Source organism: Danio aesculapii, chromosome 8 (genome assembly GCF_903798145.1).
Source record: "Danio aesculapii chromosome 8, fDanAes4.1, whole genome shotgun sequence".
In the NCBI taxonomy this organism is placed as follows: Eukaryota; Metazoa; Chordata; class Actinopteri; order Cypriniformes; family Danionidae; genus Danio; species Danio aesculapii.
The window spans coordinates 12,166,089-12,216,740 of record NC_079442.1 but is presented as its reverse complement, the minus strand read 5'-3'; the positions used below and the strand labels follow the sequence as shown (position 1 = coordinate 12,216,740).

The 50,652-nt window shown below is 36.9% G+C and overlaps 2 protein-coding genes across 3 annotated transcripts; one reads left to right on the top strand and one right to left on the bottom strand.

Annotated features, from left to right (window-relative positions):
* Window positions 1-17,575: 17,575 nt before the first annotated feature.
* On the top strand, window positions 17,576-27,811 carry mak16 (MAK16 homolog (S. cerevisiae)). Its single transcript, XM_056463191.1, has 10 exons — window positions 17,576-17,789; window positions 18,396-18,445; window positions 18,574-18,683; window positions 18,796-18,860; window positions 18,943-19,094; window positions 21,814-21,868; window positions 26,543-26,617; window positions 26,707-26,811; window positions 27,205-27,270; window positions 27,352-27,811. Exons 1-10 carry the CDS (start codon window positions 17,775-17,777, stop codon window positions 27,565-27,567), a joined length of 909 nt encoding a protein of 302 aa, XP_056319166.1. The 5' UTR covers window positions 17,576-17,774; the 3' UTR covers window positions 27,568-27,811.
* Window positions 27,812-28,174: 363 nt separating this feature from the next.
* On the bottom strand, window positions 28,175-48,205 carry tti2 (TELO2 interacting protein 2). 2 transcript variants are annotated; one of them, XM_056463189.1, is made up of 7 exons: window positions 47,434-48,205; window positions 44,062-44,248; window positions 43,153-43,245; window positions 42,891-43,075; window positions 38,701-38,844; window positions 37,278-37,434; window positions 28,175-28,396 (listed from the first exon to the last, which is right to left on the bottom strand). In XM_056463189.1, the coding sequence occupies exons 1-7, from the start codon at window positions 48,045-48,047 to the stop codon at window positions 28,310-28,312; spliced, it is 1,467 nt and encodes a 488-aa protein (XP_056319164.1). In that variant the 5' UTR covers window positions 48,048-48,205; the 3' UTR covers window positions 28,175-28,309. The 2 variants fall into 2 exon arrangements, with proteins under 2 accessions (XP_056319164.1, XP_056319165.1); XM_056463190.1 differs by lacking the exon at window positions 28,175-28,396 and adding an exon at window positions 36,915-36,997.
* Between the last annotated feature and the right edge of the window lie 2,447 nt (window positions 48,206-50,652).

Sequence of the window (50,652 nt, the reverse complement as noted above, 5' to 3'; positions counted from 1 at the left end):
TTAATCATGGCTATATGCACCAAAGCCATCATTTGTACCAGGGTGTAAGAATGTTTTTATCAGCTGTAAAAATGGCCAATTTCCCATTGCAGTCAGAAATGACCTGGACTACCTGGAGCCAGCCCCCCAAGGTGACTCGATGAATTGCAGTTTTAGTTACTTCCGTATTGGCTTTCCGAGGGAGAGCGGGAGGTTGCCCCTTGCCTGCGACTCGTTTGTGTTCTGACCACATGTGCTTGGTTGTACACTATATCAATAAAGTGTTTAGACTTTTAAAAACACTGCTGCAATACATTGAGCCACTAGGCAGTGTTCTTATGACGTTTTTCAACAGGAGGAAAACCCGAAATACGTCCAAACACTTCAATTATAGTCTGTGTTAGTAAATCCAAGACTATTGATGAAATCCAGGCATAACACTGTATGATAACGCTTCAGATGACTGTTTTATAGCCTACAACTAATCAATCTGTCAGATTCTGGAGGGCATTACAGCTCTAAAGAACATTATAAATGATAAATGATCTTAAATAAAACACACACATTTATAGAGATGGTATACAAGTATATAACTTTACTCACCAGGGAAACGGAGGCCACGTGAATGATGTGTGAGCACAATTAAATGCACACAGCATGCATCATCATTTGATAAATGTAGGAAATAATCCCAAAAGGCAATTGACTGTGTAAAGAAACATTAATCAACACAAAAATGCGATGTTTATGCCGAGTTTATCGGCTAATTAGCCGTAATCAGCTCAGGTGATGAGACAGCGAGCAGCGAGACCTAGCTGTCACTCAAGGGGCCACGCCCTTAATTATGCAGAGTTAATATAACTTAATAAAACGAAACGGATGAGTTATAAAAAAAATTCACCCCCCTCACAGTTGTCATGAAGGTTAATCATGGCTATATGCACCAAAGCCATCATTTGTACCAGGCTGTAAGCATGTTTTTATCAGCTGTAAAAATGGCCAATTTCCCATTGCAGTCAGAAATGACCTGGACTTCCTGGAGCCAGCCCCCCCAAGGCGAGTCGATGAATTGCAGTTTTAGTTACTTCCGTATTGGTTTCCTGAGGGAGAGCGGGAGGTTGCCCCTTGTGTAAAATATATGGACAGAGTATCCGTGACGTCACCCATAGGTTTCTGAACACTGCAAAAGAAGCTACAAGTAGGCGCGGCCAACCGTCGCCATTTTGTTCGCGCGTCATCGCACCCACGGCGGGATACCAAACAAGGGCAAAGAGGCGGAGAGTGGGCGGAGCTACAGACACCTGCTGGCACTTTGCTTAGACCTGGCAGACAGACTTTACTTTGGGAGAAACGCTTAATACTTTATTAACTGCGACTCGTTTGTGTTCTGACCACATGTGCTTGGCTGTACACTATATCAATAAAGTGTTTAGACTTTCAAAAACACTGTAGTAATACATTGAGCCACTAAGCATTGTTCTGATGACATTTTTCTACAGGAGGAAAACGCGAATTACTTCCAAACACTTCAGATATAGTCTGTGTTAGTAAATGCAAGACTATTGATGAAATCCAGCATAACACTGTATGACAACGCTTCAGATGACTGTTCTAGAGCCTACAGCTAATCAATCTGTCAGATTCTGGAGTGCTTTACGGGTCTAAAGAAAAATATTAATGATAAATGATCTTAAATAAAACAAATACGTATATAGAGATGGTATACAAGTATATAACTTTACTCACATGGGAAACGGCGGCTACTTGAATGGTTTGTAAGCACAATTAATTGCACACAGCATCCCATATCATCTGATAATTGTAAGAAATATGTCCAAAAGGCAGCTGACTGTGTAAAGCCACATAAAACAAAACAAAAATACGATGAATATGCCGAGATCAGTGGCTAATCTGCCGGATTCAGCTGAGGTGAAGTGACAGCGACCAGCGAGACCTAGCTGTCACTCAAGTGGCCACACCCTTAATTATGCAAACTTAATATAACCTAATATAAAGGAAATAGATGAGTTATAAAAAAATTCACCCCCCTCACAGTTGTCATGGAGGGTAATAATAGCTATATGAACCAAAATCGTTCTTTGTACCAGGCTGTAAACACCTTTTTTTCTGCTGTAAATTTGGACATTCTAACAGTGGGCTCAATTGAAATTTGCTCTATTATGGAGCCAGGACCATAGACTGTAAAATATATGGACGGAGTATCCGTGACGTCACCCATAGGTTTCTGGACACTGCAAAAGAAGCTACAAGTAGGCGCGGCCAACCGTCGCCATTTTGTTCGCGCGTCATCGCACCCACGGCGGGATACCAAACAAGGGCAAAGAGGCGGAGAGTGAGCGGAGCTACAGACACCTGCTGGCATTTTGCTTAGACCTGGCAGACAGACTTTACTTTGGGAGAAACGCTTAATACTTCATTACCTGCGACTCGTTTGTGTTCTGACCACATGTGCTTGGCTGTACACTATATCAATAAAGTGTTTAGACTTTTAAAAACACTGTTGTAATACATTAAGCCTCTAAGCATTGTTCTTATGATGTTTTTCAACAGGAGGAAAACGCGAAATACTTCCAAACACTTCAGATATAGTGTGTGTTAGTAAATGCAAGACTATTGATGAAATCCAGCATAACACTGTATGATAACGCTTCAGATGACTGATCTAGAGCCTACAGCTAATCAATCTGTCACATTCTGGAGTGCTTTACAGCTCTAAAGAAAAATATTAATGATAAATGATCTTAAATAAAACAAATACATTTATAGAGATGGTGTATAAGTATATAACTTTACTCACATGGGAAACGGAGGCCACGTGAATGGTTTGTGAGCACAATTAAGTGCACACAGCATCCCATATCATCTGATAATTGTAAGAAATAAGTCCAAAAGGCAGCTGACTGTGTAAAGCCACACAAAACAAAACAAAAATACGATGAATATGCCGAGATCAGTGGCTAATCTGCCGGATTCAGCTGAGGTGAAATGACGGCGACCAGCGAGACCTAGCTCTCACTCAAGTGGCCACGCCCTCAATTATGCAAACTTAATATAACCTTTTATAAAGGAAATGGATGAGTTATAAAAAAATTCACCCCCCTCTCAGTTGTCATGGAGGGTAATAATAACTATATGAACCAAAATCGTTCTTTGTACCAGGCTGTAAACACCTTTTTTTCTGCTGTAAAGTTGGCCATTCTAACAGTGAGCTCAATTGAAATTTGCTCTATTATGAAGCCAGGACTAGCGGATTTTTGATGAATTGCAGTTTCAGTTACTTCCGTATTGGCCTCCCGAGGGAGAGCGGGAGGTTGCCGCTTGGTCTTAACTTGATAATCCAAAAGCAGCTACAATCAGCTTAAACTAGCCGGAAAGTGACCCAGTATTGTTAACTATTTTGCTTCTCAATTTTTATTTGTGCATCCTTGTTTCCTCTCCTCGCTTTTTTTCTTGTGTCTTAGCTTCATCTTTCAGGGTTTGAGGGAAGGATGCAAGGAAAAGTGGAGGACGGAGGAATTGAATCAAGTGCAATTATATATTTATATATATATATATATATGTATATATATATATATATATATATATATATATATATATATATATATATATATATATATATATATATATATATATATATATATATGTATATATATATTCTACATATATTCTATGTAATTATACAAATCTGTTCTAATTTTGCTATAATGATAGTTCTTCATAAAAACATGTTAATTTATGCTAGAAACAGGCTGGCAACAAGCTAATATATTCTAGGAACATCCCAGCAACACCTTAGTAACCATCTACAAATCCACTTGAAACACCCTAGCAACCACTCAGAACACTCTAGCAACACGTTAGTAACTACCTAGCAACCACTCAGAATACCTTAGCAAGCAACCTAGCAATGCTTTACTGACTACCTAGCAGCCACTTAGAATACCCTAGCAACACTTTAGAAGCTACCTAGCAAACACCCTAGCAACCAGATAGCAATACCTTAGAAACTACATACCAATTGCTCCCAACACCATAGCAACCACGTAGTAATTACCTAGCAACCACTCTTTATACCCTTGCAACACATTAGCAACCACCTAGCAATGCTTTACAAACTACCTAGCAACCACTTAGAACACCCTAGCAACGATTTAATAACTACCTAGCAACCCCCCATCATAACACCATAGCAACTATCTAGCAACGTTTTAGCAACCCCTTCAATACCCTACCAACCATTTAGTAACTACCTAGCAACCACTCAGAATACCCTAGCAACACATTAGCAACTACTCAAAACACTCTAGCAAAACTTTAGCAGCCATCTAGAAATCCACTTAGAACACCCTAGCAACACCTTAGTAACTCCCTAGCAACCACGAAGAATACCCTAGCAACACCTTAGGAACCACCTAACAATGTTTTACTAACCACCTAGCAACCACTTAGAATACCCTAACAATGCTTTAGTAACTACCCATAACACCCTATTAACAACCTTTTAGCTACCATGCAGAACACCCTAGCAACCAGCTAGCAAAACCTTAGAAACTACATACCAACCACTCCCAACACCCTAACAATCACCTAGTGATGCCTTAGCAACAACTCAGAACACCCTAGCGACCACCAAGCAATGACTTAGCAGCCACATAACCACTCAAAAAAACCCTAGCAACTACATATTAATGTCTTTGCAATCATTTATCAACCACTCAAAATACCTCAGTGACTCCCTAGCAGCCACTAAGAAATCTTTAGCAACAGCTTAGCAGCCACCCAACAAATACACCCTAGCAACCACAAAACAACACTTTAGCCACTGACTAGCAACCACTCAGAACACTCTAGCAATACCTTAGTAACTACCTAGCAACCACTTAGACTACCCTCGCAACATCTTAGCAATTACTTAGCAATGCTTTTCTAGTTAGTACTAGCAACCACTTAGAACACCCTAGCAACGTTTTAGTAACTACCTAGCAACCACCCACAACACCCTAGCAACGTTTTAGCAACCACTCAGAAAACCCTAGCAACCAGCTAGCAATATTTTAGAAACTACATATCAACCACTCCCAACTCCAAAACAACCACCTATTAATGCTTTACCAACACTCAGAACACCCCGAAACCACCAAGCAGTGCCTTAGCAACCTCATAGCAACCACTCAAAAAACCTTAGTAACTACCAAGCAATGCCTTAACAACCACATAACAACCACTCAAAAAACCCTAGCAACTACTAATGTTTTTGCAATCACTTATCAACCACTCAAAACACCTTAGCGACTCCCTAGCAGCCACTAAAATATCTCAAGCAACAACATAGCAACCATATAACACCTTAGCCACTGCCTAGAAACCACTCAGAACACTCTAGCAACACTTTAGTAACTACCTAGCAACCACTCAGAATATCACAGCAACACTTTAGCAACTACTCAGAACACTCTAGCAAAGCTTAAACCCCCATCTAGTAAACCACTCAGAACACCCTAGCAACCAACTAGCATTACGTTAGAAACTACATACCAACCACTCCCATTACCCCAACAACCACTTAGTAATGCTTTAGCAACCACTCAGAACACCATAGCAACCACCAAGCAATGCCTTCGCAAACACATAACCACTCAAAACAGCTTAGCGAATCCCTAGCAGCCACTAAGAAATCTCTAGCAACATCTTAGCAACCATCCAACAACTCAGAACACCCTAGCAACTACATAACAACACATTAGCCACTACCTAGCAACCATTTAGAACACACTAGCAATGCTTTAGTAACTACCTAGCAACCCTAGACTACCCAAGCAACACCTTAGCAACCACCCAACAACAACTCGGAACCCTGTAGCGATATACAGGAATGGAGGATTGTATAGACAGGGTAGGATCAGCCAGGTTTGTGTCAGATTGATCTACAGATAGGATATTGGAGTCCTTTTAACTGCCTGTGTGGCTGAGATTTCAGCATTTGCTCACTGATTACTTTTTACCCTGATTATGGCCAATCGGTCTTTGTCAGTCACATGCTTTTGTTGTGTGTGACGTCACACCTGCGCCATTTTTGAGGTACCGCTCCCCGAAGACAGCTTGAGAGACACATAACGCGAGAGAGATACATGCCAAAAAAAAGGTCAAGCTGGAGAAGTACAAGAAAATCGAGAGTAGACGGGACCACAATAAACTAAACAAAGATGCCAGGGATAGTCATTTTGATAAACTGTCTTACATTCTGGATAAAGATCCGTTTGAATTAACTGCAAAGCAACAGAGCGCGCTGCCGCCTACCCATTGCTGACATGTCATACTGTATATAATCACTGTCTTAATATACGTTGTTTTAGTTTAAACACCATTAGACCACAGTAAATATTTCAAATTATGTATTGCAGTTTTTCGTTTTATTTTATTAGTTACATCTAATATTTACATTTACAAACTTTTGGAAAGATGTTTGTATCCAAAGTATTTTACAAATATGAACATTAAATGTAATTAAAGCAACAGAACAAAACATGTAAATACTATTATAAGTTTATGTAGTCAAATACATTGAGTGCACAGAGAACAACAAAAAAACATTAAATTAATACACCCAAATATTAAGATATGTTGAACACAACTACAGATATTATGATAAAAGCTGAAAACCTGTATCTATTAACTTGTATTTGGTGGTTTTCCTACTATGGAGTCAGTGGTTACAGATTTTCAACCTTCGTCATATCTTTATTAGTGTAAAGAGAAAAAATAACCTCCATAAAGTTTTAGAACCACTTGAATGGCAAGTAAATAGTAAGTCACTTTTTAAATTTGTGGGTGAAATATCTATTCAGTTCAAACTAATGATTGATATAATGCACTGATCATCAACTGGCAGCCCGCTGAGTCTTTCAATCCGGCCCGCGACTGGATTCCAAAATTGTGAGGATCAAAAAGAAAATAGTGGTCCACACTATTAAAGCAACTAAAAATAACAACAACTGAGTCTCTTGTCAGAATAACCACCATTTATGACTATATTTAGGCTACACTCCGAAATGAGGACAGACTCAGACAGACTATGCGGTGTTAAGCATTTGTTTCAAACAAACAAAAAAAAAATGAACGGACGCATAACTCAACAAGTCTCTAAGTCTCAACAACATGCTTGATACTAGTTTGAAACTTAACAAAATGTTAAGCCAAAATTAGATTTTTATTTGATTTTCTTCTTGGGGGTCCGGCCACCCAACCTGGTAATACCCTGGCCCTCTGACAAATATAGTTGAATTACCCCTGATCTAATGTTTAACTTTGAGCAAAAGCACTCGTTTCAGTTCTTTGAAGGATTATTTAGTTCAAGTAATAACTGCTTACCTTGTGTTTGGTTTTGATGTACCAGTATTGTTATTGTGAAGAACAATAAATGAGTTAAAGAACAAATTTTATGTCATTCTCCATTTATTTACATTTTTACAAATGATATTTTTATTCAGGCACTGAGGGAAAAGTCATTTCTGGAGTAATGCATCATATTGTTTACATAAGACAGGATGAAACATCAGCAAAACACACTCATACACAGTGAAAGAAACAAAGTAACAAAATGTGAAGGAATTTGCAACGAATGTATCAGTTAAGCACAGAATGCATTTATACACCTGGGCTTTTAACTGTTATTGACAACTACAGCTCTTCTACACTACAGTTGGACGTTGGTTTGTTTGTGCACAACAGACAGTTAAAATCCTCTGCTGTAATGTGACATCTTCACCTTAACAAGGGAGAATCATGTTGATGGGTCAGTGCTTGTTATTAAGATTTTGTGTGTTTTACTGTTTGGTACTTGAGCATCATTCTTGTCACAAAATCCGTCAGATATCCTGTATTCTTCAAGTTCAAACAGCAGCTGTCAGTTCTCCTCCAACAAGCGGTTTACTTCTACACATCTGTTCATACACAATTTACACTCAGTTTGTCTCGGCTACCTCCTTAGTGTTGTGTGTCTCCTCATCAGTGTCTCTGACCATCTTCAACCTCACGTGTCTCCTTCTTTGCATGTTGTTTGTCCACATCTTCAGCTGACTTCAGTGTTGGTTTTCTTTTCCTTCTTAGTTTGTCTTGCAGAGTGTGCAGTGTCTGTCTGTGTAGTTTCTGTGTGGCCCAGATGTAGAGATGGTGCTCAGTCTGGGTCAGTCTCTATCATCTCATATGCAGGGTGGCTGGCAATGACAAAGTTAGAAATGTATATACAACAAAAATATTACACATAGAATAAGTAATAATAAATGTACTGTAATGCTACATGCTTATGGAAATATGGCAGTTTGAGCATAAGAAAGCTAAATTGAAATTTGAACTTTTAAAACATTAACTCCCAGAAAGAACATTTACTGATATTTTACTCATCCCTTCGCCATCCAATATATTTATTTTTTTAAACTGCAGTTTTATGAAGCTACTGTCTGAAGGTTTAAAATATTTCATGTTTCATGTTCATTTGTTTTAGAAAAAGGACAGTCGAAAAGCTACTTTTTGATAGGGGGTGAGTAAATCAGCAAGTGTAAGTTGTAACTAAGATTTAAAAAGTATTTTACAATATTTTAACAATCAATTACTTTACAATCTTAAATCCATATGCACTAAGTTGATTCGCTAAGATTTAAATGCAGTTCTACCCCCAAAACTAAAGTGTTACATTGAATTAAAATAAGTATTAGAAGCTCAAGCAATGACAAATGTAAAGTTACATAAATATTCTTACGTCCTTACTGTGTAAATGTCGAGAGCATAAACGGAGATATGCCAGCAAAACATATATTTTGCGTCTCAATGCAGCAGGTCAGGACACCCGATGCACCGCTACAGTCTGTCAATATCCTTTCTTCTGAGTGGGAAATTTAATATATCTGTCGTCGGGATAATTTGTTTACCTTTTCGATCGTGTGATTTGCTATTAACTTACAGCCCTTTACACAACAAAAACGTAACACTGTATTTACTCTGCAAAAGACACTAAACCCATACAACAGCTCATGTTAACTCAGATACAACACAAATGGCGACCATGCCCCATAATGCAATTCGGTGTTTACGAGAGTGACATCACCTGACAAAGACTGATAGTTTGTGGCCCCCGCCTTAATTTGAAAGTTTAATGTCAGTGCGGCCCGCGAGCTTAATATGGATGGCACTTTAAAGTGTTGTGTGTGTAGCAGAACGAACTTACCAATTACAGCGGGGCTCTCGGGGGTGGGTCATCGACTGGGCTTGATGCAGGCAAAGAAACATTTGTGGAAGTTACAGAAGCGTTGCCATGGACTGTTTTCTCCCGTGCCTGATTTGAAAGTTCTCAAATCTTTGTATTTTTATTTTTTAAACAAAATAAGATGAAAACATAAACAAATTAGAAATTAAAAATGTATTTGATGTCTTGTGGAAAACCTGATGGGGCCCAGCCTCACCCAGATCTGGCCTCCAGCAGCGCTCAGTTGAATTGATTTTGAGACCCCTGTTCTAGAGTATTTTGTCATTGCTTTTGGGATGTGGAATGCACCAGCGACATTCCAAAGACTGATGCATATTATACTGGTAGGTGTGCCTAACTGTGACTTCTGCCTAGATGACAATGTTACCTATTCTGAGTCCTGGGAAGATCATCTAAAGACCATGAGAGTGTTTTTTTAGAAGTTAAATGGTGCCTCCTTAACCTTAAACCTTTCCAAGTGTGAGATTGGCAAAGCCACAGTAACCAACTTGGGGAAGAAGGTGGGACATGTTTGGATCAAAAATGTTGATGGCAAAGTAAAGCCATCCTCGACTTTCCTAAACCCCACAACAAGCGTGAGCTTCGAAGGTTCCTGGGAATGGCTGGCTATTTCAGAGGATTCTGTAAAAACTTCTCATCTGTTGTTGCACCCCTCACAAAAGTATTGAGCTCAATGAGAGATTTCCAGTGGAATACTGACTGTACAACATGCTTTTCAAGCTGCCAAAGACCTGCTCTGCATTACCCCTATTTTTGCAGCACCTGACTTCAGCCTTCCTTTGAAATTGCAAGTGGATGCCAGCCACTTTGGTGCGGGAACGATTCTTTTAAAGATGCTCATGTATCCTTCTTTTCCAAATGTCAGATGCCCTACAGCACTATTTAAAAAAGAAGCATTGGCTTAACTGTGGGCTGTACAGCACTTTGAAGTCTACCTTGGGTACATATCAAGGGAATCGACAGTGTTGTAGCAGATGCATTATCGAGATCTGTGGATGACACTGCCTAAGTGGTGGAAAGGTGGGACAGTAACTTTATTGAACTCTGGACTGTGTTCTTTATAGTGGGGGCCTTACATATTGTGTTGTGATCCATAATGCTTCTCTCTCTGTTCTGCTTTCAGGGTAATTAGCTCTCGGCTGCTAATGGTTATGAGAGCCTGTCTGAAACTAAGAGGTATGGGTAGAAATACTGCCTTCTGAAGCTACTGAGCTGAGAAACACTTCTCTCAGCAAACGTGGCATAGTAATCCTCTTATAGTAAAGTTAACAAAACCATTGGACAATTTTTTTATTATTACTTTTATTTATACTATTATAATTGTAGATTTTTTTTATATTAAAATCAAAGACACAAGTATATTTACAAATTCCCATAGAAGGTAACTAAACGATGCCATTTAGCTTGTTTGTAATGATTTATTTAGTCTGAAATAAAAACTCACTTCTGCTGCAGTCTGTTCATGGAGCTCTGGACTGAGGGACAACCACCTCTTCAGTTGAAAACCACATTCACTGCATTGGTCAACCAGGGAATGGAGAGAATTTCTGTAAAGCATCAAACTCAACTCCTGGAGGGCCGCAGCTTTGCATAGTTATAGTCATATAGTCATAGTCATAACAACGAATGTGGGAGGGTTCGGGCCACAGAACGCTGCGCCCCAAGGACAATTTAAAACAGGCCAATTAGAGCTTAGCAATATATCACATGCACTGCAAGAGTTTGTGTACCTACATAGACACTCATTAGTTTGGCGCTCAGCACATGAAAAAAAAATATTGTGCCCTCTATTGACCAGCTGCCACTGCTGAAGTCAAAATCCGCTTTTCATTGTTCGCAGACCGTAGACTATATCTACAGTCACTGTAAACTTTGCATAACTAAATAGAGCCTAAGTAGAACACCCTAGCCACCAACTAGCATTAATGAGTTGATGATCTGAATCAGGGGTGTTAGTAAAGACATATCACCTAGCAACCACTCAGAACAACCTAACAATGCCTTAACAGCTTCATAGCAATCACTCAGCACACCCAAGCAACTGCTGTAGCAACCACATAGCAATCTTTCAGAATACCCTAGCAACCACATAGCAACATCTTAGCAACCACTTCAATTGCCTTAGCAACATTTTAACAACCAGCTAGCAACACCTTAGTAACCACATAGCAACCACTCAGAACACCCTAGCAACCTCTCAGCAAGATTCTGCGATGTGAGTATTGTGAATGCGCACATTTAAATATTAATGCTGAAACTAAAATATTGTGCAGCCATAGTATAGCACATTAAAAAAACATGTCAAATTGATGGTAAAAACAGCAGCTGCAGTTGAGAGGTAGGAATTTAAGAGACATTAAAAAAATTTATTGTAAATTGCCGTAATTCATACTTTTTTTTTTCACAAAAAAGTTTGAAGTTCTAACATCTACACAGTGTAACTTTGTTACACAGACAAAAACACACCATAAAAGGTTGTGGAAAAGAAAGTGAAATTAGGAACCAAAGCTCAACATAAACAACTTTTCCCACAAGCAGAGAAACCCACCAATGTAATGAAGGAGCTCAACAATGAGATATAGAGCTCATTGTGAAAGTCAAGGAATTTAATAGTTCTGGCTTGAAGCCTGTGCATCTCTCCGATTGCTATGCTGGAGAGGGAAAGTCTGCGCAAAAAAAGCACAGAGTGAGTGACATCGAGTACAGCTCTCATCTGATTGGCTGAAAGTTTACATTTACATTTACATTTAGTCATTTAGCAGACGCTTTTATCCAAAGCGACTTACAAATGAGGACAAGGAAGCAATTAACACAACTATAAGAGCAGCAGTGAACAAGTGCTATAGACAAGTTTCAGGTGTGTAAAGTCTAAGAAGCAAAGCATTAGTAATTTTTTTTTTTTTTTTTTGAGAGAGAGAGAGAGAGAGGGCACAGTTAGTGGTATAGCCAGAGAGGCAGTTGCAGATTAGGAAGGAAAGTGGAGACTAAACAGTTGCGTTTTTAGTCGTTTCTTGAAGACAGCAAGTGACTCTGCTGTTCTGATGTAGTTAGTTAAAGTTACGAGTTTGTCAGCTTCTGCCAAGACAGTCTCAAAAATACACACACACTAGTAACCAGGGTGAGTCGTACGTGAAAGAGGATTTGCTTATTCTCATTCAGGATGAACTCGCAAGTTTTAAACATTTAAAACTTTTTGTACACTCTTATACATTTGCTAATGGTGTTTTGCATTTGTGAAGCGTATTTTATAAATATGTATTTTTATTTTGTGCACGTGAATTGTTTTTGTGAATATGTATAAATATGCACATGAATTTGGTTACGCATGTGTACATCGTGTCTTTTGCGTGAATTACTTTAGATACTAAACTAGCTCTATATAATTTGCATGTATCAGATTCTATGTGTGAAAACCAATGGAAAATCAATGGATCCAGTTGAGAATGTCCAAATGCACCCCCGTCTGGTCAAAGTCTCCACAGCTGTCAGGATATGCACCAGATCTGTATTTGACTGTCCTGATGGACTCAGTCCATTATTCCTGGACATTATTCCAGATGCTTACTTGTGCTGGTAAAACACTGTGCTGAGGAAGTCAGAGCTTCAGATTAAGATTTACATTGGAAACTGAAATTAAAATACAGTGATGTACAAAAGTGCAAGCATATGTTTTAAAGGAACAGATCAAAAATTGTAAAATAAAATACAAGATTATTGATTGACCCTCTTTTTTTCTTTTTACTTTGGAACACAAAAAGATTATTTTATTATTATCGAAACAACACGAGGCAAAGTAAGATAAATATAGCATTTTGTGTTAATTCTTTTCACAATCTGCTAAATTGCACCTTTTGTAATTTTTAAAAATTATTTAAATTAAATTAAAGATGTTGCTAAAGGTAGAACAATTTGTTGCTAAATGACGTTGTGACATGATTGCGTGACGACATGATATGTACTCAACTCAAAACTGCATCTTAATGTAATGTACAAAATGCTAGGTGCTTTTTGAAAAAACTGCTGCTAGAGGAGTATGAAAGCTTGCTACATCTTGCAACAAAATTGCTAAGCTGGCAACACTGAATATAGTATTATAACAAATTACCAATACTGTTCTATGTTTTCTAAAACTATATATTATACCTCAATGCATTTCAGTGTGCTGTAGTACAAATAAAACTGTAATACATTGTTTATTAGTTTACCAGTTCACAATAGTTGATACTACATGCTGTAATGTAAAGACTGCATTATATTGGGGAAAAAAGAATTGGTAGTCTGCAATCTACAGATTTTTTTCTATGATTAGAAGTCTACACTGGGATAACTAGTCTACAGTCTGATGGCGTAAAATGTCTACAGTAAGTATAGACTCTCAGCTAATCAGATGCGTAAAAGTCTAAGATCACTGTAGACTCTATACCTTCTTCCTTTAAAGGGATAGTTCACCCAAAAATGAAAATTAGCTCATCATTTATGATTCCTGATGTGAGTTTGAACATTTCTGAGTTTCTGTCTTCTGAAAACAAAATATATTTTGAAGAATGCTGGTAGCCTGCACAAAACAATTTCCACAGTTGAAAATTGATTACATAAAAATGACTATAGAAGTCACTGGGTGGCAGCTGCCAGCATGATATTCCCCATATTATCTTTGTGTTCAACAGCAGAAAAAAACTCAAACCGGTTTTGAACAAATGAAGCGTGACTAAATGATGACAGAATTTTCAATTTTGGGTAAACTATCAATATAGGTCTTTGTTGCAAAAAAGTTTTTAAATCAAATGAAGTTGTCTATATTGTCTATAATAACTTCTTTATTAGTGGGTGGAGAAAAATTACAGGTTAACAAAGATTTGAGACATCCCAGGTTTATATAGTACCAAAATGAATCTGGAGAATTTACAAACTTTTACTTGGAAAGTGTATTGTAAAAAAAATAAATATCTAAAATTCAAACGTGACAAAATCTTCATCAGCTTTCTTACCACAAGTAACTTATTTAGATTAAAATATTCATTTTAATAGAGTATCATGGCAGGGGCATTGCTTAACTGTGCTGCCAGCCAATCCACCTTACATTTGCATGTCGTTTGTTTCAATCGAAATTATATGGTCATGCAAAGTCTGCAGTGTAGACTTTTACTGCATCCGATTGTCCGAGAGTCGACAGCAGGGGTGCTCAACCCTTTTCCTGGCGGTCTACCTGACTGCAGATTTCAGTTGCAACCCATATCAAACACACCTGCCTGTAATTATCAAGTGCTGTTCAGGTCCTAATTAATTGATTCATGTGTGTTTGATCAGAGTTGGAGCTGATCCCTGTAGGAAGGTAGATCTCCAGAAACAGGGTTGACCACCCCTGATCTACAGCAACTGTAGACTTAAACCTCATCTGATTGGCCGAGAGTCTACACTCACTGAGATGGCATTTGTTGCTCCATCTATGGGCAAGAAAAAGATTAAATGTTTATGATAGAAAAGGTAAGCTAACATCTATTAAGTGTTCACATCTCTTACCCATTATGCATGTTTAAACCGTTTCAAATACTCTGCAAAAGCCCAACCAACATACTGTAAATATAATTCCTGATACAAATACGTAAATAAATGCATAAACTTGAATTTAAAAAATTTAAATATTTCTTAAATAATTATGTATTTTTTCTCAATTATTTGTCACATTTTTTTGTAGCTCATTTCTTTCAAAACTGTTTTGCTGTTTAGACCTTTTGCTATTTACTGTATGATTTAGGATGTGTAAACATAATGACTTTTACTATTTAGAATATAGGTTACTAGTATGAACCCATAGGTCAACAACAATTAACAAACAATTAAATGCAATTTTCCCAATTATCATAGATAAGTATGGATTTAGTTTTTTTTTATTGAATTGTACCTTAAATATATCCGATGGTGTGACAGCAAAAAAAAAAAAAAAAAAAAACTCATAATGTACAAATTGAGATTTATCTTCATTGTTGGACACTTACTTTCACACACTGCTATTTTTTTTTTTTTAATTCTGATCATTTTTTTCTCCATGACAAGTCGAACAAGTTTGCCATTTTTAATAAACAGGGGTGCCAGACAGAACACAAATACAAAAAAACTACTTATTTTATAGTGGTTCCAAAAAGTTTCTTTCAAAATAAAGTCAGCATATCACTCAAGAGGACTTGTTCAAAATGTATCAAGTTTATATTATTAGAAATGTATGGATGAAAAAAAATATTGCCATTTACAAAATAGCCACTTGTAAAATTAGGTCTGAGGTATTTATTAATATTAACTATGTAATTTTTTAAAAGTCAAATTACAGGACTGTTTAGCTCAACACACCTGCTCGAATGTTTCTAGAAAGCCTTGTAAAGCTGCGGTCACACTGGACTTTTCTCCCCTTAGACTTCCATTCATATGCACGCGAATGCATCAGACTTGGAAACGCAAGGTCGTGTGGCAAGTTTCGCAGTTCGCTGCCTTGCAAAGTTCAAGCTTGGTGAACTCTGACCTGCGAAATCGCATCACTTGACTGCATGAGACAAATTGAGGATCAAAACATGACCTCTCTGGACAGAAATTTAAAACATGGACCAATTGCTTGATTTTTTTAATGTCTAAACATCTTGTTTAATCCCAGCTCGTTTCGCAGCGCCTTACAACAAAATTTTGTACGCACAAACTGTAGTGTGACCGCAGCTTAAGAGCTTGATCAGCTAGCCCAGGTGTGTCTGATGGAGTTGGAACTAAACTTTGCAGGACACCGGCGCCCCAGGACCGAGCTTGGACACCCCTGTTTTAGAGGATAGGTCTCAAAGTCAATTCCTGGAGGGCCGCAGCTCTGCACAGTTTTGTCCAAACCCTAATTAAACACAGCTGATGCAACTAATCAAGGTACACAAACCTTTTTGCCATTCCTTATATCAGTGTTTTCCAACCCTGTTCCTGAAGGCACACCAACAGTACACATTTTCAACCTCTCCCTAATTAAACACACCTGAATCAACTTATCATAACATCAGAAGAGACTCCAACACCTGAAGTTAATGGGTCAGAAAAGGGAGACATCCAAAGTATGTACTGTTGGTGTGCCTCCAGGAACAGGGTTGGGAAACACTGCCTTATATGATCAGATTAAATGGAAAAGGGTCTGGAATTTACTCAGTTAAAGGTGCAAACAATACTTTAATAATATAACAAACCATTTTATAAAAGAACATCTGAAATTAGACTCATGATGGTTGTTAAATATGGGATTTTTAGTCACTTTGTGAATTTTTTCACATTCACAAAGAAAACAAAATAGACTATAATAAACTAATTCAGGATCTTAATATTATCATACTTGGTTAAAATCGCTTTGTTGTAAAATATAAAAAGCAAACAATAATGTGTCACATTAAAATGAATTACTATAGTTAATCATTTAAACAATATATAATATAGTTTATATATTATTTTATCTTAACTGATTATCTGATTATAAACTACTATATTATAAACTGTAGCAACTGTTAGTAATAATTTTTTTTTAATTATTAACAGTTAATTTGTTTGTAATGCTAAATTTGTTGCAACTATAATTACAAGTTAGCACTACTTTATGGTTTGAAAACAATATATTGCTTACTATAAATAATTACTATAGAATTTAATGTGGGAAATCATTCATAAAAAAGTTATTGGAAAATTGAGCAAATACGCACTATTAAACCGCTTGATATTAATATAGTGTCTTGCCTTTATTAACTTGCTATTATTTGCTTCATGATATATAAATCCATTATATAAATTAAACCTATCCAATTAAGACCATTCAGCAAGGCCAGCAAACGAGTATCTGCGATATTTACTCTGTCAGATAATAATGAATGATCATCTATGATGACTGATAAAAAACTGTTCTGTTTATTATATGGCGATCGGAAACAACGCTCCCCATTGCCCGTCTCGATCGCAATATTTCTGAAATACTAAACGCTATTGTTTATTGTATCCAATATTTATTAACAATATAAATAAAATTATATTGATGACGATGTCTGAGAAGGCGTTAACATTAACATCCGTCGTAACCATATATGGTTTGCCTAGATCGTGTGTGCTGGATTGTGTGGGCCTGAAACGTGTGTGGTTCTGCGGGCCTGCAGCTGGAGATTGATTACTGGGTTCTTCCATGTGCATTTTACCGAGATTTTAGTGCCCTCTAGATGCAGATTTCTGCACATCTATCTCCAAGATGTGGAAAAAACAGTAAAACCCGAAAGGTGGCAGTAGTGCAACACATTTAGATGCAAGCTCCCGTCAGATCCCAACGAAGAAGAGCTTGCGTGGTGGAGTAGTTCATGCGGTGTTAACATGGCTGCCATCTATAACTTCCATGTGGTGTTTCATTTTATCACAAATTAACTGTGCTGTCATCATTTTTCTTATCGGTAAAGTTAGTTTCATTGTATCGGATTAACATTGATATTTACGTATTGAGAGCTGGTTGTTCTAAGAAGCTGTCAGAATGCAACACGACGACGTAAGTATTGCTGTAAGACTGATACTAAAAACGCTTTTCATTTTACCTTAAATTATTAACATTAATTAATGTGAATGATATATGTAGTTAAAAATGAAATCTTACACCAAATAATATATAAATTGTGGTGTTTCTGTTTTAGATTTAACTAAACTTTTGCTTTAAGTAGACATGTCTACTTTGTCTTCGCATGTCTGTCTTCGCATCTGTTAGTAGTTTTTCATTGAGGGAAAGTTGGCTTTATATTAGCACATTCGGACTTTCTCCTCAATAATATAATTTCAGAAAAGCATTCTTTGCAAAATCTAAACAAATCAAATAAGCAGCCAATGACTATCAAAGTACATTTTTCACTCACAGGTAAATAATGCTAATGTTGTTTTAAAATCATATTAGCATTCTCTTTCAGACCGAGTATTCAAATTAACATTAGCGTGGTCAACAACATAGGACTCGTTTTTACTGTTCATAAATGAACTAATATAAAACCAACTTTATATTTATATATATATATATATATATATATATATATATATATATATATATATATATATATATTACTTTGTTCAGCACAATCCTTGATACTTTTTTCTTTTTCTTTTAAAGGTTATATGGGACCTTATTGGCAATAAGAGTTTTTGTTCATATAAAGTTAAGTAAGTATATGAAATTGGGCTACTACATGTTAATACACTATTCAGAGCTGTTTCTCTTATTTTATATCAGAGTTCAATATACAGACGTGTATCTCATCTAACTTTCTGAATTTATGTTCTTGTTGAAGAACGAAAACTCAGCAGTTCTGCCGAAATGAGTACAACATCACAGGCCTTTGCAATAGATCATCATGCCCCCTTGCCAATAGTCAGTATGCAACTATAAGAGAAGAAAAAGGTAATGAATTAAAAATATATATACAAAATCACAATAGCAGTAACTGCAACTTTGTTGCGTTTAAGATGTTTTTGAATGTCTATTTGATGTTACAAATCTTCTGTTTTGTTAGGCCAGTGTTTTCTCTACATGAAAGTTATTGAGAGAGCAGCATTTCCTTCTCGCATGTGGGAGAAGGTATGAGAATGAAAACAAGCAAGACATTAAACATACAATCTGCATTTAAATGATTAAATCGCCTATTCTTCTCTGTTATCAGGTGAAACTTGACAGAAACTATGCAAAGGCTTTGGAACAGATCGACGAGAACCTCATCTACTGGCCTCGGTTTATCCGTCACAAATGTAAACAGCGATTGACCAAGATCACCCAGTATCTCATTCGAATCCGCAAGCTCACATTGAAAAGACAGTGAGTTTTCTTTTTGTTTCCTTAGTTGTATAAAAATTGTGATAACATACACCACCATGGAAGTCTCTTATGCTTCCTCAGGTTAAACTGGTTGTCGTTCTCAATAGATTTTTCAGAAATCATTTAAATACGGTGCTTATGTCTTATTAATGTCCTCATAATATAGTTTTTTCCTTCAAAATTCTTTAATGGGGTAATGATTTGAGACTTCCTAAAAATGGTCATCCACTTTTTTTATACATCTATAATGCCTTCAAACAAATGAGCAAGTTTCAACCAACTGCAGTTATTTTCTAATGAAGCTGTTTAAAGTTTTGTTCTAAAAGCAATAAAAATTGTTTGCAAAAAAAAGGTGACATTTGTAATCCACTTAACTGTCCGGCGTCAAATGTGAACTCATATGCAGAAGTATTAACAGTCTTTTTAGCATCAGTATTAAAGATGTAAATGATATACTTGTAGGGAATGCATTCACTGGCCACTTTATTAGGTACACTTGTCTAACTGCTCATTAACACAGATTTCTAATCACATGGCAGCAACTCAATGCATTTAGGCATGTAGACATGGTCAAGACAATCTTCTGCAGTTCAAATCGAGCATCAGAATGGGGAAGACAAGACGGGTGATTTAAGTGATTTTGAACAAGGCATGGTTGTTGGTGCAAGACGGCCTAGTCTGAGCAAAAACTGCTGATCTACTGGGATTTTCATGCACAACCGTCTCTAGGGTTTACAGAGAATGGTCCATTGGTGAAAATATCCAGTGAGCGGCAGTTGTGTGGGTGCAAATGCTTTGATGTCAGAGGAAAATGGCCAGACTGGTAGACTGGTTCCAGCTGATAGAAAGGCAACAGTAACTCAAACAACCACTCATTACAACCGAGCTATGCAGAAGAGCATCTCTGAACGCACAACACGTCAAACCTTGAGGTAGATAGGCTACAGCAGCAGCAGCAGCAGCAGATCACACCGGTTGCCACTCCTTTCAGCTAAGAACAGGAAACTGAGGCTACAGTTTACACAGCCTCACCAAAATTGGACAATAGAAGATTGGAAAAAACGTTGCCTGGTCTGAGTCTCAATTTCTGCAGCGACATTCCATCCTGCCCGTATCAACAATTCAGGGTGGTGTAATAAATAGTGTGGAGGATATTTTCTTGCCACACTTTTTAAGTACCAATTGATCATCGTGTCAATGCCACAGCCTACCTGAGTATTGTTGCTGACCATGTCCATCTCATTATGACCTTCCAGCAGGATAATGCGCCATGTCATAAAGCGTGAGTCATCTCAGACTGGTTTCTTGAACATGACGAGTTCACTGTACTGAAATGGCCTCCACAGTCACCACATCTAATTCCAATAGAGCACCTTAGGGATGTGGTGGAACAGGACATTCGCATCATGGATGTGCAGCTGACAAATCTGCAGCAACTGTGTAATGCTATAATGTAAATATGGACCAAAATCTCTGAGGAATATTTCCAATACCTTGTTGAATCTATGGCATGAAGGATTATGGCAGTTCTGAAAGAAAAAAGGGATCCAACCCAGTACTAGTAATATGTACCTAATAAAGTGGCCAAACATTTTTATAATTAACTGGAACAACAATGATGGACATTTGAGTGAAGTGATTTCTCTTGATAAATGGGAGTATTCTTTCATGCTTTAGTAATAATCTTGTAAAGACTGCTTATTAGGATTGGAAGTTACATTTTGAAGACAAACTAAAATAGAAGTAGCAGACTGAAAAGAGAGATTGTATCATATTTTGAGCATGAAGATTTTCATTAAAAAAAAAAATCATTTAAAGTGACAATAGTATGAATTTGGGGAAAAGGTGTATTAAAAACATCCTGTAAATTGTTTTTTTTTATCTCAGTTGTCATTAGTCAACTAGTTTCACCAAATTTTTTCCATTATAAAGATTGCTCTGTTCATTCATTTACAGTTAAACTTTCACGCTATATCTGTCAGAAACGTCTTCTGTTTCATTATGGGAAAGTGATTGGCTCAGCTTAACCTGTCATATTCACAATCTGATACTTCCATTGATTGTTTTACAATGACACTTAATACAATGTCAAAATAAATGCCCCCACCCCTGAATAATTTTCAGCAATGGTGCTGAACTTCATAATACTTTTCCAATTAAAACTATTCCAACTAATACTACTATTGCACTATATCTGTTGCAGACATAGATGTGATTTACTGATTCTTTATCTGTTAAATATGAAATGTACTCATTTCATCCAAAATAACCCATATTGGTTTCATAATATATCACATTCACAACACATTTTTATATTTTTCATTTGCCAAACTGTTACCCAATTATAACTGTGGGCATTTATTTTTTCATCTTAAATGGGGCACACAGTTTAAAGAGAGGATCAATCTAGAAAAAAACTGTAAAAATCTTGCTAACGTTATGAATGGAGATCAGAAAACAAATGTAGTTTATGACCCCCTATAATGAAAAGTTCAAACGAGCAGCATTCGTTTAAAATAACATGATGAATGTTTTACTGTCACATTTGATTAATTTACTCCATCTTTGCTGAATAAATTTTTAATTTTTTTTATAAAAGAAGTGAACTTTGGAGTAATTTTAGCCTCAGCTCTATTCCCAGAGGACTGTATATTGTTCTTTAAATTGAGCCAGATATTGTGAATTTTTTTTTATTAATTTATTTTTTTTTTCATTCCAGGAGAAAACTGGTTCCACTCAGTAGAAAAGTAGAGAGACGAGAAAAGAGGAGAGAGGTTGGTGATGAATACTTTATATTAGAATGAGCTAATATTTGCTATGTAGGAGTGCAACTATAATGAGATTGCTCATGGTTCTGTTTTAGGGCCACAGTTAGTGTTTCACAGTATTATTTGGCATATGTTAAGTAAAAAAATACAAGAACCAGTCAAATAAAAAGAAAAAACTTCAAGCAAAATCACAAATGAATTCAATATAGCGAAGATGCTAATAAAATAAGCAATATTTTTCTGGTATCGAACAGTAGTTTTCAGAAACTGAATAATATAATCAGATGTAACACTGAGTACTGTATATAATCTTCATTGTATAAAGTAAGTAAAGGTTAACCATTATTAAGCTAAAGAGCAGAGTGAGTGAATTCATTATCTTTGTTAGAGTAATATTTAAAATAGACAGCAGGAATAAGTATTTTGCGAAATCACGTGCACTTTTTACATGCTTTTAGACGCCCTCATAAACAATTGAGGACACAGCAGACTGTTGTTCTTGGCATGTGACTGTATTTCTCAAGACAACGCTTATTAAACAGAAAAAGGTTGATGAAAACTGTCAAAATTCACATCTAGAAGAAATAAATCTGATATAAACATCCAAAGTCTGCAGTGTGTTCTGCCTAAATTGGTCAGTGATTTTCTTCACATTACCTCATACTTTCTCATCAAATCTTGACTAAATAGAGTGAGGGAACTATGATGTCACCTTGTAGGCTAATCGGCTGCTAGCATACAACTGGTTCCCTCAATGAAATCCCTTTAAAAAAAAAAAAAGGCTTTTTGAAGATTGCAAATAATAAGCTCTGTGTTCAAACAGAGTTCATTACACTTACACGTTTTGTCCAGCTGGATTATCCTCACACGAAAATACAACTTATAGCACTTTTGGATCTTAAATGCAAACGCAAGAACTGAAAAGCTAACATTAGGCTACAAACGAACTACAGTGCTTTCGGGGTGCTCTCCTGTGACGTCAACACCACCCTGCTACGGACAACTTTTCTATCTTATTTTTTAGAAATATGTCCATGACAGTTAATCTCTCTGTTTATTATATTATAATCGACGCTATATGTTATAAACAAATAAATACGCAAATACACATAGAACTACGTGCCTTTTGGATTGTTTATACATGAGAAATACGTCTGTTTTGCTTTACAGTTTTTGTAAAAGTTTTAAAACTGTATGTATAAATGTGCCTACATAGTATTATCATAAGCCACATTTAAATAAGTGTATCGCTCGCTTGCACACAGCCCGCTTACCTTAACAGACGCCAAAAATGAGGCGCGAGGAGCAAGTCTATCAAATGCCTGCAAGTTCCATCATGGGCACAGAACATTGTTCAGTTTTTTTTGTGTCACAAAGTACAGCGAAAAGTAGCCTATACAGTCACATCTTCTATACATTTTAAGGAGGAGTATAAATACTGCAGTTATGACAGAGTTAAATGTGTTCAAGTGATTTTTCGTTTTTTTCTTAATCTGATCACGTTAAAATGGCAGTTACTATGTATGTATTTTTACACATTTATTCACGTTTGCATTACTGAGAGCAGGAAAGAGACAGGTTGCACTGGTAAGCTATATCCCCATATCTTTAATTTAAAAAAATGATCAACAAATTAATCTGTCTTGACAGTCTTTACAAGTTAAGCAATTAACTACACACAATATGAATTCCCAATAAGAAAAATACTACAAATTATAATATACTATTTATGAAAATACTTAAATAACAGAGAAATCCAAATGCCCCAAACACAAGCGAGCTGCGCTCCAGACGAGTTCAGCTCGATGATGTATGTCTCCAACACCGCCTGTAGTCCCTTTTAGCAACTTGATAGCAACAGTCTTTTTAAAGAAGCGTAACCGATTTAAAAATTCAAGAGTGTGATGTTACTGATGTGGTTTATGTCGTAGAATGAAACGTGAAAGTATATTGAAGTTGTGTTTGCCACGAACCTTAGTTAAACGATTTAACTGAAATCCCATTGAAAAAACCCATTGACTCAGGGACGAGGGCACCGGAACTGCTAAAATGCTAACTCGCTTCGGGGTTTTTGCATACAAATTGACGTCATAGTTCCTCCACTCTATACTCTCAGAATCTGACCCGCCCCTTCTCATTTGCTTTTCATTTAATGCACTTGATCTCAATCAAAACAAAACACTATTGGCTGTTTTTTTTTTTAAGGGGGAAGAACTGCTCTGTCCCACCAGCTCCTCATTTTTCAGTTGTGACTACATCAAACATTGAATAAAAATGCACATTTTAAAGCACTTCACAGTCGGGCTCGGCAATATGGGCAAAAAAACATATCAGTATTTTAGGAGGAATGACGGTATACAATATATATCCGGTATTTTCCCATAATCATTACTTGAGAGTTAAAGCCTTTATTTAAACAATTCAAACCCAGCTGCACAAAAAATAACAGCTGCACAAGATCATTGATTAAATAAAGTACAGGGCTTTTTCCTGCTTAACACTTTACACAGCACTACTGTGCTGTTGTGCAAATAACAAAGTAAACAGAACCATAGAAAACATAGCTACATTGCCAGAGCAAAAAAGGAGCACACTTAAATGGTAACACAACTAAAAGTATTGTAGGATAGAAAAAGAACCACAATGAATTTATATATGAAACAGTATTTTATGTCACAATTACAGTGTTGTTATAAGTAACCCTGTATACCACAGTTGTTTTTTTAAAAATATTTTTATTTTTATAAACGGCAATTAAATCAGCTGTATGTTTTATTAGTTACACATTTACATTAGAGCTGCACAATCAAAAAAAGATCGCAATCTCGATTCAACCCCCTAGACAATCTTAATCCAGCATTTCTACGATTCTGCCAATCATATTTTCAAGTTCAGGAGAGAAGCAAAGGCAGCTGCACGAGTCTTTTCATTGTTTCACATACATTGCTCAGCGACATGGACACCTCCAAATGATGTTGAAAGAGCCACATACTGTATTTATAAGGTATAATTCCCCTAAAAATGTAATTTTTGTCTTCATATAATGCTGTATTCACAGCCGGGAAATCACACATGACATTAGCTGCTGACCGTGAGCTGTTATCACAGAATGATAGACGTGCGCGCGTCTACTTTAGTGAACAGAACCTGCATAGGCTGTGAATAACGGGTAATAAAGTTGTAAATAATATTAAGTTTGTGGCACAGAGTGAGCAGTGAAAATGAGCACTTGGCAGTAAAAATGAAACCGAAAGCGTGCACATCATTTAAATGATCATATCGCATTTTAGAGTTATGATTGTGACAAGAATTTGTAAACATTTATTTTCATGCACAACAGTGTGTTCGCTATGAAAGAAAAAACATCAGTGTCAGTATAACAACTCTAGCCTATATAATGTTGATTTTACCAGTGAATTAAATGGTCTAATAATGTTGTCAATGGCAGATTGCAAGCATATATCTCAAACATAATTCAACATCAGAATTCTTTTAAGTAGAATAGAATTATTTATAGATACCAGTAGATCTACACATAATTGTAGTTGTTTTACCATATGTTTGAGAAAAAAACAATAATAATTGCTGACCCATATTTTAAGCTTTATCTTACATCACGATTCTGTAGATCTTTATTTTAAACCAAAAAAAAAAAAAATGCGATTCTCATTTTATCTAGAATCGTGCAGCTCTAATTTACATGTATTGTGCACAATTATTAAACCGTGCACATATCGAAGATATCTAAAGATAAGTCTTTCACTCCATGTAAAAAAAATCCTACACTTTTTCTTTTGTTTTGACTAAACTTGTTTTACTAAATATTAAATAAGGAGATGAAAACGAATAGACTATAGATATGAGAAGTAACGAAATAGTTTCAGAGTGCTGTGATAATTCTGATTTAGCATGCAAATGTAAACAGTCATTATAACAGAGCAGAACACCGAGCTAAATGTGTTGTAACGTAAATGTAAAGAAGAGGCCGTTGTGTATTAAATACTGAACTTATTAACAGTGAATATGACGTGGTTTCACTTTTGAAATGCAGTATAAATTCATCCCATTATGGCGTTCTTAATTCTTTTGAACACATTCAGGTGCTGTTTGTTCTATGTTCATTCTTGCTGTCAATTTTGGAAGAAATGATCGATAAAAGGTTTCTGATAAACCCCTGTGACAGCTGCAGGTGCTGTGTGATGTGCGTGCATGCGAGGGGGAGTCAGATTTTGATAACATTGATACAACATGGAGGAACATGCAGTGCCGATGATGGGTCGTTCTTGAACGATTCATTCATTTTGAACAAATCTTTTGTATGACTCATGGAGTGAAGAAATTATTTGCGCATGCGCACATTTGTGCAAGTAAAGCTCGCGTGCTACCTTGGAGTGGTCTGTTTCGCGGATGTGTGGCCTCAAACCATATCAATATGGACAATATTGGGTCATCCCGCATCGCGTTGGGGAATTATATGGATTTAACGCCATATACTGCCCACCTCTACTTCACAGAACCGTTAAAGTTAACTTTTTTTTCTTTGTATGGTGCTTTTAGTTTTCACTTTTTTAAAAAATTTGTAAATCAAAATAAAAATTGGATTAACAATATCGGCATCCATCTGAATTGATTTTGTTGATTTTTGTATGGAATTTATTCGTCTTTTCCTCTCACCAACAGGAAAAAGCTCTTATTGCTGCTCAGCTGGAAAATGCCATAGAAAAAGAACTGCTAGATCGGCTAAAACAAGGAACAGTGAGTGCATCTTTGCCACATTTCTTTCCCACTGTAGTGCCAGATTAGTAATTTTTGGTTTTTCTTAAATTGTATTGTATTTGTTTTAGTATGGAGACATATACAACTTCCCCATCAATGCCTTCGACAAAGCTATGGAAAAACAGGATGAAGAAAGTGAATCTGAGGAGGAGGAGGAAGAGGAAGATGAAGAGGTATTCAAGTCTCTTGGGATAACCAAGGCTGCATTTATTTTATTAATAAAGTAAAATACTATATTGTATTTTTGTAATGTTGTTGTTATTATAATGAAAAGATAACTACTAATTAAAATAACTTTGACGACAGATATTAGAGGACCAAATCAGAGCATTAGAATAATCATGCAATCTTGAAAGCCATTTAATTTTGTTGAAACCAAGATACATATTTAAAAACAACATTCTTTGATTTAACAACTCAAGCTGAACAGCATTTATTGAAAAGTCATTGCTACATGATAAATATTTACTGTTTAATAAAAAAAAAAGTCACTTGCGTAGTGATTCTTCAGGGGTTTACTGACAAGTGCACTTATAGATGGAATTAATATTGTTTTTGACTTTCAGGAGTCTGGAACGAGAGAATTCATTGCGGAGGATGAGTTTGAAGAGAGTGATCTCAGTGATTTTGAGGTCATTTAGATTTTTACTGTTGTAATGTTACATAAATGTTTTGTTTTTGAATCTCCAAGAGTGACACCCTGTGTTTTACAGGAATTGAACAACCTGAAGGACAGCAGTGACGAAGAAGTGAACGATGAAGAGGAGTCCAGTGAGGAGTCAGAGGATGAGTCTGTGGAGGAGGTGAAGAGCAAGGCCAAATCTAAAGGAAAAGCTCCGCTCAAAGGCCCAAGCAGGAAAAAGCGGGCCTATGTGGAGATTGAGTACGAACAAGAGACAGAACCAGCTCAGAAAAGCAAGGCTACATAGAGACTCTGTGGAACGTTTCCAAATAATGGAATGTGATCTTTTACCAGACACTTGGATTCAGTAAGATCGTACATTGGTGTGTGTTCTCCCAACACTCCCATTAAAAGCTTTCTTGTGGGATTTTTTTTTTTTTTTACATTAAATTATGCTGATGCCAAGCATAAGTGCTATTTTAAATGTACATTTGGATCAACTTTGATCCATATACAAATAATAAAATTAAGTTCGTATGACATGCAAGGTATACCAAGAAGTGGTTGGTGTTATAAAAGGATGAAAAAACATATTTTATATATGAATACATTGATTTGTATTGATGTTACCAGTTGATAATCATGCTACAAGGTGTAATTTGATTGAAACAATTATATTTAACACTAGGATCAGGGCAGGGAAAAGTGGGATAGAGGAAAGGCAAACTTTTTTTTTTATTATTATTTTTGGTTGGACGTCTTTTTAATCAGGAGCCTACTGTCTTAACCATAGCTTACCATTTTATATTATTGTAAACAACAAAAAAGTTCATGTTTTTAGATTTTATGCTTATTAAATTTAATTGATTTGAGAAATTTCATGCAACTTCCAAAAAAAAAAAAAAAAAAACAAGTCAGGTTTATCAACTTTATTTAAAATAAAAAAAGCAACCATTCCTTGTTTAGTCCACACCCAGTGTGTCTTATGTTCCTGTTCAATGGAGCCAATTTCATCTACACAGATGGGTAAAGTGGCAAATAGTCAAAGCTTACGGACAAGATGCTGCAAGGACATTCTGGATAGACTTGAACACCAGGTCAGGGACACAACTGCTGTCTACCTCTCTTAGAAGAGTCTGGGGGGGGGGAAGATGGGAAAGGTTATTTAACAGTGTACAGTAACAAGATCCATTTACAGTCATCTGAATTAAAGAAAACCCCCACTGTAGCAATGACATACTGGATCAATATGAAACACCCGCTATGGTAGAGCCCAGGCTACTGTGATGGCTGGTGTAGAAGTTAGGTTTATATGTTAACACACAATGAAATTGATAATTTAATAATTATTATAAATGATTCTCGTTTTTAACAACAACCGTCATCATGCTGCAGTGAGGACATGCTGGTCTACACTGAATATATATATATATATATATATATATATATATATATATATAGAGGAGTATTTGGCTAATTTCTTGTCCGAATATCCTTAAATTAAGCATTTTCTGAACAAGCTAAAAAAAAAAAAAAAAAATTGTCTTGACAAAATTATTTTTTTTTTTTTCCTTGAAACAAGCAAAATAAATATATTTTAAACAATAATTTAAAAAAAAATTAATTAGTCTTAAGTGCATCATTATTTAGGAATTTTTGGATATATGAACTAAAACAAAATTCTAAAGAATAGCAGCATTCTTGCAGTCTATTTACTGGCTCTGCCAATTAATGCCTGGTTTGAATAATCAAAACGACAAACACCCCCTCTTGATGAATGGAGCTGTTTTCATATACACCATGTTTTAAATTCTATGTAACAAACAGGGAAAGAAAATAGAACAAGACATGGAGGAAGGCCTTTAGTGTAAATAAGGCAACATCAATTATTTTTAATGTAGCCTTAATGTTGATGTGCAAATATTTGCCACCTTTCCAGTAAGAATAGCATCTAAATACACATTTATTGGTGTAACCCTCCTCTAATTGCTATATGAACGGTGTAAATATTATGCACCTAGACAGTTTATACTTATTGGAATTTGTCCCATATCATAAGAATCCATGCCATATATGTACAATTCAACAAAATTAGATATCTTTTTAAACGAAATACATTAAAAAAGTAAAGAAATCCATATATAATTTATTGCTTGTATGTAAAACTGATGGGATTCTGCTGTGGATGCCACCTTGTGGTCATTTGCAAGAGTTCATTCAGCAATTAGTGCATCAAGGCTATTCTCTAGTCATTGAAAATGAGCCTTTGTGAGATTGATTGAGTGCACTAATCAGAAGTTGAGCAGTGAGGCTCATGTCATGTCACTACAGTAAACAGCATTCAGTGAGAGAAAAGAATATTAAACGATGGAAAGCGTGTAAACTGGAGTGATCAGGAGATGGTAAGAGGACATGTTTTGCTCCTTGTTGTCTTTAATTTGTACTTTTGTATTTGTTTTCTTGCCTTTGTGAATCTTGTGAGGCTTCACAAACTCTCATTTAGGGTTCCATTCCAATGCACTACTTTTCCATTGTTTTTCAATGACAGACATGCCCGACCATTTCGTTCACTTCTCATGTCTTTTGAAGCATCTCACATATGAGATCATTTGTACACACATCGCCACTCATTTCCAAAGCAGTGGACTAAGAAGACATCGGAGGCCAGGCAAGCATTGAAAGTTTATTTTTAAACCAGTCGGCTGAACTACATATTGCGATCCAAATCACTTAAAACACTGAGGAGGGTTTTTGGCCCCTCCTCCAACACCGCAGGTTGCCAGATTGATGACATTGTGAGTGAGCCTGCCATACTACACCCTAGACCAGGGGTGTCAAACTCAGTTGCCGGAGCTTTGATATTTACATTAGATGTCGGCTACGCTACTGTTGTCAATTACAAGAAATGCATCAATATAGCCGCCATTTTAGTACAGGGTAGCACTCCTTTGAAATGAATGCAGGACCAAGGTGCAGTGGAGGACTGGCAATCCGGAGCCGTAGATATGTAAACATTTATACATTCATCTACGATCGGGAGCGGTCAGTATGGCAAGATTTTTTTAAATTATGAAAATTATAATTTGGCATCACATTTCTACATCGATAAGTGTTTCCGCTACCATTATAATAGGGGCACCCCACCCTGCCAACGGCTTTCCCCACCCCCTTGAAGTTATTTAATTTTATTTTCATAGAGCCAGATTACAACTTTTCATAAGCTAAATAGCCGTACGTAATATTTTATTTACACAACGGCACACAGGGCTCGAAATTGCAACCATTTTGGTCGCATATGCGCCCAAAATTTAATCTTATGTGAACTTATAAAATATTTGGGAGAATTTGTGCGACTGCATATAATGTTTGCGACCTGTTTTGATTTATTTATTTTTTCCTAAAAACGTGCTGAATCGGTCTTCACTGCTGCTATGTTGGTTCATATTATCTGTCAATCACTCAAGGCTTTATGTGACAGGAAGTTTTTGTGACCGCGGGTAATGCAAACAGTTGAAGTTTGAGGAAGACACAGGTTTGCAAACGTACTCAAAGTTATAAATAATGGCGCTAATGAGAGCGATCAGGTGGTGATCCGCCAAGATCAACCAAGTGTTTTGGGAGAAAGTGCAGAAAGACTCAGAGTGGATCAGCTATTTTAATGGCCCGAATCTTGATGCGTTGCATTCACTGCGTGTTCAGCGCAAATGGCCGCTAAATGTAGTATTTAACATTGTACACATCAGCCAAAGAAGCACGCCTCTAAGTTTAAAGTGAAACTTCGGCTCATGTCAAAGAACGGTATTGTGGCGGAGGTCATCGCGGGAATCCTGCTCTGCCTGCTCATATAGGCCTATAGACAAATTACCAACCAACGTCACATGGGTTACTGGTTGCAAAAAGAGACTGGTGGCAATAGTAAACATGTCATGTTGTGCAGTAGGATGCCAAACTTTTACCATACACCACACTGATTTTAATGTCAACAGCAGACGTCTTTGGCTAAAAGGGAGCTGAATGAAGTGACGACCCAATTAAAAATGCTCGACTCTGCTGTTCTCATGTTATATTAGGCAAGTTGCTGAATCATACACATCACTCGTTTTTGATTGCAGCAATGATTTCAGCAAAAACAGTAGCGCAGCAATGAATTCAGCAAAAACAGTAGCATATGGTTAATTAAACTGCAGACACTGAATGCTAAGAAAGAAACGTGAAAGTGTAAATTATTATGGTAAACTTGGTTTTAATTTCGCACATTCATTCAGGGACAACTTGTGACACACTCTCTATATTGTTTACTACGGCACTTTGAATATTCGGTCTGAAATAACCTGCAAGTGTGACTTGAAAACAACAATAACACTGTTTATTTGACTGTGAACAATGTTGTACTTTGATAGTCATTGGCTGCTAATATGATTTCGCTATTTAAGAGTTTGCAAATAATACTTTTATGAATTATTAAGGAGAAAATCAGAATGTGCGAATATAAAACCAACTTTACCTCTATGTGTAAGTTCACATACCCCTGCCATACAGGTGTAGTTCGCTGTCAGTATGCCGTAGTTTTGCTTGTTCTTGTCCTTGTCCTTGTATAATGTTAGCTCTGTCTTTTTTCCTTGTCTTGGGCTAGGCAGAACCTCGGTTTTAAGCGCTAAATAGTGTTGAATCTGGTAATTATGGAGCATTATTTCTTGCACATGACCACAGAGAACAACATTGTAGACATCCATTGACTTGTAGGCCTTTAACTTCTCTCTTGTTAAATCACTTGGAGCTTCAATGAGATTGTATATTTGGGGCTGAATGCTTGGCCATTTCGGGTGCTATCGCAAATGGACCTGTCAGATGAACGCCGCTCACTTAAACGTTAATTTTTCCGAATCACTGTGCTTATCACTGGGTGATGAGCTGTTATAATACACTGAAAGCATTATCTAAATAATATATATAATATGTAACAATATAACAACGTTTCTAAGACAATAACAAACTCTAGACCGCATCGGATGTCATTCCCTCGCTGTCAAAGCTAGTGCTCCCGGTTTTTCTGCCACCTCGCTGCACGCGCATCCTGAATGTTTACAAATATGATAATTCATTTATTGGGTCGGCTGACTCACCTGCTAACGAGCATAACGAGACCGAGCATTTAAAATGACACAAACCCAAACCAAAACTTTTAAAGAGTGGTTGAAGTGAGACTTTTCTTCCTTTTGTCCGTTCTTTCTTGACATGCATATTATTTTTCTATTTAGTTACTGATGACTGCTTTGCAGCTTTCAGCATTGAATTGAATGATTTATTATAATCTTACGTTTGTGTTGTAACAGAAATATTATTTGTCTATTAAAATGACATGCGTATAAAACAATAGTGCAAAAGAAATATTTCTTACTGTAGTGCTTCATTTTTGTTTAATGCAAACCATAGATTTAATTTTCATAATGTAACAGTATGACTTTATACAGCAAATAACTCACATCCAAGCATATTTAAGGCAGCATGATCATGAGAAATTTAAAGAGCCCATATTATGGGTTTTTGAAAATGCCCTTTCATGTAGTGTGTAATATAGCTCTAAGTGAATTGAAATAACCAGCTAAGGCTTAAATGTGAAAGTGTACAGTGTTTAAAACTATTGATTCATCTATAAAAGAGTCGACTCATAGTGCTTCAAACGAGTTGTCTTGATAACGAGTCATTAGGTGTTTCGTGATGACGTGGCTACGAAACCCAGGACATTTGAAACCTGCGGCCCCGCCCACTAACACAGAAAAAAGCCCCCCACACACATACAGAGACGCACACAGACACCGGTCGAATGAAGTCACGCTGTGCAGATGGATATTATTGACAGTCTAATTAAAGATGAAACCTCAGCAATATAGCCCAGCCTTGAGCAGTTCGAGTGCTTCTGGAAATTACATGCTTAAAAAGACTTCATCGGTTTGTTAAAGGAAGGATCAGTAAAGACTGTCAGAACATGGATCAGTGCATCATGAATCAGTTTCTTCCCCCATTTCACAAGTGTAAGTACGTGCGATTAAAACCGTTGCCTCGTTTACTCTAGCTTGCAAATTATGCATTTAGTTGTGTTTTGTTACTTGTAACCGCGTGTACTGTATAAGGTTAACCCTTTATATTCTCATATCGCGTGTAGAGCCACGTTGAAAACGCAAAGCGTGCCGCTTTGTTTACAGATCGCCAGCTATTCCTACACACATGCAACGGTCAAGTTTCAAAATATTTCAGCTCAGATTCAAGGGAGCTGTCTAAATTGCACCCAGCAAGCTGAACTGGCGCTCTAGTCTAGACGAACGGTGAGTGAGTGTGTGTGTGTGTGTGTGTGTGCGTGCGTGCGTGCCTGCGTGTGTGTTGCGCAGGGCCGGTTCAGCAAGCTAAACTGCCACTCTTGGTTAAGGACGATCACGCCACCCTCAACCCGAAAGTGAAAACGAAAGTGACTCATTAGCAACGTGAGGACCGGGGGGTGTCACAGATATAACCGAGGACGCGGGTGGTGAGGGAGGTGTTGCGGACGTCTCCCTCTCTATTGGTGTTGTGTCTTCTAAGGAGGAGGAGGAGGTGTTTGTGTGTGTGTGTGTGTGTGTGTGTGTGTGTGTGTGTGTCTGTGTGAAAAGAGCAGGTGACGGGCTCCTCGCCAGTTCTTGGAGTTTTTGCTCAATAAAATAGTTTGTTGTCTGTTTTTTAAAGTCCATCGTCTGTATTTACATTCACCCGCTGGTAGCCAAAATCCACACCTTACACTATAAAGCGTGTATGCACTGTGACTACTTTTATATTGTTGATTAGCTGCTGGGCATTTCACTCTGTCTCGCGCTGAAGGCTGTCAGTTTCGACCAATCACAACAGGCTGTCGGACGGGTTTGGGTACAAATGAATCGCTGAACGAATCATATGGGAGTCGCTGGGATAATTAGGTAAAAATAAATGCAGATTATAAGACCATGAAAGTGTTTTTTGACCTTGCATGCATATTAGACTGTTGTTGGAGACCCTTAAAACCTAAATATGACCCTATTTCATGTATAATATGGGCTCTTTAATTCATTGTTAGTATTATTGACATAATCGTCATCATTAATTTTTTTTAATTACTAGACATAAATTTTTAAATGATCGCGCTAATATCAGTAAGTCATCACAGAATTAGTTAAAGTCGTTTCTGATTTTTGTTAGTCCTGATTGTTGTTTTCAAATACAATAAATCCATTGTTATACAATTTGCAGTGGTGCTCATTCATTTTTGGTTGGTGCTCCTAAATTTCTGAAGTGCTACCAAGTAAAAGAGTTCATTTCGAGCCCTGTACATGCTTTTCAGCTGTCTCACACTCTCTTCACACTTTGCCCAAATAAAATTCAATGTAAATTATGTAAAATGTTCTGTCAAATATGTGGACAGCATGAACAGGCAGTTGCGAGAGGAAACCAGACACAGCCATTTATAGTCTCCTTGCTAGTCCTACCGAAAGGACAAAATTGACAAACACATGACCCGATATGTAAATCATTGATATCACTGCGTCTCAATGTGCAAATCCACCTTTCTGATCTAAATGGTATATAACATATGTAATATTCAATAATTTAGGTGGACATTATGCACAGGCACTATCGGGCACCCTTATACTATTGGGCACCCTAAGTTAACGTTTGTTCACTTAGCCGACAATAATACAAGTTTTTTGCACTGCAGCATCTTGTTGTCATATTTAATTTACATTGTTTGCTTATTATATATCAACAAAACTAGCATATACCTGGTATTTAGTGCGAGTTGGTGCTACTTTGTCTTATGGTCAATGCAGTAAGTGACTGGATTACCATCAATACTTGTTGAGCACAAAAGTTCATAACATACAAAAATCATTAAAAAACGAAATCTTACCTATAAAATGTTCTGCCTTTATTAGGCTTTATTTTCTTTGTTTGCTCGTTACTACACCAGCGCTAAAGTCCGGCATCTTTAGGCTGGCTTTAGTCTTGACTAGTGCGGTTGAATGACATTTGTCCTGGGAGCACTGTACAAATGTGGCGGCACTATTGACGCATGCTCAGGGTTCGTATGCGATATCTAGTGCATGTATCTGTGTTGCAGAAGGGCCAGAGCTTTGCACAGTTTAGCTTTAACCCTAATTAAACACACCTAATCAAACTAATTGAATCCTTCAGGCTGTTTGATGCCTACAGATAAGTGTGTTGAAGGTTTAGAACTAAACTCTGCAGGACTGTGGCCAGCAAGACACCTCTGCAATAGACGATGTTCTAATAACATGTGACAACACAGGATAAAATAAATATTTTCCATTATAAAAAGAGTTTTTGTCTTAACCATCCATGATAGTGACATAAAATTTCTATTTTAGAATAGCTTAATCTATGACAATGAACCCTTGAGGTACTGATTATGTGCTTTATTCAGCGTTAAATGCTACCGCTTTTAGCAATTTAAGCAAATGCAGCAGCCTGAGAGCAAATCAGCCCTCTGCGTACCCACGGCAAATGATTTAGCACGCGAGTGTGAGGTATTTCCATTGTACAGTCAAACCAATCTGCTTCTGCTTTGTTTTAAATTTAACAATTTGACCATTTATTCTTTTCTTGTTCACAGATTTTAGTGACAGTTACTGAACTTTGAGGTTTTTTTTTGTCAGAGAGATTACTGCAAATTCTGTAAATAAAACTGATATTCTGTATTCAACCAGCAATAAATTAAGTTAAACTGACATGCATAGCATTTAACTTTTTCCAAATTTTTTTGTTACAGCCTTATTCCAAAATGGATTAAATTAATTTATTTCCTTAAAATTCTACACACAATACCCCATAATTACAATATAAAAAAAAATATTTTTTTTGCAAATTTATTACAAATAAAAACCTGAAAAATCACATGTAAGTGAAGCTCTAAATTGAGCTCAGGTACATTCTGTGTCCACTGATCATTCTTGAGCTGTTTCAGCAGCTTCATTGGAGTTCAACTGTAGTAAATTCAGTTGATTGGACATGATTTGAAAAGGCATACACCTGTCTATATAAGGTCCCAGGGTTGGGAGTGCATGTCAAAGCACAAACCAAGCATGAAGACAAATGAATTGTATGTAGACCTCCGAGACAGGATTGTCTCAGGGCACAAGGCTGGGGAAGGTTACAGAAAAATTTCTGCTGCTCTGAAAGTTCCAATGAGCACAGTGGCCTCCATCATCCATAATTGGAAGATGTTTGGAACCACCAGGACCTGCTTCAGAGTGCTCTTGACCTCAGATTGGGGCGACTGTTCATCTTCCAGCAGGACAATGACCCAAAGCACACCGCCAAAATATCAATGGAGTGGTTTCACAACAGTTTCGTGAATGTCCTAGAGTGGCCCAGCCAGAGAACAGACTCAAATCCTATTGAACATCTCTGGAGAGATCTGAAAATGGTTGTACACCATCGCTTCCCTTCCAAGCTGATAGAGCTTGAGAGGTACTGCAAAGAGGAATAGGCAAAAATTCCCAAAGACTGGTGTGCCAAGCATGTGGCGTCATATTCAAAAAGACTTGAAGCTGTAATTGCTGCCAAAGGTGCATCAACAAAGTATTGAGCAAAGGCAATGAATACTTACGTATATTTGAAATACTGATTTGTCAGGTTTTTTCACATTGTCATTATGGGGTATATTGTGTGTGAAATTGCGGAAATAAATGAATTGAATCCATTTTGGAATAAGGCTGTAACATAAAAAAAGCAGAAAAAGTAAACGCTATGAATACTTTCCGGATGCACTGTAAAACGTAGTGCAAATATAAACGCCCCTATATTAAACATATGCTATTAAACAAACAGAAACGGTTGAACGTGATGACGTCAGTGATATGCAAATTAACGCTTGACGTAATCTAGTGACATTTAGCGACTTTTTGGACAGAGCTTAGTGCCTTTTCAATAAAAATAGTTGGCAACACTTAGATTGGCTGAGCTTCTATTGAAAATAAGAATCAACAGTCTCACCTGTAGTTTCCCCTTTGAGCAGTGCACAAGCAGCAGTAAACAGTCAGATGCTTTAGTCATGAGCTGCTCTTTTAGCTCTGTGGGTGATGAGTCTGATGAGACATCCACCAGAAACCTCAGAAGACTCTGAGCTAGTGAATCCCTCCTCTTCTCCATACTACAGATAGAGATAAAACAAATAATCTGTTGGTAAACTGTACACACATATACATATATGGGGTGTAATGGTACATTGATCCTGTGATATTGATCCTGAACCATCATAGTACGGTGGTCACAATTAGGGTTCATGCACTCCGATGACGAAAAGTCATCCCGGGTGTGCCAATCACGGGAGATAGACATAATAAAGGCCACACCACTGCAACAACTTAACCCCTGTTCAGATAACAAGATTGTCTCCCATTATATGCATAATTTCCTTGGCAAAGGGTATTGTGGGGACTCGCAAATGACTCTCAACTGTACACAGCATTTAAATTGGCAAAAAATGAAAAGAAAAGATTGTGTTGCAAGATGGACAAATGAAATGGAAGAAAGGTTTCTTCAATTATGGAAACAGCAGGCGTGCCTGTATGATGTTTTGGTGAGGGACTATCATGACATTTTAAAAAAAGATGTTGGCAATTGTTAGCAGAGGCACTTTAGCAGCCTGGTGAGTACTGGAATTGGCATAGAACTCTAATTCACAATGTGTGTGTGTGTGTGTTTGTGGATGTATGTGTACATACAGTCAGGCTGAAATTTTTCATACCCCCAGGGGGTAATCAATCAATCAATCAATCAATCAAAAATGGTTCAACCAGAAATAAAAATCATTTCCTAACCCCTAGTTTGTTTCAATCCTGTTTAAATGTATTTGCTCTGCTGTACACAAGGGAACACATATGGAAGAATGTCAGTAAGCAAACAAATCTCTTCACAAAATAGGTTTTTTACAACTAACTCAGTAAATGGGTGGGCAGATCTGATCAGTTTCTAAATTTTCTCAAAATATCTGTCCTTGTGAAGAACAGAAAAAAGACATTATACAGGACATTATGTACCCAAAGATGAGCAAAGTAATTTTCTGAAATCTAATTATTTTGGTGAACTATTCTATCTTATAATTATTTTGCGACTCTTCGGACTACTTTTACATAAGACCTGCATTGATCATTGTTGGATGACTTGAAAAACAGAATAGCAAAGAAAGGAGAAGACCTAGAATCACAAGAGGATTTGTCCATCATCTCCACTTACTTCACTTGAATTCTCATCAACAACTCTGTTTAATCTACAGAGTAAAGGCTGGGAATTTGTTGCGTTTTCCTGTTGTACCGAACCAATGTCGAACCGTGACCCTAAAAGCGAGTTACACACTGAACCGTGACTTCTGTGTACTGTTACACTCCTGATAAAGTGTAAAGCTGTGCATAGTTACCGTGGCCAAGCAATCTGTAAAGTCTTTTGAAGAGCATCAATGATACTCAGTCTTGCTTTCTCCTCTGGAGCATCTGAGACCTCCATGTATCCCACAATCACCCTCTCCAGCCTCTTCAGGTGACGTATGACTGATATACCCATCCTTTGAGACAAAACATGAAATTATCAGGCATGTGATTACAATGATATACTATATATCCACTGTTGTTCATGTATACATTTTTAATCCACTATATTACTATAAATCACTACAATTATTCATTCATTTTCTTTTCGGTTTAGTACCTTTATTAATCTGGGGTACATACACATACACTACGGACAATTTAGCTCACCCAATTCACCTTTACCACATGTCTTTGGACATGGAAACGAGAGCACCCGGAAGAAACCCACACGAACATGGGGAGAACATGCAAACTCCCCAAAGAAACGCCAACTGACCCAGCCGAGGCTCGAACCAGCGACCTTCTTGCTGTGAGGCGAATGTGCTACCCACTGCGCCACCGTGCAGCCATGACTACAATTATTGTAATGTAATTTATAATCAGTAACTGATTACATTTAAGTAATCTAGCCAGCTCTCTATGTATGCATAAAACACACAAATGTTAAATTGTGAAATATTACACAATTGGCCCTTAGCTAAGCCACACCCAAAAAACGCCACCCACCAATCGTGGCTTAGCAACTGTAGCTACGCGCAGGGGCTCTGTCAAGCTTTCGAGCGAGGGAAACAAGCCAAAGCGTTGTGCATGTGGATTGTGCAAATCTGATACCTGGTATCCTTAGGGTTTGGACAGGGTGGTGGAATTTTTTCCCTTTTCAAAACCTAAAACCCAAGTGGAGAAGTGCCAGCATGGATCAAGCTGTGTGAGGGGCACTAAAGGAGCAGAGTTAAGTTGGTTTTGTTTTGATATTCCTGACACATTCAGTGATAGACCGACGGCAATAACTTACACCTCTTACCCTAAACAGATCTAAACTGTGTTTCCTACAAAAATACAAAGCAGGTTATGTTTCCTAGCTGTCCTTTTTTTTTTTTTTTTTTTTTTTTGCTCTATTATGAGCACAGCTACATTTAAGCCCTCGCCATAGTAGTCATACTAATAGCAATCATGTGTCCATCTGTTTCAAGCTACGAATATTTGAAATTACATATTAACAGAACAAAACTGAGATATGATCACAATCTGAGCACTTGCGATCAATATACTTTACTCACAGCTGTTTTTCAGTCATTTATATTCTTCATGTTCGAGCTACAATTCACTGATGTTTTTGACAGTGATTTAGTCATTGGTGATGATGTTATATCGAGTTAGTGTCTGCTTTTATATTTAGTGTCAGATTAATATTTGCTGGTAGGGAAAATCTATTTGTTCACTTCTGCTACTTTTGATTTGCATTTCAATTTATTTATTTTAACCACTTAACTGCAAATTAGAATAGAAACTGTATAAAAAGCACACAAACATACTGACAGTTATAGCTACTGTACATTGTTATGGGTCAATGATGCTAATATTTGGCACAAATCCATCAATTTCCCCTTTCTGGCTGGTCTTTCTATAAATGAGTTATGTTGAAGCACTGTCCATGCGTGTTTACTCGTCAGTTAGTAACGCTATATTTCATTGCACAACAATTACTCTATCGGGCTTTTTAGCTAAAAAAAAAAAGAGAAATTACAGTTTAATTAGTTATTATTAGATTATTTTTTAATTTCACCTCTCCTGCTGTGCATGAACTAAGCTGTTAAATGGTCAGCGTATGAGTCGGCTAGGCTTTAGCTTCAATTTTGATTGAATTATTTCTAATCGGTTGCGTATTATGTGGTTAATATACCCCTGCAATGCATACTGCAGTTCTTTTTTGCCTGGTTTTCTCGGATATCGTTAAAGAAGTTAAAACATGTTTAACTTCCTGTCATCTCAAACCTGAATGAATTTACAGGGAGGTAAAAAAGCCTGTTAATATATCGCAACCCCAATTCAAAAAGAGATGTTGAATCAAATTATTTATTTTCAAAGCTGCTTTTTGTAATGTCTGTGACACTAATCACATTTAACACAACTGGAATTTTCTCAGCCAAATGTAATATACAAACAATCTGTGATTAATTTGTTGCCACATCACTTAATTAACTAGATAATATTTTCATAGGTTGACAGGCCTGATATTTATTAAAAGTAATACCTAACACAATTAAAACAAAACATAAAAATGTACATAATTTTATAAAATAAAAATTTTATAAAATAAAATTATAGCTATTATTTAAATAAATATTATAAAAATAACATTTGTTTTATATTTTATATATCTTTATAAGTATATATTTTTTGTTGTTTGTTTTTGAGTCACCAAAATAGCTTATAATTAAACAACTCAACACAATAAAGCAATCTTATGCTGATGTTAACGATGATTAACAAAATGCCTCACATATCTACATCAGAAATTATTAATACTAGTGTGGGCGGGGCCAAGAGCCATGGGAGAGACGCGAGGCCAGTCCCATTGAGGAGTTCCAGATGCAGACTTTTGTTTTATGTTTACTTCATAATTGATATTGTTGCACGTCTGCTGGTTCCCCCCTCTTTCTTTCATGAATGACTGAGAGTTTGAGCTACTTGTAGTTAGAATTTACTTAGTATTAGCAAAATGCACGGGAAGAAACTCAACAGAGTGAAGACAGGAACCTCACTGCCTGCTGGCGTTTCGCAAGTGTTATTCAGTGCTTCCCACACTTTGGGCTCTATTTTAATGATCTATGTACAAAGTCCAAAGCGCAGGGCGCAAAAGCATTAAGGGCGTGTTCGAATCCACTTTTGCTATTTTAAGGACAGAAAACTGAAAAACACTTAGGAAGAGCTCCAAACACAGCTGCTAGATGCTGACTTGTGCAGTGCTGTCATGTCTGCATTAATTTCACACTTAATACTTTTTATTTTAATGTGATCTATAAACTTGGAGTCAGTCAATCATTAATAATTAAGGCCATTTTACAATTTTAGTCTATAACGAGCTTATTGTTGTTAAGTTAGTGTTACAGTGTTCAACCATAGCAGCAATTACACAAGGAGAGTAATGAGAGATGAGTAGCAAAAGCTAAAATGTCCCCCTGAAAAAAAAAAAAAAAACTCAACAGAGTGAAGAGAGGAACCTCACTGCCTGCTAGTGTTTCGGAAGTGTTATTCAGTGCTTCCCACACTTTGGGCTCTATTTTAACGATCTAGGCGCAAAGTCCAAAGCATTCAGGACTTGTCCGAATCCACTTTTGCTATTTTAAGGACAGAAAAATACGCTCTGTGGCATGGCGCATGGTCTAACAGGGTTGTGGTTATTCTCTAATGGCTTATGGGTGTGTTTTGAGATTAAACCAATCAGAGTCTCATCTCCCATTCCCTTTAAGAGTCAGTTGCGTCACACCATGGCGCATTTGCTATTTACATGGCGGACTTTGTAAGTGCAAAAACAGAACGCTTCACTAGCGAGAAAACAGTTAAAACAGGCCATCTGCAGTGTGAAGATAAAGAATGGGCCTCCTCCAATCGGCCTTTACTTTTCCTTTCTCTATTTCAGGGATAAGGAAACGGTGGACACTCACTCTACTGAAGACATCCATTAGCTTACATAATTAATTTTGTTTGTTAAGCGCAAAGATTTGCCTTATTTAAATAATCTACAGGTCATTTTTCATTTGCTGATTTTTTTATTTTATTTTGATGCTGTTAATATATTACACAGGTTAGTTTATATTCATATCTAAAATGCTTTGCCACTCAAGTTTGCTTTGAACTTGAAAGAAAGAGAGAAGCAGATTTGACCTGTCAGTGGGTGCACATGGCTCCTGAATAGCATAAAAGCAAAAGAAATTGTGGATGTCTTTTTTTTTTTACTTTAACCCACTGAAAAGAAAGTGTTTAAAAATTTTATTTTGTATTGTGTCGCATATAGTTAACTATTTATTTGATTTAGGTAAATGATGTGTTTAAATTTGGCTACCACCGCAAGTAATCTCAAACCTGTGGGAAGCACTGTGTTATTGTCAAAGCAACACAAACAATGCAGAAGCATAAATATATGGCTACGTGCAAGGTATATTCTGAGGGTTACGGCGATCACTCGACACAAACATAATTCAGCCTTAATTCTACTGATTAAAATTGATTTAGACCTCACCTGTCAATAAGTAGGACAAGATTTTTGGCATACACTTGACGGAGGTCTAGCATGTGCTCCATTTCCATGTATGTCAAAATGTGCCACAGCAGACCATCAAAGCGATTTGATTTGTATGGAAAACTTGCATGAGCTGGAGGTTTCTCAAGGTTGGGTAGTAAGTCTATAAGGCAGGGCAGCACAACCTAAATAGTATATACAACAAGGTTAGATGATCTAAAAATCAAAAAAGAAGAACGTAAAACTTAAGTAAAATTGTTACCTGTATGAGCGCCGCCTCGGATGTGTGTAAATGATTGAACAGAGTATGATACAGCACCTGGGCTCTATTGAATTGCCTCAGATCAGCAGCAGGCTGTGAAAGAAGACCTAACATTGAGTATGTTCACATGGACACCAATAATCATTTAATATTATTAAGACCATTTGATTAAGAGTCTACCATGTAAATGGCGATTTTGATTACCTTAATCCCACCAAAGTCATAACTGAACTAAACGGAAATCGAATTAAGACATGTGGATTGGAGTATGCCTATTTTAGTCACATTATTGAAGTCCAGTAGAGACATGTAAACACCTTAATGAAACTATTACCATCATGTAAGACTTTTCGTCGCATTTTGCGATAGGATATTCCATACACACAGGTCTGTTAGTGACCCACATAGCGAAATGTGGAGGTTTTTTTCCATTCGGTGTGCAGTGTCAAATTCCATTAAAACAACATTCTTCCACCAGTCCTTACATCATACACTCATTCAATATCTCAGTTTGTCACGGAGGCATTATTCAAATGTTCCTGAATGAAAGTGAAACTGCCGAACAGCAATTAAAGTCGAAAAATGTCAAATTAAACACCCGAAATGACATGAAACTCCGGAGGAAACATAGATAGCGTGACGATGCAATGACGTTATTCGATATACGTTCTATAACATGTAAAACGAGACCATAAAAGGAAAATTCAAAAAGCAACTCCATAAACACCGCATCATATCATTGTCTAATTCAGATTAAAGCAAACAATTTGATTACTGATGTCCATTCATTTAAACGTAGTCAATGTTTGCCATCACTTCATTTGATAGACATTTCTTCAGTGCATTCTGCAACAAAGTAAGATATTTTTGGCAAATACAATTCTGAAGTATTAAAGAAAATGTACTTACCACGTTGAGCACAATATGATGCAGGCAGTGCACACCTAATATTTTGTTTTCTATGTGATAATCATCAGAAATCAGCAGGGATGGAGGAAACACGTTCTCCAAATAATCAGTTAACCAGGGTTGTCCAACCTGCACAAGCGTAGTGGAGAACACATGCTTCACTGCCTGGTTATGCTTCCAGTTCTTCCTAAACACAATAAAGGACAAGTTTGATATCATATTATTATTATTATTGTTATTATTTTTATTATTAATAATATTGTGTTCTCCTGGGTTTTTGCATTGCAAGTTAAGAAAGAATAGCCATTTTAAAAATACTCCAATCAAGCCTTTTTAAACCTAATAAGAAACTGAACAGACCCTGATCAATACATTTCCATCGTTGTTCAAAATGTTTCCCTGATTATTGGATGTATTTTTCATTGTAGTTTTTTTACTTACAACTACACTAACCATGCATTCACACGGGGCGTCAGCGTCAACGCTCCCCATTCACTTTGAATGGTTGACGTCAAGCGTTGCCAAACTGAATTATGGGTCCGTCGGTGCTGCTTCAGTGGCGTTGCTCGCAGCAGAAGTTGGGACTTTCTCAACTTTTCAAGCGTCAATAAAAGCGTCAGCCAATCAGATCGCTGTATGCAAATACACTAGCTCAGACAGTAGCCGATTGCTGACTAGTTTCATTGGCTGATGCTGCTATGACGATCGCATCAGCCCAAACTTCAGACACACCCTCTGGCAAGCGTTGACGCTGAAGCCCCGTGTGAATCGGCGTAAGAGAATAGGTGAGACACACAAATTAATATGATTGATGAAATATTTGTGAACTTACTGAAAAAAAATATTTGATATTTAATGTACATACTATTTTCACAAATTCTTAACTATTTTTTAAATGAGTTAAACATTAATGTTAATCTGGCCTACTACATAGCATGCTGAAACATTGATTAAAAACTATCTATAGGGCTATTGACTATTTATTATCTGTGCAATAAGGCTCAAATATAGCTAATTTAACTAAACTCACGATGAAAACTACTTATAAAAAAGCTAATAATAATACTATTCAGTTGTATTTTTTAAACTAATATTAATATAAGTAACATTATTCTCACTGTTGATTATAATACATTAACATTTTCATATATTGAGGTAAAGTTGGTTTTATATGCTCACATTCATTCATTTTTTAACACTGACAACTTGTGACTCTATCTCTATATTGTTCAGCACGCTACTTTGAATATTCAGTCTGAAATCGCATGCAAGTATGACATCAAAACAACATTTGCACTATTTTTTTGACTGTGAACAATGTTGTACTTTGATAGTCATTGGCTACAGCGCTAATGTGATTTCCCCATTTAGAATTTGCAAAGAATATTTTCAGAATTTTTATTATGGAAAGTCCAAATGTAAAACCAACTTTACCCCAACAACTAACATTTAGAAATGAGACTTCATTTAAAAGTGTTACAGGTACTTCATAATCTGTTTGCAGTTTTTTTTTCGATTGACATATTTGTTTACTCTGAATAGGCATGGGCCGGTATAAGATTCTGACAGTATGATTACCTTGGATAAAAATGTCACGGTTTCACAGTATTGCGATTAGTACTGATTACTGCTCCAAAATAAGTTCTTTTTAAATGTCTTGGTGAAAAAAAAACAACCTTTTCGCCCATTGAGCATAATATATTTTATTTTAAGAAATATTTAAAATATTTTAGACCAGTAGTTTTTGATGTAGAGGTTCCTTTTCTGCTGTAGATAATATTGCCCTAAAAACTAAATAAAATAGTTGTGAAAAACATGTATTTAAAAAAAAAAAAAAACTTGTATATATCTTAGGAACGGTATAACAGAAAACTTTTGTTTTAAAACAAGTTTTAAGACTTTTCCAAAACGCGCCAAACCTTGAAACCAGTTATTGCACCATGTCTAACTCTGAACACTGTAAAATAGAGGAATACACCTAAGGCCCAATCCCAATTCTACCCCTTAGCCCTTCCCTTTACCCCTTGTTTTGTGCGTTCATGTGAAGGGGTAGGGGGTATCCCAATTCTCTTCAGCTTGAAGGCGATTCACACGGGGCTTCAGCGTCAATGCTTGACAGAGGTCGTGTCTGAAGTTGGGGCTGACGCGATCGTCATTGCGGCGTAGTCATGGGACGATAACCGTTTTCAAGGTATACCGCGGTTTGGAAAAGTCAAGGTTTTAAAACCGCCAAAATTTTCTGTAATACCGTTCCTAAGGTTTGTGTAAGATTTTTTATTTACTTTTTTTGTTTTTTAGGACAACCCTATCTCCAGCAGAAAAAAATGTGCAAAGATACCATTTTAAATTATAAAAATATCTGTGTTTTTGAAACAAATGAAGACAGCAGAAGTCAATGATTCATTTGAATTATATAGCCTGATGTGTTTACTGCTCCAAAATTTCATAAATCTTTCAAAAGGGGAAAAAAGTTTTTGTTATTTACCCAAACATTTAAAAAGAATATATTTTAGAGCAGTAATCACAATACCGCGATACCGTGCAACCATGATATTTTTATCCAAGGTTTTCATACCGTCAGAATCTTATACCAGCCCAGGCTATTGCGGCATCAGCCAATGAAATTAATTCGCAATCGGCTACTGTCTGAGCTGGTGTATTTGCATACAGCGATCTGATTGGCTGATGCATTCGTTAGCACTTGAATAGTTGAGAAATTCCCAACTTCTGCTGCAAGAAAAGCCACTGAAGCGACGCCAACGGATCCACAATGCAGTTTAGCAAAGTGAATGGGAAGCCCTAACGCCCCATGTGAATGGGCTATAAGAAGAAGGGCTAGATAGCTCTTCAAACAGAGATTTTTCAGGACCACACTCGAAACCAAGGGGTAAGAAAATATCCCAGAATACACCAGCTACAACGGCAGCATGGCTGCACACGGAAGTCAGGAGATGCACAAATTAGTATTTTTGTAATTATTACAAATTTTTACAACAAACAAGCATATGTTTTAATACATCCATAACTGCATGTCATGGTTAAAAAACAAAAAAAAAAAAAAAAAAAAAAAAACGATAAATTTCGCTATCTATATCTATATGTAGTGCTGTCCTATTTCTTAGGGGTATGTTTTGAAGCCCTTTCCCTTTACACTCTGTTTCATGGGCCAAGGGGAAGGGGTAGGAGGACAAAAAATAGAATTGGGCCAATCGAGTATACCGCGATAAAAACAAAAGCAATTCATTGAACAAGAAAATTTGATTTAATCATGAGCTTATATGTAGTTTTCAATACAGTACAAAAAGACAAAAGGAACTAACATAAAGAAATGTACTTTATCAGAGTCTTCGTACTGAGGCAAATTATACTTACTGAGTTAAATCTGACTGCAGTGTGTGAAGAACTGGACCGAAAACTCCTTTCTGGTCTTTATCAGGCTTTCCAGACAGCAATTCCCGCACTGACCTGCTGCCTGTCATTCTCAAAAGTGCTCTTAAGAGTTCTGAGGCTCTTTTTCTTGAGGGTCCATCAGTCCAAGGTTGCTCTTGCAGGTGTGTAATAGCAAATATATAAAGTGAGGGAGCAAGTGTACGAACTAGGGACCTTTTTGTTGCACTGTTTTGATTCACAAGGAACTTCTCAATCTGCGCAGAAACCGCAAGTAACACTGCACTGACCGCCTGAGATTTGACAGGTATGCTGTCGTAACTTTGGGCAGGTAAAGTTCCGCTATCAGTGTCACACACTGGCAGGGCAGCGTAGCAGGTTAACGAGTTCACTACCCTTAAATACTGGCCTCTCAAGTCGGCGTTTAGTTCAGGGAAGAGCCAGTCGAGAGGAGCGCCCGTTAGCAGCTCTGTTGTGTCTTCCAGGATGCGCGCGCGTTTTTCATCAGTGTCCTCCGACTCGAAGCGCTCATGAATGTGGCTCAAAGCAGCGTGAATAGAGCAGTAATCCGTTGAGTGTCTGATATTCAATTCCCGCATCGCTGTATTTTAAAGTACCTGTCCCGCCGTAGAATAAACAGATGGCATGTACCTATACCTATTAACAGCAACTAAAGTCATTCATTTTTAAGTCCTAGCAACTTTCGCTTGTCTTTTAGTAATCATTTAAATGTTGAAGTATTCGAGATACAGTGCAACCATAAAATATTTCCCCGGAAACTGGATTGTTCCTAATAAGAGTTCCCGAGTCAGAGTCGCGTAAAGATAAACACAAGCACAAGTGCACCTTAGAATATCTGCAAAAAGATAATTTATTTCAGTAATTTAATTCAAAATATGAAACTCTTATATTATCTAGATTCATGTTACACTCAGGCTAATATATTTGAATTGTTTATTTATTTTCTTTTAATTGTACTAAGTATATGGATTTTAGCGAATGAAAACGCAAAATTCTGAATATCAGAAAATTAGAATATTACTTTAGACCAATACATTTTTTTAATTATTTTTTAAACACAGAAATGTTGGACTGAAAGTATGGACATGTACAGAACTCAATACTTGTCGGCGTTCCCTTCCCTTCATTTTTTTCAGCTTAGTCCCTTTATTCATCAGGGGTCACCACAGCGGAATGAACTGCCAACTAATCCAGCATACGTTTTACACAGCAGATGCCCTTCCAGCCGTAACCCAACACTGGGAAACACCCATACACTCTCATTCACACACATATTCTACGGTCAATTTAGTTTATTTAATTCACCTATAGCACATATCTTTGGACTTGTGGGGGAAACACGGGGAGAACATGCAAACTCAACACAGAAATGCCAACTGACCCAGCTGCGGCTCGAACCAGCGGCCTTCTTGCTGTGAGGCGGTTGTGCTACCCACTGCACCACTGTGATGCCATTTTATATATATACTTTAAAGACACTATTTCTCAACACACTCGAGTGCACTTGTTTGCACAATGTGCACAATGTTTTTTTGTCATGATGTCTAAATAAGTTTTGCTTAAACACATTTTTAAATCAATATATATTTTTTGTTGCTTTAAAAATATACGTTTATATATTGACTAAACAACAAGTTGTTTGTAACAAAATTGTGTCTAAGGTTAAAATGTAAAATAGGTTATTTTATTTGTTTATGTCTATTTCTAAGGGATATAATTGTGTAACTTTGATAGTAATTAAAATATTTTACCCTATAGGCATACTGTAAAACAAAATCTTCAGATTTTACTATTTAATATGAAAGATTTTCTGGTATTTTTGACATAATTAAATTAAATTTATCTTTATTTCTACATAGAAGTCAAAGCAGCTTAACACAGATAAAGTTCTAGTATTAAAACTGCTTCAGTTCAGTTGTCACAGTTGAAGTTCAGTTCAGTGTAATGTAAATGTTACTGCTTAAAGCATCATTTATATATGGCAATGAGCATAGTATTGAATTGCCATAGAAAGAAAGAAATGTGTATCTTAAAATTTTTATAAAATTTTTCTTTGGCTTAGTCCCTTATTTATCAGGGGCCACCACAGCTGAATGAACTGCCAACTATTCCAGCATATGTTTTACGCAGCAGATACCCATCCAGTTGCAACCCAGTACTGGAAAACATCTTTAAAAAATCCATGATGCGAATCTCGTGTTCCACACATCCCAAAGGTGCTCTATTGGATTGAAATCTGAAGACTGTGGAGGCCATTTGAGTACAGTGAACTCATTGTCAAGAAACCAGTCTGAGATGATTCACGCTTTATGACATGGCACGTTATCCTGCTGGAAGTAGCCATCAGAAGATGGGTAGGTAGACTGTGGTCATAAAGGATGGACATGGTCAGCAACAATACTTAGGTAGGCTGTAGCGTTGACATGATGCTCAATTGGGACTAATGGGCCCAAAGTGTGTCAAGAAAATATCCCCCACACCATTACACCACCACCAGAACCATTGATACAAGGCAGGATGGATGCATGCTTTCATGTTGTTGACGCCAAATTCTGACCCTCTCAGTGTCGCAGCAGAAATTGAGACTCATCAGACCAGGCAACGTTTATCCAGTCTTCTGGTGTCCAATGTTGGTGAGCCTGTGCGAATTGTAGCCTCAGTTTCCTGTTCTTAGCTCACAGGAGTGGCACCCGGTGTGATCTTTTGCTTCTGTAGCCCATCCGCCTCAAGGTTGGATGTGTTGTGCATTTAAAGATGCTCTTCTGCATAACTCGGTTACAATGAGTGATAATTTAAGTTACTGTTGCCTCTCTATCAGCTGGAACCAGTCTGGCCGTTCTCCTCTGCCTTCTGGCTTAAACAAGGCATTTGCGCCCACAGAACTGCCATTCACTGGATATTTTATCTTTTTCGGACCATTCTCTGTAAACCCTACAGATGGTTGTGCATGAAAATCCCAGTAGATCAGCAGTTTCTGAAATACTCAGACCAGCCTGTCTAGCACCAACAACCATTCAAAGTCTTTTAAATCACCTTTCTTCCCCATTCTAATGCTCGATTTGAACTGCAGCAGATTGTCTTGACCATGTCTACATGCCTAAATGCATTGAGTGGCTGATTAGAAATTTGTGTTAATGAGCAGTTGGACAGGTGTACCTAATAATGTGGCCGGTGAGTAGTAGA

Excerpts from the sequence above, each read along its gene's own strand:
- mak16 (XM_056463191.1), top strand. Across the intron at positions 18,861-18,942 it reads CTTCTCGCATGTGGGAGAAG|GTGAAACTTGACAGAAACTA; the intron begins GTATGAGAATGA and ends CTCTGTTATCAG. Across the intron at positions 26,618-26,706 it reads ATCGGCTAAAACAAGGAACA|TATGGAGACATATACAACTT; the intron begins GTGAGTGCATCT and ends TATTTGTTTTAG.
- tti2 (XM_056463189.1), bottom strand. The coding sequence starts at position 48,047 with ATGCGGGAATTGAATATCAGACACTCAACGGATTACTGCTCTATTCAC. Across the intron at positions 43,246-44,061 it reads ATCATATTGTGCTCAACGTG|CCTGCTGCTGATCTGAGGCA; the intron begins GTAAGTACATTT and ends CTTCTTTCACAG. Across the intron at positions 37,435-38,700 it reads TTACAGATTGCTTGGCCACG|TATGGAGAAGAGGAGGGATT; the intron begins GTAACTATGCAC and ends CTCTATCTGTAG.